The sequence below is a fragment of the Chanos chanos genome, chromosome 10 (genome assembly GCF_902362185.1).
Source record: "Chanos chanos chromosome 10, fChaCha1.1, whole genome shotgun sequence".
Lineage (NCBI taxonomy): Eukaryota > Metazoa > Chordata > Actinopteri > Gonorynchiformes > Chanidae > Chanos > Chanos chanos.
The window spans coordinates 24,389,241-24,456,971 of NC_044504.1; the positions used below are offsets into that span (position 1 = coordinate 24,389,241).

A 67,731-nucleotide genomic window follows, 5' to 3' on the forward strand; every position below is an offset into this window, starting at 1 on the left:
ACAATTCTACATACATTAGTTGTCTAAATTTAATGATAATATATTTTTAATTTCATTCTCATATAACTAGCACAATGCGAGCCAGTGATGGGTATTTTCAGAACAGTGCCATACATAATGTTTTGATTGCGTATGTGTTCAGAAAAGATCAATACATTTGCATACCTTCATGTAGTATAATTTAATGTTGAAGTAATTTTTATAAAGATTTTAATAAAAGCAAAAAAAAAAAAAAAAGGACAAAAAAAGGAAAAATGCAGTCTGCCGTGACACTCCAAGCAGAAGAGATAACACAAGTTACATTTTTGCTTACTAGAATGAGTTCTCAGAGATGTCTAATTCTGATGTGCAATCTAGACAGGAACAGTGTCATCAGCTTGTTTTATGATACAACTTTGATGCTTTGACAACTTTTAAATAAATCAAACTCTGGTTTATGGCACGCCCATATTTAGTTTCTGCTTGCTGGGCATAAAGACCCCAATATAAGGCTGAGGAGGAGCAGCATTGGCTGCAGAAGAGACCTGAGAAGTTCCAGCTGGTGGTGAGATGCTTCACTGTTTTACTTGTCATAGTTAAGAACTAGATGAGAATACAACAGTGCTGGGTTATTTGGTGTAAGATATCAGCAGTGATACAAAAACAAACAAAAAAACAAACAAAACAAAACAAAACCTGGAGGCTAAACAGTTGCTGTCAAATATGACTGATTCTTTGGATAATTAGATATAGTGTTATAAACAAAAGCTGAACACCTGAAAACATTTTGAGATTTTTATTTTAGATTTCTGCTAAAATATAACAATAACTCAAAACTGTATATTTTCAGCACATGTACTACCATTACCTTAGATATTTTCAAATTAAATTATGAATATTTAGGAAATAATTGACTTTAATACTCTAAAATAAAATTTGTCATAATAAGAACTTGGTAAATTCTTGACTGAAATCTTACATAGACTGCACTTCTGAACAGCTATGGTGTTTTCCTCCATCACAGGGTTGTTGTCACAAATACATCAGTTGTTGAACTTGAGAGGAAAAAGGTGAGTCCCACCTGGCAAACTGTATTTTGTCGGAAATGGTTTACTGAAATGAATCTGGACAGTGATGATTTCTGTGCTACTACTCTTTCTGAACATTCCACACCTACACCTATCTACTGTCCTTACAGTGAGCCGCCACCATGAGTACGGACGCGGAGATGGCCGTTTATGGCAAGGCTGCCATATACCTCCGTAAGCCTGAGAAGGAGAGAATTGAGGCACAAAGCAGGCCTTTCGATGCTAAGAGTGCCTGCTTTGTGGCAGATCCCAAAGAGCTGTACCTTAAAGCTACAATCAAGAGCAAAGATGGTGGCAAAGTCACCGTTGTTGTAAATGACACTCAGGAGGTGAGGGTTTTTTATTTTGTGAAAAAAGAAGCATGAAGTACTTATTAGGTAGAAAATATTACCTAGTGCTACAGTATTACTGATATTTGACGTCCACTTTCTCAGGAGAGAACTGTTAAGGAGGATGATATCAGCCCGATGAACCCTCCCAAGTTTGACAAAATTGAGGACATGGCCATGATGACCCACCTCAATGAAGCCTCTGTCCTGTATAACCTCAAAGAGCGTTATGCAGCATGGATGATCTACGTAAGTGAGCCATAAATGTAAATAAATTACCAATCGTACACATTAAGATCCACATTCAACACATTATCTGTTCATGTCCTTTGTCATTTTAGACCTACTCTGGACTCTTCTGTGCCACTGTAAACCCCTACAAGTGGCTTCCAGTGTATGATGCAGAAGTGGTGGCTGCCTACAGAGGCAAAAAGCGCATGGAGGCCCCACCCCACATCTTCTCTGTCTCTGACAATGCCTATCAGTTCATGCTTACTGGTGAGATCTTTCTTCTAATACGGTTCATTTTCTTTGTTGACCAAAAATAACTTTAAAAATTAACAACAATTTTATATTCTTCACTCAACAGACAGGGAGAACCAGTCTGTCCTGATTACGTGAGTATCTACATTACATTTAAATCTGTGACTTTTGCAAGTTTGCCTCATGTGTTACCCTAACCTATAAATATCTTCTGCAATCCAGTGGAGAATCTGGTGCTGGAAAGACTGTGAACACAAAGCGTGTCATCCAGTACTTTGCCACAGTTGCTGTGTCTGGAGATAAGAAGAAGGAACAAGTTCCCGGCAAAATGCAGGTAAGAGCTGATTAAATATATCTTTGAGTTTTCTGATATATTATCAGAAAACTTGTTACTGTATTGTGCAAAATAGTTTATATCTCGACCCAAATCAAGTTCATTAATTTTTTGTGTTTGGTGGGTTGCAAGACATCTCAGTAAGTTATAGGTAAGGACAGCAAAAAGTAGATAAAGCATTTGCCACTGGCCCATGGCCTTTCAAAGTTCTGGGTCCAAACACTCAAATGACTGATCTCAGCTATGTTTGTGAAATCTGACTCTCAAGGGTGATCTGGGACATTCCATCTTTCTACAAACACTGGGTAATTAGAACTTAGAATCTAAGTAAAAAATAATTTAAAAAATAATTTAATGTCATGTTATGTCGTGTTTAATTGTATTTAGTTAATTATGAGGTTAAGGACCACAGATGAAAGAAAAATTCAGGGCAAAATCGCTACGTTTTAAGTGTGTGGTTAAATTCAGACTTGACAAGCAGACAAGGGCCTGAAAAATACACTGGTGATTAATGTTATGACCATTATCAGGGCTCAAAAGCTCAGTTATGCCAGCTATGGTCTTTTCATGCACTAAGGAATAGGTTGAACCGTGAGCCACAAGCAATGATTCTCCATTGATTTGTCACTCTAGCTCTACATAGATGACCAATGTTGGAATGGAATTGTTCCACATACAGGAGCGTAAATGACTGAAGCACAGGTGGTCCTTGAAAAGTTGGATGAAAAAATTCTTTGAGAAGCACTATCTCAAAAAGGCCAAGCATACTTAACTGCCTTGAGGGTCTCAAAAAACATTGCTGTGCATGGAGGAAATTCTGCTATGATAAACTGCAATGTGCCATTCAATGTTCTGTTGTATTATGTTTTTTAAATGTTATACTTACATATTCCATTGTACAGCCCTAATAAAATACCAAAGGTTCATTATTTTATTCTTAAGTTTGACTAATGGAATAATACCTAGATCTCAAAACACTTTGTCCAGAGTTAAACAGAAAAATAACAGTTTTTGTTCATTTCAGGGATCTATTGAAGACCAGATCATTGCAGCCAACCCTCTGCTTGAGGCTTATGGTAATGCCAAGACTGTGAGAAATGACAACTCCTCACGTTTTGTAAGTTTAATTTCAAAACTGAATTTATATTTTGTCTGCTCTGAAAAAGTAGGTAAAGAAAGGTTAAAAAAAAATATTTCATTACTTGCAACAGGGTAAATTCATCAGAATTCACTTTGGCGCCACAGGAAAACTGGCCAGTGCTGATATTGAGACTTGTAAGTTGATGTGTGATTGAACATCAGAAGATTACTGACCAGATTCTTAGGAGTTAGAGAATAGTAACATTTGTACTGTGCCCAAACAGATCTGCTGGAGAAGTCAAGAGTCACATTCCAGCTTCCAGATGAGAGAGGCTACCACATCTTCTATCAGATGATGACGAACCACAAGCCTGAGCTGATTGGTACGTGTAATCAATGTGACAATTGTCCGATGTGCAATTGGAAACCGGCTCATTCTGGCAGTTTAAAAACTCTGTTCTCACCCCACAGAAATGACCCTCATCACCACCAACCCCTATGACTTCCCAATGTGCAGCCAGGGTCAGATCACAGTGCCTAGCATTGATGACAAGGAGGAGCTGGTTGCCACCGATGTGAGTGTTCTGTCTGTAAGGGGTTAGTGTTTTCCCCCCTGTGCTATGAAGCATGCACGCCTTAATGTCTTCACATTTGATTTCAGACTGCCATTGATATTCTGGGCTTCACCCCTGAGGAGAAGATGGGCATCTACAAGTTCACTGGAGCTGTTCTCCATCATGGTAACATGAAGTTCAAGCAGAAGCAGCGTGAGGAGCAGGCAGAGCCTGATGGCACTGAGGGTGAGACTTGAACTACTTTTTGCTTCTTACCTTGTGCCCTATCTTGTATGAAATATGTTTTTGCTGGGGCATTTTGCAACTCCACTATGTCATCCAACATTTGGAATGTCTCACTATTCACCTTCACGGTGCCCCATGTCTCTTGCAGATGCTGACAAGGTTGCCTATCTGCTGGGCTTGAACTCAGCTGATATGCTTAAGGCTTTGTGCTACCCAAGAGTGAAGGTCGGCAATGAGTTTGTAACCAAGGGTCAAACTGTGCCACAGGTACGTCATGAAGCATCTCAATAATGTTTCTCCTGCGTACAAAAAATCATTTTCAGAAAATCTGAGGAATTTCTTAACAACACTTTGGTAATCTTATTTGCAGGTTTATAACTCTGTGAGCGCCTTGGCCAAGTCTATCTATGAGAGGATGTTCTTGTGGATGGTAATCCGTATCAACCAGATGCTGGACACAAAACAAGCCAGACAGTTCTTCATTGGTGTGCTGGACATTGCTGGTTTTGAAATCTTTGATGTAAGTATTTTGTGTTTTTCATATTAAATGTCAAATTCACTGTAAATTCAGTAGAAATATGGCAGTTCTTATTTGTTCCAATAGTAAATTCTTTGTGTATTTTATTTGAGCCATGTATTCTGTAAAAGATTCAGTGTTTAAAATTGAAATGATCTGAAACTATCATCCAAACTGATGTTGTGCTCTACATGTGAGTACCGTACCTAAGTTGATATTGATGTTCTCTGCAGTTCAACAGCATGGAGCAGCTTTGCATCAACTTCACCAATGAGAAACTGCAACAGTTCTTCAACCACCACATGTTTGTCCTGGAGCAAGAGGAGTATAAGAAAGAAGGCATTGTCTGGGAGTTCATTGACTTCGGCATGGACTTGGCTGCTTGCATTGAGCTTATTGAGAAGGTAAATTTTGCATGGCAAATACTGTAGAATTGTACAGTTAGTCCCAAACTCAACCTCACTAAGTTCAGTAAACTGTATCTTGTCAACAGCCCATGGGTATCTTCTCCATCCTTGAAGAGGAGTGCATGTTCCCCAAGGCCTCAGACACAACCTTCAAGAACAAGCTCTATGATCAGCATCTTGGCAAGAGCAATGCCTTCCAGAAACCAAAGCCCGCCAAAGGCAAGGCTGAGGCCCACTTCTCACTGGTGCACTATGCAGGCACTGTGGACTACAACATCAGTGGATGGCTGGAGAAGAACAAGGACCCTCTGAATGAGTCTGTGGTGCAGTTATACCAGAAGTCCTCTGTCAAACTGCTCGCTACCCTCTATCCACCTGTTGTTGAGGGTAATTACACCTAATTTACATCAAAATTCAATTCCATCCATTCCAACTATTTCAGTTCTTTTGGGATTTAACTTTAAAAATAATATAACTTCCTGCTTTGAATTATTTTCATACAGAGACTGGTGGCAAAAAAGGAGGCAAAAAGAAGGGTGGCTCCATGCAGACTGTGTCCTCACAATTCAGGGTTTGTTATTAGTAAAATGTAACAAAGGCTTTTACTCTAACTCTTTCGTTCAAATAAATTTGATGGCATACTGCTTTTAAATCAACAGGAGAACTTGGGGAAACTAATGACCAACTTGAGGAGCACTCATCCTCACTTTGTGCGCTGTCTGATCCCTAATGAGTCTAAGACTCCAGGTACAGATGCTACCAAGTATCGAGAGTGTGAAAAGATGCACGTGACATAATGAAAGCAATTAATTTATATTGCTACTTTTTCACAAGGTCTTATGGAGAACTTCCTGGTTATCCACCAGTTGAGGTGTAATGGTGTACTGGAGGGCATCAGAATCTGTAGAAAGGGCTTCCCAAGCAGAATCCTCTATGGTGACTTCAAGCAGAGGCAAGTTAAAACATCCTTTCATACCATAGAATGCTTCCTTTAAGATGAAACCCAGTAATGACATCTTGATGAATTTCTCATAGGTACAAAGTGCTGAATGCCAGCGTCATCCCAGAGGGTCAGTTTATTGACAACAAGAAAGCAGCTGAGAAGCTCTTGGGATCTATTGATGTTGACCATGATCAGTACAGATTTGGACATACTAAGGTAACCATTCAAATAAAAAGAATTCATGAAAATGAACCTGTCAAGATTATGAGAACCTTGTGGAAAACCTTTGTCACAACTCTTTACCACATAGGTGTTCTTCAAAGCTGGTCTGCTGGGTACCCTTGAGGAGATGAGAGACGAGAAACTGGCAGCTCTGGTCGGAATGACTCAGGCCCTCTGCCGTGGTTATCTCATGAGGAGAGAGTTTGTTAAGATGATGGAGAGGAGGTGGGTTGGAAAGGAAACATTACAATTTATAGTTGCAGGGGAAAAAACAAACTGTGCTATTTAATCACATGTAATGGTCAATGAAATTGAAAGTTTCCGATTTGTTTGCGGTTGCCTTGATCGGGCAAAAAATATTCGTGGAATTAACTGAATCAAAAGCAAATGCGGTTTGTTAAAACTGTAACTGTTCTAAAATAAATGCTAAAAGCACATTCTTCAATGGCAGAGAGGCCATCTTCACCATCCAGTACAACGTCCGTTCCTTCATGAATGTCAAGCACTGGCCATGGATGAAGGTGTACTACAAGATCAAGCCTCTGCTGAAGAGTGCTGAGACTGAGAAAGAGCTGGCTAACATGAAGGAAGAATTTGCCAAATGCAAGGAAGACCTGGCCAAGGCAGAAGCCAAGAAGAAAGAACTTGAAGAGAAAATGGTGACTTTGTTGCAGGAGAGGAATGATCTGCAGCTCCAAGTGGCCTCAGTAAGTACTTTTAAAACATGTGAAAACAGTAAACTGAAAGGCATTTACTCCAGCATGACTTTTGATATGATTCATACAAAGATGTGTCTGCACTCAATGCTACATAAGTAATGTCGTCATGGAGCTTATTGAATTTTTGTATCTGCTATAACATTTGAGAGGGTAGGTATTTAACCTCCTCTCTCTTGGATCAACATGTGCGATCTTTTTAAACAACAGCAGTCCATACATTTCTGAGAATGAGTACAGTAATGTCATATTTTCTCTCCTTCACTTCTATGAACTCCACTACAGCATCACAGAAAAATGATTATTTTGTAAATCCTAGGAATCTGAAAATCTGTCAGATGCCGAGGAGAGATGTGAGGGCTTGATCAAGAGCAAGATCCAGCTGGAAGCAAAACTTAAAGAGACAACTGAGAGACTGGAGGATGAGGAGGAGATCAATGCTGAGCTGACTGCCAAGAAGAGAAAACTGGAGGATGAGTGTTCTGAGCTGAAGAAAGACATCGATGACTTGGAGCTCACCTTGGCCAAAGTGGAGAAGGAGAAACATGCCACAGAAAACAAGGCATGTGGTATTGAGGCAGAAAATCTCTCACATGTTAATTTTGTCAAGTATAACTATGAGCTGATCTAAACTTATTTTTGAATCAACACAGGTCAAGAATCTGACTGAGGAGATGGCTGCTCAGGATGAGAGCCTTGCCAAGCTCACAAAAGAGAAGAAAGCCCTCCAAGAGGCACACCAACAGACTCTTGATGATCTCCAGGCAGAGGAGGACAAAGTCAACACTCTGACCAAATCCAAGACAAAGCTTGAACAACAAGTGGATGATGTGAGTTCATAAACTGTTATGTCATACTGTTGAATATTTTATGTGTTTTTATGAATTTTATAACTTGAAACTGCCAAATTTATTCAGCTTGAGGGTTCCCTGGAGCAAGAGAAGAAGCTCCGCATGGACCTTGAGAGAGCCAAGAGAAAGCTTGAGGGTGACCTGAAACTGTCCCAGGAAGCCATTATGGATCTGGAGAATGACAAGCAGCAGTCTGAGGAGAAGCTTAAGAAGTAATATAGACTTTTTTGCTACAAAGTAGTAATAGTGAAACTTAATAGTACTGTTGTTCCTTAAGATGTTGTTTCATATTTGTAGGAAAGACTTTGAAACAAGCCAGCTTCTCAGCAAGATTGAAGATGAGCAGTCTTTGGGAGCCCAGCTTCAGAAGAAGATCAAGGAGCTGCAGGTAAATGACCACTTTCATGGAGTTCAGAAATATGAGTCAGATGAAACACACAAGCAAAAAATGTTTCCGATTTCTTCGTAAATCCTTTCTTCGTCACTATAGGCCCGCATCGAGGAACTGGAGGAGGAAATTGAGGCTGAGCGAGCTGCGCGTGCCAAGGTTGAGAAACAGAGAGCAGATCTCTCCAGAGAACTTGAGGAGATCAGTGAAAGGCTTGAGGAAGCTGGAGGAGCAACTGCTGCTCAGATAGAGATGAACAAGAAGCGTGAGGCAGAGTTCCAGAAGCTGCGTCGTGATCTTGAGGAGTCTACCCTGCAGCATGAAGCCACTGCTGCCGCTCTACGCAAGAAGCAGGCTGATAGCGTGGCAGAACTGGGAGAACAAATCGACAACCTCCAGCGTGTCAAGCAGAAGCTTGAGAAGGAGAAGAGTGAATACAAGATGGAGATCGATGATCTTTCCAGCAACATGGAGGCTGTTGCTAAAGCCAAGGTTTGTTTTGTACTATTACTTGCCTAAAATAGTATATAACATCGTCATTTTATTAATAACAAAACAGCATTAGTTTTGGTGTTGAGGCATTTTAAAACTGCTTCATTAACAGGGAAATCTTGAGAAGATGTGTCGTACCCTTGAGGACCAACTTAGTGAACTGAAGACCAAGAATGATGAGAATCTTCGCCATATTAATGATGTCAGTGCACAGAGGGCCAGACTTCAGACAGAGAATGGTAATTTCTCAGTTTTGTATCAAGATTCTTTGGGTCAAATAACGTTTTTGCTCTTGATTTTTTAAACTGATTGATCTTTTTTCATAAACATATCAAATCATTTCCTCTAGGTGAGTTTAGCCGTCAACTGGAAGAGAAGGAAGCTCTTGTATCTCAGCTGACTAGAGGCAAGCAGGCCTTTACTCAACAGATTGAGGAGCTGAAGAGACAAATTGAGGAAGAAGTTAAGGTAAACACAATTACTAAAATGCATTCAGTCAATTTTGCTCCTCTAATGTACTAATATTTTTTAGATAATCCATTTTTTTACTGTACCGAAATGTTTCTTGTCTCATACAGGCCAAGAATGCCCTGGCCCATGGCCTCCAGTCTGCCCGCCATGACTGTGACCTGCTCCGTGAGCAGTTTGAGGAGGAGCAAGAAGCAAAGGCTGAGCTGCAGCGTGGCATGTCCAAGGCCAACAGCGAGGTTGCTCAGTGGAGAACCAAATACGAAACTGATGCCATCCAGCGCACTGAGGAGCTTGAGGAGGCCAAGTAAGAGCTACCCTTCCATTTTGTACATTTTTATCATTATTATAAGACATGATCTCTGATGGTGGCATTCCATAACACAAAATGTAACCTTCAACAGGAAAAAGCTTGCTCAGCGCCTTCAAGAGGCAGAGGAACAAATTGAGGCTGTTAACTCCAAGTGTGCCTCTCTGGAAAAGACCAAGCAGAGACTGCAGGGTGAAGTGGAGGACCTCATGATTGATGTGGAGAGAGCTAATGCTTTGGCTGCCAACCTTGATAAGAAGCAGAGGAACTTCGATAAGGTAATGATCAATGTTTCACTCCTCACATAAAGTAAACAATAATAAAATTACACAGATCTGACATTTTACAATATCATTTTAAAGGTTCTGGCTGAGTGGAAGCAGAAATATGAGGAAGGCCAGGCTGAACTGGAAGGTGCCCAGAAAGAGGCTCGCACTCTCAGCACTGAGCTGTTCAAGATGAAGAACTCCTATGAGGAGGCTCTTGATCAGCTGGAGACACTGAAGAGAGAAAACAAGAATCTGCAGCGTAAGCCAAAATCTGTAACATTATGGGAAATGTTTCATATGTACAGTTGTAATACTTGTAATACTAGATATTCAACATGGACTTAATTAGAGCAAATGAGGTTTATTGGTTTTTGGTTTGTCTGCTAGAGGGACTGTTACCATACTTCTCTCAAGTCTTTTCTACTGTTTTAAATGTAAATATACAAATCATTCATTTACAATGGGCCTATGTTGAGGACAATTATCCCTTGTATTTTTTTACAAAATGATGTCTGAGCACTTGATTGAGACCAACTGGGCTTCAGCAAGTTTAATTTCAGTTCTTGCACAACACGCGAGACCCCAGACCATTTAAATGTGGTGGTTACGCCGCTAAATTTAACTCCGGTACGAAATGGATAAATAATGTTTAAGATCCAAATTCACCTATTTTTTCTGCAGAGGAGATCTCTGACCTGACTGAACAGATTGGTGAGACTGGAAAGAGCATTCATGAGCTGGAGAAGGCAAAGAAGGCAGTGGAGACAGAGAAGGCCGAGATCCAGACTGCTCTGGAAGAGGCTGAGGTGAAATTAATTTTCAAAGACCATTTGAAGTTGCCATGTTACAGCAGATAAGTGAAACTTGGTTCATGATAACGTAAACTGTGCTTGACTGTCTGATATATTTCTACCGATCGGTCCTCACAGGGAACCTTGGAGCATGAGGAGTCCAAGATCCTTCGTGTCCAGCTTGAGCTCAACCAGGTTAAGGGTGAGATTGACAGGAAGCTGGCAGAAAAAGATGAGGAAATGGAGCAGATCAAGAGGAACAGCCAGAGGGTGATTGAGTCCATGCAGAGCACCCTGGACTCTGAGGTCAGGAGCAGGAATGACGCCCTGAGAATCAAGAAGAAGATGGAGGGAGACCTCAATGAGATGGAGATTCAGCTGAGCCACGCCAACCGCCAGGCTGCTGAGGCCCAGAAACAGCTGAGGAATGTACAGGGACAGCTCAAGGTAAGTGTATCTGTGTTCTATTGTTGTGGTATGTTTCCTTGAGTGTTTTCACAACATGGCTTTTAAATTTACATCCATGACCGATTTATCATTAGGATGCCCAACTGCACCTTGATGATGCCCTGAGAGGACAGGAGGACATGAAGGAGCAGGTTGCTATGGTTGAGCGCAGGAATACTCTGATGTTGGCTGAGATTGAAGAGCTTAGAGTTGCCCTGGAACAGACTGAGAGAGGCCGCAAAGTGGCTGAGCAAGAGCTGGTTGATGCCAGTGAGCGTGTCGGACTTCTTCACTCACAGGTAGTCATTTAATTAAACCACTCCAATCAATAAGCTTGAAACTGTTAGAATTAAATGAATACTATCAACTTATTTTACATTTTAATAACTCTAGAACACAAGCCTTCTGAACACCAAGAAGAAGCTTGAAGCTGACCTTGTGCAGATCCAATCAGAGGTGGACGACACTGTCCAAGAAGCAAGGAATGCTGAAGAGAAAGCAAAGAAAGCTATTACCGATGTGAGTGTTTGAAATTGAAATGTCCTTATAGTCATCTAAATTTAATTTTGATCTGCTTCAATTACATATAAGCTGTTATCAAATTAGGCTGCCATGATGGCTGAAGAGTTGAAGAAGGAGCAGGACACCAGCGCTCACCTGGAGAGGATGAAGAAGAATCTGGAGGTCACAGTCAAAGACCTGCAGCACCGCCTGGATGAGGCTGAGAATCTGGCCATGAAGGGTGGCAAGAAACAGCTCCAGAAACTGGAATCCAGGGTATCATTGTCTATGACTGAATAAGGGCCATATCTTCACAGCCATATCTTTTTAGTCTGAGAAACTGATGGCTGCAGATTTTTTAATGAAGCTTAGTTATTGTTTCTGAACTGCAAGATGAAATTAACTTTGTGGAACCTGAAAATAATTCTTAATCTCTCAAAGGTGCGTGAGCTGGAGGCTGAGGTTGAGGCAGAACAGAGACGTGGAACAGATGCTGTAAAGGGAGTTCGTAAATATGAGAGGAGAGTCAAGGAGCTCACCTACCAGGTATAGTATGGGAATCTTTTTTATGTGATCTTTTGTATTTTGTATAGAAAAAATCAGCAATGTAGAACCATTGGTGAACTGATCAAAACAACATCATTCATATTACTTTCAGACTGAGGAGGACAAGAAGAACGTCACAAGATTGCAGGATCTTGTGGACAAACTGCAGCTGAAGGTCAAGGCCTACAAGAGGCAATCTGAGGAAGCTGTGAGTTACAACAATCTAATGATAGTTTATCCTAAGGTTGTTATGTGTGGTGTTTTTTTTTGGAAGAAGATCAAAAAACTTTTTCTTTCTTTTTTAACATAGGAGGAACAAGCCAACGTCCACCTGTCCAAGCTCAGGAAGGTGCAGCATGAGCTGGAAGAGGCTGAGGAGCGTGCTGACATTGCTGAGTCCCAAGTCAACAAGCTCAGAGCCAAGAGCCGTGATGCTGGAAAGGTAAACAATAAATTAAACACTGCACATACTCAGCTTACATACAGAGACAAAACTGAAGTTCAAGATGACAAAGTTTGAAAATACTTGCTCTCAGAACATTTCTTAAGTTTTTAATGAAAGAAGTGTTAATTGGATTGGCTATCAGCAAAAGTCAGTGGAATTGTTTTTTTTGGAATTGGTCTCCTAAAGGCAAAACCACAGTCCATCTGGCACATAACTTACTGAGAAGTCCATTGCCATAGATATGTGCTGAAAAAACAAGCAAGAAATATGTATTTACAAGGTTTTCTGTGTTTGCTCTCCACAGGCAAAGGAAGCAGAATGACCTGTACCAGTTTAACTTGTTCACTGACTGAAATAAACATGTACAGCAATTATAAGTGATTCTCATGTCTCCTTTGTTTGTCCAAGAGTTTCTTTGTCATAACATCACTATAATCTCTGCAGCTATCTTAGATCTTCAAAAACCCATGACAGAGTCATTCAACAAAATCATACTTGAAATTATTAGGATTTGAGTTGACTAAATACCTTACATTTAGAATTGCTACATGTATTCTGTTTAAATGGTGAAACCTTTTAGGAGGGGAACTTCAGCAAAAAGGAAACACTACCACTAATATTAAAGCACTGCATTACAACTCTACCCAAAAAACAATGGTAAGTAGTAGAGGGCAGGGCTATACATTGTGAAATCAGGTGTTTCTGAAGAAGTATAGATGACAATGGGATAACAACTTTGTGGCATTTGAGAGTTCAGTATGATTTTTCTGTCCTTTTTCTGTTAGATGACTTTCATGTATAAAGGCTATATGGTAATTTTCTGACATTCCAAGAGTTCTATTAAGATCAAAATTACTTGGCTTCTTGCCTAAAGAAAGTGCAATAAGAAGGCATCGTTCCTCTCAAAAATTTTACTCATTGTATTATCAGCTGTAATTAATGTGTACAAAAATAAGTTTTCTAATTAACACCCTTTACATACAAGCAAATCCTGCACCACAAAACCATAATTAACTGAAGTGTTTCTCACAGTTTCCAACCTTTCTGTTGTACTGGAATGCTTGTGATTCCTTCAATATGAAATGAACAAATTCTTTGCACTGGAATCCAACAGACATTATGTTTTGGATAATGTGCTTATATACATGTATATACACTGTTTCACACAGCCATCTCCACAAGATACATCTTTTTCTCTCTTTCTCTCACTCGGTATGTTTTGTGCCTTATAGCTTAGTTCTTTTAGTTGTATGGTAGATGTATGACTAACAAGTGAATTCCTCTGGAGTGACTGTATAACCCTTTTGCAGAGAGGGTTATGAAGCTGTTACCAAGACTAGCAGTTGTATTTTTGTTAGTTGCAACGCTTCATCTAATATTTTCAAAAGGGCAGAGATTCATCTTTCAGCTATATTTACTATATCTCTTTGTTCATCTCTCTCACTTTGTAAGTTTCTGTCAGACACAGCAGTCACCCCCGTGTAAGTGTAAGTGGCTAGCACATGCTTCCTCTGTCACATTTGAGGCCAGTCGCTCATTTTCCCACGCTAAGAATTGCACAGAGTCATATAGTGGTGTAACATGCTTGGAGGAAAGGACCACCCAAGAGTCACAGCCAACTCTCCTCGTGTAGAAACTAAGTCTTACTGCCAAATAATAATGATAATAAATAGAAGAAGAAGAAGAAAAAGAAGAAGAAGAAACGCATGTGGTTCTAATGGCAAATATGATCATTTAAAACTCATTTAGCAACATTATGTTCAAGCTGGGAGAGACCATTGAGGCGACAGAACAAAAACCCCAAATACAATAAATCAATAAACAAAAACACAGTCAGCAGCTTAGCTTAGTGTCACAGCCTGCACCTCATTTTGGACTTTTGTTTTGAAATGTCTTGTGCCCCTGTTCCGTGTGTCTCCGCCTTTTCACCTGATTCTGTTTATTCCATTTATTAACCTCGTTGTAGCCTTGTTAATTTGAACCAATCACGTTTTCCCCAGTTTAGTTCTCCTTCTGTATTTAAGCCCTTGTGTTTGCCTTGTCCTTTGTCTATCGTTGTTTGTGTTTGGTTACACACTGTTTGACTGCACCTTTTTGTTACTGGTCTTTGTTCCTGTTTGCACCTGTTTATTTATCTACATTTTGTAAGTAAAGTCCTCCTTTTTGTTATCACCATCACCGTGTCTTGCGCTTGGGTCCACCACCACTGCACCCCTGACACTTAGCTCATGAAGTCCTCTTGTTTGACCACAAAAAAAAAAAAAAAAAAACTTTTTAATGAAATAATCCAGCCCATTCAATCCATTTACTTCTCACACGGTGACCCCTCTAGTTTCAGCTTGTAAAGCTCGGGGTGAAAAAGTTTATTTTAGATTTTAATAATCACAATTATTCTATGCTTTTAGCTATAAATACATGAGGTCTATGACTTTCAGATTTGATGTACATACTAAGTGCCAGCAATATACATATTAGCAATGATAAAAAAGGAATTCACATCATACATGTACTTGAACTGTGGTACTGGATGTTTTAAAAATTTTGAAAAATATTAAATTTTTGGTTAAGTATTATGTATCCAATGTATTGTAACAATCAGTAGAGTAAAGTTTGTCACCTGTCAGAGGTGAATGGAAAATGAAAGTCTAAAAACCTGCCATAAAATATTATGACATCCTCAAATAAAAGGACAGATAAAATTGTCAGTGACCGATTGTGACTGATTTTACCAACTTTATGATAGATTCAAGAAATGACAGGCTTGGAAAAAAATGATTTTGTAGCGTGTAGTACGTGGTCAAGAAGAACATTTAAATTCAACACCAGTGGCTGTAAATTACTTGAAGCTTTACATGAAAGTTTTATGTGTTAATATGGCAGTAACCACTTCTTTTTAAAGCTTAAGATTTATGACTAAAAAGATATATGGGCATCTTTACAAGCACATATCCCACTCAGTTAAAAATAGAAAGGAACCTCAGGAGGTAATCTTTATGAGTGCCAAAATGAACTTGACAAGACAATTGTAAATATAGGTGATCCAACCATTAACATTGTAAACACTGAAATTGGTAGAGGTCTCCACATTTCTAATTTCTAATTTATCACCTATACGAATTTACAACACATAAAAATGCCAAAAGACTGTATAATGATGACCCAGCTTTTATGTTCATAAAACATGCAAGCCACAATAAAAATGAGTGCCATAGGTTAAAGGCCGTGAACCTGTCAACCCCTCTACTTAAGGAAAGTAGTCATAAAATTTTACAAGCAGACACTCACCCAAATAAGGACTTTAACACTTTAAAAGCACTGGTTTTAGAATGTGTGCATGAAACAGAAACACATACCAATTTGATGAATTTTTATTTAAATTAAAATTATTTAATTTAGGCTGCAGCACCCCCTGAGACCCTAATTAGGATAAGTGGCTTTGAAAGTGAGTGAGTGAGTGAGTGATTTAATTTACTTTTTACATTGTAATTTTGATTCAAAACAAATTTATTGTGTCTGTAAAAGTACAATGCTTGAATGACTAAACCAGTTATTTCCTCATTTTCTTGTTCAAGCAAAATAATGGAAGAGAGAAGGATATCATATGACTTTTGAATAAGAAATCATTCAAAGTCATGAACTAATGTGAATTCAAAATAAAATCACCATGAGCAGTATTATCAAGATTTGTGTGCTTATTAAGACCGTATGCCAACATCATATAACAATTTGTTTAATATTCGCGATTTCTCAAATATCTTGATGATAGAAAAAAAAAAAAAAAAGAAACATGATCAAACCTTTGGCATGGACTCGGCTGCTTGCATTGAACTTATTGAGAAGGTAAATTTTGCATGGCAAATACTGTAGAATTGTATAGTTAGTCCCAAACTCAACCTCACTAAGTTCAGTAAACTGCAGGTTTAATGAAAACTCAGTTACTTAACTCAGAGTAGGTAGTAAACCTCCCAATAGAAGAGCCCCTTCATTATCCTAGCAAATTATCCATTATCCTAGCAAAACAAAGCCACAGGGCTCTTCTATTAGGAAATTTACTACGTACTCTGAGTTAACTAACTCTGAGTTTTCATTAAACCTGCTTTCTGAAACACCCTCCCTCTCTCTCTTGGATCAACATATGTGATCTTTTTAAACAACAGTAGTTCATAAAATTTTGAGAATGAGTTCAGTATATGTCATATTTTCTCTCCTTCGCTTAAATGAACTCCACTACAGCAGAAACAACTGATCAGTGTGGAAAAGTACTGTCAGTAATGTCCATCTTTCTGTAACCCTAATAAATATTCTTATGATGTCACCAAATATTTATTTCTTTTATTATCAATATTACTAAACATATTTTGTTACGCATCATTCCAATACCTGAGTCCCAAAAAGATCTGCAACATCCTCCGAATACTTGACTGAATCTAAGTATCTCATTTAATGATTTTAAATTGTACTAAACTGAAGACAGTCCCCCCAATTTTTCCATTAATTTTAAGAACTTCCATATTTCTGCAGTAACTCATCAGTAATATTCTGTAGGAATCTGTAACATCCAAGTTCAACTTTAGAACAGAAACAAGAAATGATTATAGCCTGTGTTTGTCAACACAGTGTAACTGAAGCAGGTTCCAGATTAAAATTTTAGACAGTAGTTTATTTATTGGACTATCAAACATAGACCTCATCCAATATATTAACCACAGCAGAGCCAGAAAGGGAGCTCTCTCCGCAGCATTCATAACCTGCAACATGTGTGCAGCCTACAGGTCTTTAAGCAATGCCCTTACAACTATAATCCACCGGACAGAGGAGAGTTCACAGAAAAAAACAGTAATAAGAATAATACTACATGGTCATGTGTATTTTTACTTTAGGAATAAAGGCAATTGTACACAGCTGCAACTGATGGTTTAATACAGAGTATTGTATGCTGTATATATGCTGTATACTGTAACTATTGAGTCAAATGGCAAAAAAGAATGTTTCTTAAAAACAGATCTTTCACTCTAAAACCTGACATAAATCCTGGATGCAAAAGTAAAACTAAAATGTCTTGCCTCCTGTGCTGCATTACCTCATTGACATATATTTCATTCCATATAACCAGAGCCCTCTTCAGAGTTGGTAAGGGGTAATTTGATCAGCTAAGCTGTATCTCATAACCTACATACTATGCTGACTAGGTGCAGGGACTAACATGGCATATGTCAAAGTTTTTCTCTTCCACTGATCTGGTTGGTACATTTAAATAAAATGTATGATTGGCTTCAGTGTCAGAAAACGCATACCAACAATGCAAAGTAATGAACAAAATGCTCCACTGTTGCTGTGCAATGCTATGTCTCTGGTATACGATTTATGGATGGCAAGACATGCTGACAGTCAAATAACCACCATATGTAAAGTCTGCACAAAGACGGCAATAATTAGTTACCATTATAGTACTATATGTAGCTAAGTGTGGATGAATGCCAAGAATATGATGAAATCTGAAATTTAAAATAACTTCTGTAGATCTCAGATCTTAGAACCCTTGGCTGAATTTCAGAGCTAATTTATACTTACCAAGAGACTGGCAAATAATATAAATTAAAAACCTGTATGTTTTAGCTCTCATAAATTCATTTAGAATAAATAAATGATTAGATAAAATTTTAAAGAATGAAAAAAATAAACAGTGACATTTAGTGTGAAAGATACATGATGATTGTCACAAAAGCTGGATGCAAATGCAGGCTAACTTTATTTGAAGATGCGATCCAAAGTCAAAGTCAAGACAAGGCAAAGCTCAGTACATGATTAAGAGACTAAGCGCAAGACTAGGAATCAGAGTCAGTAAACAGGCTAAGGTCAGTGCATAAGAACAATACAGCTAATCAGAACAGTGGGGTGAACAGGATAGCCGACAGAAACAAAACAGGCAGAGAAAGAATACACAGGTCTGTAAATTCATGTGAGCCTGAATCAGCCAAATGACAGATCCAAATTTTGGAGGATTTATACAGGAGACTGAATGAGATAACAAACGGGGAACAGGTTTACATGAGATTCAGGCACTCAGAACAACAGGACTGGTGACCCAGGAGATAATACTGACAATAGCCCAGGTGATGGGACTGAAGATTTGGACTGAGCTGGTAGTAATCCAGGTGACAGGACTGAAGGTGCAGGTGGAGCAGGCAGAAGGATTGCAGAAGCTGGAACCCAGAGCTCTAGATAAGGAAATCCTCCCCACCAAAAGGGAATATGTAGGTTACAGGACGGATATTGTCAATGGTAATGTTAATTGCAGGGCTAGCTTTTTGTATACATTCTTGAATTCTCTGAGTAGTTCTGTTTGATATCTGGGAAACCTTGCAGTTCAGCAGAAGATTATGCACCCCATAAAGCTGAGGATCACTGACAAGGATGTCATGATATGTAGATAACATGAAATCATTCATGAATGAAAGGCATTCAATGCCCAAAGATCAATGAAGTCCAAGTCTGCAGGGGATCTGTGACCTCCCCATTTAGAAAGATGCCAGAAAGTGTATATACTCTACCTGATCCGTAAAGGGATATGCAGACTTCATTATAAGCATGTTAAAGATGTTGAGCACCCACAGGGTATAACCAGGCTTTAAATAACACAGTAATCATGATACAACGGGATCATAAATCATGATCATTCATTCAGCCAAAATATTCACATAACTAAAATAGGAAACTAGCAGAGCTACAAACAATTTATGCTTTATTTTATTGTCTCACACAAATTTTTAAATCATATATTAAAGTATTACATATCAAAAGCAAAACCTCACTTGTTAAACTATGCACATAGGTAATTATTAGTGTTATTCCAATAACTAACTATTAGATTCATGAAACAGTTGTATGAATCACTTTCATAAAACAGTGGTAGCAGTATGTAAGGCTGCCTTCTTACAAACGAACAGTTGCACACGCATAAAAATATTTTTCTGAATATTTGTTAAATGGGAAGAATGCCAATCATACTGCTACATCCATTTACGACTTGTGACAGCTTATACATAAATCAAAACGACAGAGTCCATCCATATATAGGAATAGCTGAGTCTGCAAAGCAAGGCCAATATAAGAAAGAGGGGAGCCAACATCAGCTGTAGAGGAGACCTCAGAAGTTCCAGTCAGTGGTGAGCTGCTCAAATGTTTAATGATGGAATGAGCTACTGAATATATGCAATAACTAATGTTAGGTGCTCATAACTGATTTAAAGGCACTTCAGTTCCATTAATTGATTTGCATGAAACCACAGTTCGGACCACACTAAAATATATTTATAATTTCTAATAGAGATATTTGTAACAGAATGTGAAAGTGCTTCTTATGTTCAGTATTTTAAACTGATGCTGTTATTCCAAACTGAATTCCTTGATTTGTTTATTCTGTGCTTATGCTATACTTATGCTGTATGTTATGAGGATTAACATTTAGTGTGTTTTGTATTTTTAATAGATTTTTTTGATGAGTAGTGGTAGCACTGGTGGTGCTGTTGCAAATTAGTAAAGGTAGTGTCAGAGAGCAGTAGTCACAGAAGAAAAAATAAATGTTCATATATAGCAAGTAAGAAAATATTCTTAAGTTAAAAAAAAAATTCTCCAAAAAAAGTTTTTAGATAATTATGAATTTCCTTTTACATGTAGGGTTGTGGACATTTCAGCTGGTCTCTGGGGAAAAGGTGAGATGAGATTTCCCTGTGTGTTTTGAATGCCAAAGTAACAAATACAGTGGGAAATATCTCTGTATTTTTTTTGACTTATTCACGGCAATGACTGCAATGTTTTTGCATCAAACTTGCAGTGAGCTGCCACCATGAGTACAGACGCGGAGATGGCCGTTTATGGCAAGGCTGCCATATACCTCCGTAAGCCTGAGAAGGAGAGAATTGAGGCACAAAGCAGGCCGTTCGATGCTAAGAGCGCCTGCTTTGTAGTAGATGCCAAAGAACTGTACCTCAAAGCTACAATCAAGAGCAGAGATGGTGGCAAAGTCACTGTTGTTGTGAATGATACGCAGGAGGTTAGTTTCTTGAGAAAAGACGAACTTGAAATACACAAAGAAATTAGAACCATATACAAGATAGAATCCAGTGTGCAAGTCTTGCTCACATGTAATGTTCACCTTCTCAGGAGAGAACTGTTAAGGAGGATGATGTCAGCCCAATGAACCCTCCCAAGTTCGACAAAATTGAGGACATGGCCATGATGACCCATCTCAATGAAGCCTCTGTCCTGTATAACCTCAAAGAGCGTTATGCAGCATGGATGATCTACGTAAGTGAGCAAGAGCTGCAAATGAGAAACAAATTGTACATATTAAGAGCTTTACATACTCATTTCCCTTTTCATTTCAGACCTACTCTGGACTCTTCTGTGCCACTGTAAACCCCTACAAGTGGCTTCCAGTGTACGATGCAGAAGTGGTGTCTGCCTACAGAGGCAAAAAGCGCATGGAGGCCCCACCCCACATCTTCTCTGTCTCTGACAATGCCTATCAGTTCATGCTTACTGGTGAGATCTTTCTTCTAATATGATTTGTTAACTTTGTTGACCAAAATAACATCAGGATAACATTTACAACAATTTTACATTCTTCACTCAACAGACAGGGAGAACCAGTCTGTCCTGATTACGTGAGTATCTACATTACTTTTAAATCTGTGACTTTTGCAAGTTTGCCTCATGTGTTACCCTAACCTATAAATATCCTCTGCAATCCAGTGGAGAATCTGGTGCTGGAAAGACTGTGAACACCAAGCGTGTCATCCAGTACTTTGCTACAGTTGCAATGACTGGAGATAAGAAGAAGGAACAAGCTCCCGGCAAAATGCAGGTAAGAACTGTTGTTCTAGCACAAGCTTGGATTGCAATCATGTAAAAAAAATGGTACACTGATGAGACAAAAACTGTAAATTATGTAGTGTCTGTCGCTACAGCAATTTAATGAGAGGAGCTGACAAAGAAAGGGATAGATCTTTTGGTGACATTTGTTAAATCCCTCCTTTACAGAGACAGAGTGGAACAGAACATTTTATTCAGAACAACACTGAACAACCACATAACACAGTTAGATACCCATAACTGGGCTTACAAAAAAACATTTATGGTAACTAGAACCTATTCACATAAAAACCAGCAGTGTTGGGCCACAACAATAAGTAAGGGGTAATTCAACCTATTTAATAAACTTGGCTGCTTTAACATAAAGGGAGCACTTCATCCTTCAACAAAATTGATGGAACACATTGATGATTGCAGGGATCTCTTGAAGACCAGATCATTGCAGCCAACCCTCTGCTTGAGGCTTATGGTAATGCCAAGACTGTGAGAAATGACAACTCTTCACGTTTCGTAAGTTTAATTTCAAAACTGTTTTACATTTTGGCCACCATGAAAAAGTATGCAAAATTAAGAAAATATTTCATTACTTGCAACAGGGTAAATTCATCAGAATCCACTTTGGCACCACAGGAAAACTGTCCAGTGCTGACATTGAGACTTGTAAGTTGATCTGTACCTGAAGATCAGAAGATAACTAACCTGATACTTGGGAGTCAGAGAATATGAACATTTGTACTGTGCCCAAACAGATCTGCTGGAGAAGTCAAGAGTCACATTCCAGCTTCCAGATGAGAGAGGCTACCACATCTTCTATCAGATGATGACCAACCACAAGCCTGAGCTGATTGGTATGTGTAATTAATGTGACAATTCTCTTTTCTGCACTTGCAAAGATGTATAGGACCTGTTTTAAGTCACTGTTCTTACTCCATAGAAATGACGCTCATCACCACCAACCCCTATGACTTCCCCATGTGCAGTCAGGGTCAGATTACTGTAGCCAGCATTGATGACAAGGAGGAGCTGGTTGCCACAGATGTGAGTCTACGGTCTATAAATGATCATTGTTCAGCATCTGTGTTAAACCTCATGTCCTCAAAAATGTCTTCACATTTGTTTTCAGACTGCCATTGATATTCTGGGCTTCAGTCCTGAGGAGAAGATGGGCATCTACAAGTTCACTGGAGCTGTTCTCCATCATGGTAACATGAAGTTCAAGCAGAAGCAGCGTGAGGAGCAGGCAGAACCTGATGGCACTGAGGGTGAGACTTGAACATAATCTCTGGAGTGGAGAAATACCATCATCCCAGCATTAATCTCATTATAAATTAAATGAAGTCCATGAGTAAATGTTGCTCTCCAAGCTCTTCATTCTGAGGGTTTTCTTTAACACGATTATCATTTTTAAATGTAAAAGTTGGCAGTAACAGTACACAGCCATTCACATACAACCTTACCAGACAGCTAGTTACATCCCATAATTCATCTTCCAGATGCTGACAAGGTTGCCTATCTGCTGGGCTTGAACTCAGCTGATATGCTTAAGGCTTTGTGCTACCCAAGAGTGAAGGTCGGCAATGAGTTTGTAACCAAGGGCCAGACTGTGCCACAGGTAAACCTCTTCATGACTTTTTGAACTTGATACTAACATCTTATTCAAAAATGCTCAGCTAAAGTTGAAGTAATGTTAACATAGCAGCACTGTATCCATGCCTCTTTAGGTCTATAACTCTGTGAGCGCCTTGGCCAAGTCTATCTATGAGAGGATGTTCTTGTGGATGGTCATCCGTATCAACCAGATGTTGGACACAAAACAAGCCAGACAGTTCTTCATCGGTGTGCTGGACATTGCTGGTTTTGAAATCTTTGATGTAAGTGTACTGTTTTTCACATAAAGTGTCATTTTTACTGTAAATTCAAAAGAAATATTCCACTACATTTGTTACAAAAGTAATTTCTTTGTATATTTTATCTAAACAATGAGTTCCATAAATGATTCAGCATTTTAACTGAAGTGATCTGAAATTATCATCAGAATTCATGTGGTGTTCTGCTTGAAAGTATTGTACCTAGGTTCATATTGATTTTCTCCATAGTTTAACAGCATGGAGCAGCTTTGTATCAACTTCACCAATGAGAAACTGCAACAGTTCTTCAACCACCACATGTTTGTCCTGGAGCAAGAGGAGTACAAGAAAGAAGGCATTGTCTGGGAATTCATTGATTTCGGCATGGACTTGGCTGCTTGCATTGAGCTTATTGAGAAGGTAAATTTTGCATGGCAAATACTGTAGAATTGTACAGTTAGTCCCAAACTCAACCTCACTAAGTTCAGTAAACTGTATCTTGTCAACAGCCCATGGGTATCTTCTCCATCCTTGAAGAGGAGTGCATGTTCCCCAAGGCTTCAGACACAACCTTCAAGAACAAGCTCTATGATCAGCATCTTGGCAAGAGCAATGCCTTCCAGAAACCAAAGCCCGCCAAAGGCAAGGCTGAGGCCCACTTCTCACTGGTGCACTATGCAGGCACTGTGGACTACAACATTGCTGGGTGGCTGGAGAAGAACAAGGACCCTCTGAATGAGTCTGTGGTGCAGCTGTACCAGAAGTCCGCTGTCAAACTGCTCTCTACCCTCTATCCACCTGTTGTTGAGGGTAATGACACCTAATTTACATCAAAATACAGTTCCATCCATTCCAACTATTTCAGGTTTTTTGGGATTTAACTTTAAAAATAATATAACTTTCTGCTTTGAATTATTTTCATACAGAGACTGGTGGCAAAAAAGGAGGCAAAAAGAAGGGTGGCTCCATGCAGACTGTGTCCTCACAATTCAGGGTTTGTTATTAGTAAAATGTAACAAAGGCTTTTACTCTAACTCTTTCGTTCAAATAAATTTGATGGCATACTGCTTTTAAATCAACAGGAGAACTTGGGGAAACTGATGACCAACTTGAGGAGCACTCATCCTCACTTTGTGCGCTGTCTGATCCCTAATGAGTCTAAGACTCCAGGTACAGATGCTACCAAGTATCGAGAGTGTGAAAAGATGCACGTGACATAATGAAAGCAATTAATTTATACTGCTACTTTTTCACAAGGTCTTATGGAGAACTTCCTGGTTATCCACCAGTTGAGGTGTAATGGTGTACTGGAGGGCATCAGAATCTGTAGAAAGGGCTTCCCAAGCAGAATCCTCTATGGTGACTTCAAGCAGAGGCAAGTTAAAACATCCTTTCATACCATAGAATGCTTCCTTTAAGATGAAACCCAGTAATGACATCTTGATGAATTTCTCATAGGTACAAAGTGCTGAATGCCAGCGTCATCCCAGAGGGTCAGTTTATTGACAACAAGAAAGCAGCTGAGAAGCTCTTGGGATCTATTGATGTTGACCATGATCAGTACAGATTTGGACATACTAAGGTAACCATTCAAATAAAAAGAATTCATGAAAATGAACCTGTCAAGATTATGAGAACCTTGTGGAAAACCTTTGTCACAACTCTTTACCACATAGGTGTTCTTCAAAGCTGGTCTGCTGGGTACCCTTGAGGAGATGAGAGACGAGAAACTGGCAGCTCTGGTCGGAATGACTCAGGCCCTCTGCCGTGGTTATCTCATGAGGAGAGAGTTTGTTAAGATGATGGAGAGGAGGTGGGTTGGAAAGGAAACATTACAATTTATAGTTGCAAGGGAAAAAACAAACTGTGCTATTAATCACATGTAATGGTCAATGAAATTGAAAGTTTCCGATTTGTTTGCGGTTGCCTTGATCGGGCAAAAAATATTCGTGGAATTAACTGAATCAAAAGCAAATGCGGTTTGTTAAAACTGTAACTGTTCTAAAATAAATGCTAAAAGCACATTCTTCAATGGCAGAGAGGCCATCTTCACCATCCAGTACAACGTCCGTTCCTTCATGAATGTCAAGCACTGGCCATGGATGAAGGTGTACTACAAGATCAAGCCTCTGCTGAAGAGTGCTGAGACTGAGAAAGAGCTGGCTAACATGAAGGAAGAATTTGCCAAATGCAAGGAAGACCTGGCCAAGGCAGAAGCCAAGAAGAAAGAACTTGAAGAGAAAATGGTGACTTTGTTGCAGGAGAGGAATGATCTGCAGCTCCAAGTGGCCTCAGTAAGTACTTTTAAAACATGTGAAAACAGTAAACTGAAAGGCATTTACTCCAGCATGACTTTTGATATGATTCATACAAAGATGTGTCTGCACTCAATGCTACATAAGTAATGTCGTCATGGAACTTATTGAATTTTTGTATCTGCTATAACATTTGAGAGGGTAGGTATTTAACCTCCTCTCTCTTGGATCAACATGTGCGATCTTTTTAAACAACAGCAGTCCATACATTTCTGAGAATGAGTACAGTAATGTCATATTTTCCCTGCTTTGCTTCTATGAACTCCACTACAGCATCACAGAAAGAAATGATTATTTTGTAAATCCTAGGAATCTGAAAATCTGTCAGATGCCGAGGAGAGATGTGAGGGCTTGATCAAGAGCAAGATCCAGCTGGAAGCAAAACTTAAAGAGACAACTGAGAGACTGGAGGATGAGGAGGAGATCAATGCTGAGCTGACTGCCAAGAAGAGAAAACTGGAGGATGAGTGTTCTGAGCTGAAGAAAGACATCGATGACTTGGAGCTCACCTTGGCCAAAGTGGAGAAGGAGAAACATGCCACAGAAAACAAGGCATGTGGTATTGAGGCAGAAAATCTCTCACATGTTGTCAAGTATAACTATGAGCTGATCTAAACTTATTTTTGAATCAACACAGGTCAAGAATCTGACTGAGGAGATGGCTGCTCAGGATGAGAGCCTTGCCAAGCTCACAAAAGAGAAGAAAGCCCTCCAAGAGGCACACCAACAGACTCTTGATGATCTCCAGGCAGAGGAGGACAAAGTCAACACTCTGACCAAATCCAAGACAAAGCTTGAACAACAAGTGGATGATGTGAGTTCATAAACTGTTATGTCATACTGTTGAATATTTTATGTGTTTTTATGAATTTTATAACTTGAAACTGCCAAATTTATTCAGCTTGAGGGTTCCCTGGAGCAAGAGAAGAAGCTCCGCATGGACCTTGAGAGAGCCAAGAGAAAGCTTGAGGGTGACCTGAAACTGGCCCAGGAGTCCATTATGGATCTGGAGAATGACAAGCAGCAGTCTGAGGAGAAGCTTAAGAAGTAATACAGACTTTTTTGCTACAAAGTAGTAAAACCTAAAGTAAAATACTGCTGAAGTTCCTTAAGATGTTGTTTCATGCTTCTAGGAAAGACTTTGAAACAAGCCAGCTTCTCAGCAAGATTGAAGATGAGCAGTCTTTGGGAGCCCAGCTTCAGAAGAAGATCAAGGAGCTGCAGGTATATGACCACTTTCATGGAGTTCGGAAATATGAGTTAGATGAAACACACAGGCAAAAAATGTTTTCCGATTTCTTTATTACTCCGTTCTTCATCACTATAGGCCCGCATTGAGGAACTGGAGGAGGAAATAGAAGCTGAGCGAGCTGCGCGTGCCAAGGTTGAGAAGCAGAGAGCAGATCTCTCCAGAGAACTTGAGGAGATCAGTGAAAGGCTTGAGGAAGCTGGAGGAGCAACTGCTGCTCAGATAGAGATGAACAAGAAGCGTGAGGCAGAGTTCCAGAAGCTGCGTCGTGATCTTGAGGAGTCTACCCTGCAGCATGAAGCCACTGCTGCTGCTCTACGCAAGAAGCAGGCTGATAGTGTGGCAGAACTGGGAGAGCAAATCGACAACCTCCAGCGTGTCAAGCAGAAGCTTGAGAAGGAGAAGAGTGAATACAAGATGGAGATCGATGATCTCACCAGCAACATGGAGGCTGTTGCTAAAGCTAAGGTCAGCTTTCACAATATTGTATTGTCTGATATTCTTAACAATGTTAAGTCTGTGGTAGTCTTACAATTTCTAAGAAATTCTGATGAGGAGGAATCTGAAAGCTCCTCCATTAACAGGCAAATCTTGAGAAGATGTGCCGTACCCTTGAGGACCAACTCAGTGAACTCAAGACCAAGAATGATGAGAATCTTCGCCAGATTAATGACTTAAGTGCCCAAAAAGCTAGACTTCAAACAGAGAATGGTAATAAGGGAATTTTCTGTGAATACTAGCAATATACATTAAATATTTTAATATATATTTACATATAAAACATAAATTACTATGATATCTAGGTGAGTTTGGTCGTCAGCTGGAAGAGAAAGAGGCTCTTGTATCTCAGCTGACCAGAGGCAAACAGGCCTTCACGCAACAGATTGAGGAACTGAAGAGACAGATTGAGGAGGAGGTTAAGGTAAGCACAGTTATAAAAAAAAATACATTTAGATCATTTTACTAATCTAATATAATAATATCGATGAGTTAATCAAATTTTTACTCCATTTGAGTGTTCTTTGTTTTTTACAGGCCAAGAATGCCCTGGCCCATGGTCTCCAGTCTGCCCGCCATGACTGTGACCTGCTCCGTGAGCAGTTTGAGGAAGAGCAGGAAGCAAAGGCTGAGCTGCAGCGTGGCATGTCCAAGGCCAACAGCGAGGTTGCTCAGTGGAGAACCAAATACGAAACTGATGCCATCCAGCGTACTGAGGAGCTTGAGGAGGCCAAGTAAGAACTACCCTTCCCTTTTGTACATTTTTTAACATTATTGTAAGACATGTGCTCTGATGGTGGCATTCCATAACACAAAATGTAACCTTCAACAGGAAAAAGCTTGCTCAGCGCCTTCAGGAGGCAGAGGAACAAATTGAGGCTGTTAACTCCAAGTGTGCCTCTCTGGAAAAGACCAAGCAGAGACTGCAGGGTGAAGTGGAGGACCTCATGATTGATGTGGAGAGAGCTAATGCTTTGGCTGCCAACCTTGATAAGAAGCAGAGGAACTTCGATAAGGTAATGATCAATGTTTCACTCCTCACATAAAGTAAACAATAATGAAATTACACAGATCTGACATTTTACAATATCATTTTAAAGGTTCTGGCTGAGTGGAAGCAGAAATATGAGGAAGGCCAGGCTGAACTGGAAGGTGCCCAGAAAGAGGCTCGCTCTCTCAGCACTGAGCTGTTCAAGATGAAGAACTCCTATGAGGAGGCTCTTGATCAGCTGGAGACACTGAAGAGAGAAAACAAGAATCTGCAGCGTAAGCCAAAATCTGTAACATTATGGGAATTGTTTCATATGTACAGTTGTAATACTTGTAATACTAGATATTCAACATGGACTTAATTAGAGAAAATTAAGTTTACTGGTTTTTGGTTTGTCTGCTAGAGGGACTGTTACCATACTTCTCTCAAGTCTTTTCTACTCTTTTAAATGTAAATATACAAATCATTCATTTATAATGGGCCTATGTTGAGGACAATTATCCCTTGTATTTTTTTACAAAATGATGTCTGAGCACTTGATTGAGACCAACTGGGCTTCAGCAAGTTTAATTTCAATTCTTGCACAACATGCGAGACCCCAGACCATTTAAATGTGGTGGTCACGCCACTAAATTTAACTCCGGTACGAAATGTAATAATGTTTAAGATCCAAATTCACCTATTTTTTCTGCAGAGGAGATCTCTGACCTGACTGAACAGATTGGTGAGACTGGAAAGAGCATTCATGAGCTGGAGAAGGCAAAGAAGGCAGTGGAGACAGAGAAGGCCGAGATCCAGACTGCTCTGGAAGAGGCTGAGGTGAAATTAATTTTCAAAGACCATTTGAAGTTGCCATGTTACAGCAGATAAGTAAAACTCGGTTCGTGATAACGTAGATTGTACTTGACTGTCTGATATATTTCTACCGATTGGTCCTCACAGGGAACCTTGGAGCATGAGGAGTCCAAGATCCTTCGTGTCCAGCTTGAGCTCAACCAGGTTAAGGGTGAGATTGACAGGAAGCTGGCAGAAAAAGATGAGGAAATGGAGCAGATCAAGAGGAACAGCCAGAGGGTGATTGAGTCCATGCAGAGCACCCTGGACTCTGAGGTCAGGAGCAGGAATGACGCCCTGAGAATCAAGAAGAAGATGGAGGGAGACCTCAATGAGATGGAGATTCAGCTGAGCCATGCCAACCGCCAGGCTGCTGAGGCCCAGAAACAGCTGAGGAATGTACAGGGACAGCTCAAGGTAAGTGTATCTGTGTTCTATTGTTGTGGTATGTTTCCTTGAGTGTTTTCACAACATGGCTTTTAAATTTACATCCATGACCGATTTATCATTAGGATGCCCAACTGCACCTTGATGATGCCCTGAGAGGACAGGAGGACATGAAGGAGCAGGTTGCTATGGTTGAGCGCAGGAATACTCTGATGTTGGCTGAGATTGAAGAGCTTAGAGTTGCCCTGGAACAGACTGAGAGAGGCCGCAAAGTGGCTGAGCAAGAGCTGGTTGATGCCAGTGAGCGTGTCGGACTTCTTCACTCACAGGTAGTCATTTAATTAAACCACTCCAATCAATAAGCTTGAAACTGTTAGAATTAAATGAATACTATCAACTTATTTTACATTTTAATAACTCTAGAACACAAGCCTTCTGAACACCAAGAAGAAGCTTGAAGCTGACCTTGTGCAGATCCAATCAGAGGTGGACGACACTGTTCAAGAAGCAAGGAATGCTGAAGAGAAAGCAAAGAAAGCGATCACTGATGTGAGTTTCTAATTATCTCTAATCAATAGTCCTGACAGCCTTCCAATCTTTACTTGACTCAATTACTGATTGCGCTATTACTGATGTGAGTTGGAATTTAAATGTCCTCATGGTCATCTAAATTTTATTTTGATTTGATTCAATTACTTATATCTTATTAACAAATTAGGCTGCCATGATGGCTGAAGAGTTGAAGAAGGAGCAGGACACCAGTGCTCACCTGGAGAGGATGAAGAAGAATCTGGAGGTCACAGTCAAAGACCTGCAGCACCGCCTGGATGAGGCTGAGAATCTGGCCATGAAGGGTGGCAAGAAACAGCTCCAGAAACTGGAATCCAGGGTGAGTTACTCAATTTTCTGTTAAGACAGTAAAACAGCAAGGAAGAAAATTATCATATAGTATTCTAATGATCTACATAGTGGACACACAATAAATGATAACACCAAAAACATTTTGTTTTTTGAAGGTGCGTGAGCTGGAGGCTGAAGTTGAGGCTGAACAGAAACGTGGTGCAGATGCTGTGAAGGGAGTCCGCAAATATGAGAGGAGAGTCAAGGAGCTGACCTACCAGGTATGAATAATCTGTTTCATGACACTCACTTGTGTTCTCAGGAGCATCTTGATGAATTTGCAACAAGTATGATAATTTGATGACAATATTTACTTTGGTCTTAGACTGAGGAGGACAAGAAGAATATTACCAGACTGCAGGACCTGGTAGACAAACTGCAGCTGAAGGTCAAGGCCTACAAGAGGCAGGCTGAGGAAGCTGTAAGTGACACCTGACTGGAAACTGTTGACGGGGTTTTTGCAAATTTTTAAGATCATACACAACATGAAATGTGTCAAAACTGACCCTATGGCATCTAAAAATTGTGCTCTCACAATATGATAAGGCGTGTGGTTATAATGTGACAAATTATGACAAAATGCCCAAATTGCAGGAGGAACAAGCCAACGCCCACATGTCCAAGTTCAGGAAGGTGCAGCATGAGCTGGAGGAGGCTGAGGAACGCGCTGACATTGCCGAGTCGCAGGTCAACAAGCTCAGAGCCAAGAGCCGTGATGCTGGAAAGGTATCTTGAAACTTAACAAATATATATCACCATATAAACTTCATGAATGTTTCAAAAAGAAAGCAAATTAATATAGATAAAATGAAAACACTGCTGGTTCACTATGATGGTGATGTAAAACATTCAGACCTTACTAAAAACGTGTTTCATATGGAATCACGCACTTTACAGTCAGATGAGGATCAAAAAGGGTGTGCAATGACTAAGCCTCACTGTTGCTGATTTTCATTTATTCTCCATTTCTCCAAGGGCAAAGAAGCTGCTGAATAAAGTCTCTTAGGTCATGAGAGTAAGAACTGAGGCCACAGAACATGACCATTTAACAATCTGCCAAATAAAATTGTATATACGAGCATTACCTTTTTGTTTGTCTGTTTATTGGCACCTCATGTTCAACACAATACAAAATACAATATTATCATTCTTCAGTGTGAATTTTTATTTCAGCTTTTTGGGCAGGGTATGTAAGGGTCTACATCCCATTTATAAACACTCTGACAATATTTTAATTTTTTTTTAACCATGAATACATTAGTCAATAATTGTGGAGAGTGAAATTCACTCACAACTGACAAGTTATGCCAGTAAGTGCAGTAAAATACAAAAGGTTCTTCTTAGTATAAAAATTAAGTTTATTTACATCGGATCAAAAGTATGAGGGGTGGAAGTAGCAAAAATTAATTGATAAAACTGGAGGGGATGAAAATGCACATGAACTGAAAAATAGAGCAGAAAAATGGATGTGAGACGAAAAACAAAGTGAAAAACTATTAAGTTATCTGATTAATTTAAAACCGATTCGACAAACACAGGCACCTTCCACCTTGTACCAATGCAGTTGTAAACTAAATAACTTCATCACACAATAAGTTGATAAACTGGTAAACGAAATTCAGTCAACAAAATTTATACTTGCTTGAAAAGGTAAAACCTGTAACACCAGTGTTTGAAGGTTTCTCACTAATGCTGGCAATAATTTTGGCGAGAGGCATAGCTGTGCAGACTAATTGTAATAGTGTGAGGCAGTGTTTTAGAATGTTCGTGCATGCATGTGTAACCGGGGTGTTCCTCTATCTGCACCTCCGTTAACTTAACCTCTGTAATCTGCGTTGTGTTCGATGGTCTGCTTAACTTGATAGTGTAATGATCACACCGATGATTCCAGTTGTTGGGTTTTATTAAAGGAGAAATACCATCTGCACAAATTAACACAGAACGAAAAGAAATGTTCAACATGCAGCCCTCACACGCACACACAGGACATCAGCAACCTCTCCTCAGTTCAACAACCGCAGACTGACAATTAACTACATAATAATGAACGAACACTGAGCACAACATACCTGCACAAATTAACACAGAACGAAAAGAAATGTTCAACATGCAGCCCTCACACGCACATGTTAGCAAAAGAAAGTTCAAGTTCAAGTTCAAGTTTATTTAGAGCCCAATATCACTGTTTACAGTCTCAAAGGGTTTTACAGGCCACAACAGTCAAATCAAAATATGACGGCACCCCCTGACTTAATCCTCATGGCGGGCAAGAAAAAACTCCCCAAAAACCCAAGAGGGAAATGGGAAAATGGGAGAAATCTTGAGGAGGACCACAGAGAGAGGAGACCCCTCCTTGGCCAGACAGGCGTGCAATAGGTGCCGACCACGTGGGCAGTTACAATTGAAAGTAAATTGGGGCATGAACAAAGGGGATGGCGATGTAGACAGGAGGCTGACGGGGGATGGAAGATGATAACACCAGGATGGATCAGTCCACAGGGCGGGAGGAGTCAGGATCACTGGTGTCTCAGGAGTAGCATGTGTGGCTCGACAGAGAGAGAAAGAGAGAAAGAGAGAGAGAGAGAGAGAGAGAGAGAGGAGAGGGAGAGAGAGAGAGAGAGAGAGAGAGAGAGAGAGAGAGACACATTGACAGATGTTCATTTCCACATAATGGTAAAGGTAAATATACATCGTGTGCCGAGTGCAGGCAGGGACTCCAGCAAGACTAACTAGTACAGCATAGTTAAAAGGGAGAGCTAGAAGGTAATATGGACATGATGGCACTCTGGGACACAAGGCGGCCACCCACTCCACAGTCAACAAACCTGAGTGAACATGTTAGAGTGGGGGGGCGACAACATCCAAACATCCCAGTTCACCAAACAATCTATGCCCGAGAACCCTCCAGATCTGCTCCTTTGCCTAGTGAAGAGCTATTAGCAAAAGGCTTGGCTAAACAGATAAGTTTTCAGCCTTGACTTAAACATAGAGACTGTGTCTGAGTCTCGAACATTAATTGGGAGGCTATTCCATAACTGTGGGGCTCTGTAAGAGAAGGCTCTGCCCCCTGCTGTAGCCATCATAACTCGAGGTACCAACAAATAGCCTGCACCTTTTGATCTAAGTTGGTGTGGTGGATCATAAGAGACCAGGAGTTCGCGCAGGTACTGTGGCGCAAGACCATTTAATGCTCTATATGTTAATATTAAGATTTTATAATCAATACGAGATTTGACTGGGAGCCAGTGCAGTGTGGATAAGATAGGGGTGATGTGATCATATTTTTTGGTTCTAGTAAGAACTCTGGCTGCTGCATTCTGAACTAACTGTAGCTTATTTATACATCTATTAGAACATCCAGACAGTAAGGCATTACAGTAGTCTAACCTAGAGGTAATGAAAGCATGAACCAATTTTTCAGCATCTTGAAATGACAATGCATTTCTTATCTCGTTAATATTTCTAAGATGAAAGAAGGCTATCCTGGTAATATTATCTACATGAGATTCAAATGAAAGACTGGGGTCAATAATTACACCAAGATCTTTTACTGCCGCACCTGATGAAAGAGAAAGGCCATTCAGAGTAACTATGTGATCGGAAAGCTTACTCCTAGCTGCATGTGATCCTAGTACAAGTACTTCTGTTTTTTCAGAGTTGAGTGAGAGAAAGTTCGTAAGCATCCAGTGCCTAATATGCTGTAGACATTCCTCAATTTTGTTAAGTTGGTGTCTCTCGTCTGGCTTCGCTGAGACATACAGCTGTGTGTCATCAGCATAGCAGTGGAAGCTAATACCGTGTTTACGAATAACATTACCTAGAGGTAGCATATATAAAGAGAAAAGCAGTGGGCCTAAAACAGAACCTTGTGGGACTCCAAACTTTACCTCAGTATGTGCAGAGGACTCACCATTTACATCAACAAACTGATAACGATCAGTCAGGTAGGACCTAAGCCATAAGAGGGCCGTTCCCTTAACTCCAACAACATTTTCTAGTCTATCAAGGAGAATGGTATGATCAATGGTGTCAAAGGCTGCACTGAGGTCAAGCAGCACAAGCAAGGAGACACAACCCTGATCAGAGGCCAGTAAGAGGTCATTTGCAACTTTAACCCGTGCTGTCTCTGTGCTGTGATGAGGCCTAAATCCTGACTGATACAGTTCATGGATGTTATTCTCATGTAAGTATGAGCATAACTGCTGTGCTACAGCCCTTTCTAGGATCTTGGAGATAAAGGGGAGGTTAGATATTGGCCTGTAGTTGGACAATGAACAGGGGTCAAGGTCAGGTTTTTTAATTAGGGGTTTGATAACTGCTAGTTTAAAACATTTAGGTACATAGCCAGTACTAAGGGAGGAATTGATTATTTTTAGAAGCGGTTCGATGACTACTGGCAGTATCTGCTTAAGGAAACATGTAGGTAAGGGATCTAGTACACAAGTTGGTGATTTTGATGAAGAAATTAGTGAGGTCAATTTGGTCGCCTGAAGGGGAGTAAAACATTCTAATCGCTGATCTGATATAGTTATATTGTTATCTATAGTGTTAGTGATCAAATTATCTGGTTTAAAATTTATAGCCTGGATTGTTTGCCTGATATTTTCAATTTTGCTGTTGAAAAAGTTCATAAACGCGTCGCCACTGAACATTGATGGTGTGCCTGTTTCCGAGGTGCTCTTATTCCCAGTTAGTTTTGATACGATATTAAATAAAAATCTAGGATTAAGCATACAGGAAACCTCCTGGCACCGTATGGAACACGTGTCTTACATAAATTGTGTAAAATATGAAACTACAGTATTTGGATCTGAGTAATAAAATGTTTGCATGTTCACTAACTTTAAATACACAAATATGGCTGCACTGTGTAACATTTGTCTCGTTTTTTATCACCAAAAATACACTTTTATAATCTAACGGGTATGACTTGCATACCTCTCCTCAGTTCAACAACAGCAGACTGAGAGCGACGCAATAATGACGACAACGAACTACAGTCTCTTAAAGAAGCAGTGCAGGTGCAACAACTCAGTATTGAAATCAGACACATTACATAAACACGTTATGTACAAACATAAAATAAGACAATAGCAACCATATCAGGACTTGGTGAAGTTTCATAAAAAAATTTAAACGTACACTTTTTAACCTGGTTACACATGTAGTGCATTTAGTGTGTCTGCAGTAGTGTATGTTTAGTGGTGTCTGTTATATGAGTACTATGTTAATGGTATATGTAGTGCATTTGTTGATTTACTGATGTTAGTTCTAAAAGACTAATTATAGTGAGGTATAATTATAGTGAGGTATAACTGTGTTTAGGGCATATTTAGATTACGTGGGTGAACATGCATTTAGTGTAGGCATCTTTGCAGTGTGTGAGACTGTCAGCACACTGATTACTGTCAGGGATGCCATTTCAAATAGCTTGGGCATTGCTGGATGGCTACTGTGGCATATGTGGGCAAGTGCATGTAGTGTGTTTTGTGTTAGTTGAGTTCCTTTATTAAGTGTGTCATGTATTGTGTGTGGTGCCCTGGACCTGTTTGACAGGGAAAACTCCCTTCCCATCTGCTTCCCTGTATGCAATGTATCTCTGTGGTCACCACCTGCATCATAGAGATGAACCACCAATGGGATGAGCTGCTCTCCCACAAAACTCTAGTCGAGAGATACTCTTGAACATATATTGAATGGAGGAGTTTGGCTTTCAAGCCCTCAGGAGTTAAACTGTAACCATGGCTATATCCTAACAGGATCAGGGGTCCACCATCTTGATCCTACCCAGTGGCCTGACTCTGAAGTAGCGTTAGCCAAATATTTTCTGTCATTGAATAAATATTTTTAGAATGACGGAAGAATCTGAAGGGTGTCTGTCATTTTGACAGATTAGAACACTGAGGGTGATCTACCATAACTTTAAGTAATTCATACCCCTGTCCAGTTGGTGGCGAGGGTGCATATTAATTAGCTATTGTCTAGTCTTGTCTTTGATGTCACGTGCATGGCTCATTGTCTAGCTGGCTTTCGCATTGGTAGGCTATATCGCTACATACTATTGCAAAATGTTACAACAGCTGAGTGTCCGAAGTTTCTTTGAAAAGCCTCGTAATTGCGATGGCATTGATAAGCGAGGTGAAAAAAGCAGGACTGATGCAGTGGAGGATGAAGGACAAGCAAGTAATAGTAATAACATTTATCAGCCAGCGGCACAAGCGAGCACCCTGTTCCATGTGGATTAGGAGGAAGGTTTGAGTTCAGGCTAGGCTACAGCACGTCAGTTGAGTTCAATTCAGTTAATTGTAATTGTCTAATTTTGTAAAATTACATTGTTCATATTTGCCTGTTTAGGTACAGTGGCTGCAGTGTTTTTAGTGGCCTCCTCTGTCACTGCGGAAAAAAAAACTATTCATCTGCTTCATGTGGTGTTGACATGAAAAGTGAGCACACGGCTAGTGTCTGTTCATCTTTTGTCTCCATGCCCTTATAAATGCATAATATATAAGCTTGTTCTGTAAATTAATTATTAAAAATTAAAATGAATGAATGAAAATTAAATGCTATTAAATATGTCTTATTATCGTTTTAAAAAAATTACATTAAAATGAAGGCTGATAATAGATTATGGTGGATCTTTTACGACCCTGTCCATCAAAATGGTGGACAACAAGAAAGTCTAACGTAATCTCCGGTCTAACTTTAGCTCTTCTAATCTTTCTCATCCAGGTCAAATGGAGGTTTTCACTGCCTCCATGTACCTGAAAATGTACAGGTCCTCAGCCTGATCAGTCAAAGCTCCAAATATGACTTCAGCAATAAAAATCCACCAAGTTGATCTGTTGGAGGTTATGTGCAATCGACTTGATTCTGAGACCCTAACTCTGTTACTACAGATCTTCACGTGTGACCTTCCTGCAGAGCTGGTGTTTCTTCACCCAAAACCCCTTCCAACAAAAGGCAGTGCACCCCAAAGACTGAATGTAAAACCATAAGACATAAGGTGAGTAGCTGTTTGGTGTGGCAGCTAAGCACCACCCAGAAAAGTGGACTAGCAACCTGGAACTTATTTCTCATTACCAAAGGGGAATGGAAAACTGTTTTTCCTCCAGAGCAAGCACATTCTTTGCATGCTTGGAAAAAAGAGAAGGAAGTTGATGTCTCAAAGTCCCCTGGTTCACTGTTCAGTGGCCCATTGTGTTATCCTACCTCACAGTTTTTATGGAGTGATGTAGCAGGTGCCACCCACAATAAGTTATGATTCCGATTATTAGGCTACATCACTGATTCAAAAAAGCTCCAGAAAGCATCAACTTTTTAGGTCGAATTATAGGATTATTTGCTGTTTAATGATGCGGTGATCAAGGGCATTCTTGGGCTAAATTTACAAAGAGTGAGCTCATCTGTTTTTCAGGCGAAAATCAGCTTCTAATTAAGAAGTGAAAACAAAAAGCTCTGAGTTTAATCCTGAACTCTGAGTTGATGAACCCTGAGATGGGAAACTCCGAGTTTTCGGCTCCAGAAAAGCTGATCTGAGTTGGTTCAATCAACTCTGAGTATGTTAACTCTGAGTTAAGCGCGTGCATGACAATTATAAAAAGCCATCAACAATGGAGCTCCGATACTACTATTCACCATGGCAACCAGTGAAAACAAAAGTCGTTTTACTTCACCCCACTGCAGTTAGAAATTCTGAAATGTGTTTATGGTGAGTATGAGCACATTTTCAAAAAAATAAAAAAGGGGGGCAACACAACTGCATCGGCAAAGGCGAGACAATTGGCATGGGAGAGAATTGCTGCCTGAGTCAAAGTTTGAATGCAGAAGTCTATTCATTTAACATTTAAACACACTTTCTTTTAATATTACAGGTGGAAGTGGTGGAATGTTATTGAATAAAATTCTATTTTCTTTTAGGAGCAATGCCATGGGCACAAAGCGCACTTGGCAGCCACTGAAAATGAAATATAAAAACATAGTTCAAACAGGTAAGGTACATTTTGCTTAGGCCTATAGGCTCATGATTGTACCTCATTTTGGTTTTTATCATATTTGACATATTAAACAAAGTAAATATCATTCAGTGGCTATTTCAACTTGGAGTAGCTTTAACCCCCAACAGAATTTATCTCCTGCTGTCATAGTTGCTGTCTCTGTCTGATGAAGCCTCACCAAGAGGGCCAGTTCACTCAGGTGTTTTACTTAAGTGTTTTCATCTGTGCTTTTCCTCAACCGAGTGAGACACGGGTAAGACCAGGAATTAAAACGGCATGCAAATAGATGGACAGTTGAACTACAAGACAAGACAATGAAGTAAAAGACCTCATTCTCTCAGCAGACTATGCTGAAGAACAAGCTCCTTTTTCATAGTTGCTGTGTGGCATTTAAGATCTGCTGAGATGGCTAGTGAACTGGTGCTTGAGCTGCAGTCCTTCAATAAACTCCATGGTAGTCGAATTTTGCTGGAGCGTGGTTTCCACAACTTACATTTTGCCTGTTCCATTGTCTTCCTATCCATTAAAATACGAATCTTTTTGGAACTTGTAGAGATTGTAAATGGTAGTACTAATCAATATCTGGACTAAACTGGGGATTTTGTGGAAGAGTGCAGCTTTTGGAAGGTACTTCTGAACAACTACATGCTGAACTGTGAGGATGTCAACTGTAAAGGCTGAGAAACACTGGTAGGACAAAACAGATCACTGGAATACCAGAGCAGTGGTGTTCATGCAGATGAGGAAGTGGCCCTAAAACAGGGAACACGTCTACTATTCATAAACATCTGATTTGGTGCTCTGGGGTTCACTCAGCAAGATATAACATTTTATATGTCATCCTCATTTCAGTTATTACAACCTGTATATGTCCTATATTTGTCCAAGACAAAATCAAAGAAGAATAAAAGAAAGTGCCAGCTGGAATGGGATCTGAACATGGTGAAGGTTAAAGCGATAATACCAAAGCACCATGAAAAATGACCAGTGTGGGTTCTGGATTGTGGCAAGAAGAATTCAGTCAAATCTAGTGAAATGAAAGTAGGCAAGTGGTACATGTGCCTTTTGAGACAGCAAGAAAGTTTTGAATCTGAGCTACAAATTATCCACACAACATACAGTCACCCTGTGGCAGAGCACATAATTGTTATTTGGCAATTTAAACAACAGGATGAAGCTCTAAAATATGTGCAGAAAAAAGCATTTGAGACAATATTTGCTTGGTTGCAAATCATACTTAGAGGTCTTAGTGAGCTGCCATTGTTTTCTTTCTGAGTTAGAAATAAAGAAAATCTTTAAACACCATCACTGAAAGGGACTGGAAGGTACTACAATCCAGTAATACTACCACAGAGGACTGTAGTCCATCTGTATTACATCTGGGTAATTTTGTTTACAATTCTGTTAACTGCCTATAGTTTAAAACAAATGATCAGGAATTTATTAGTAGGCAGGAATTTGTGTACCAGGAAGTAGTAAGCTACTTCTCTTTGTAAAATAAATAGGTGTTAAACATATAACAGTGTTGCAAAACAAGGGGAATAAAAGCTCCAATAAATCAAGGAAACACTGATTAAACCATGATATTTCATATCAAAGCTTAATGTAGATCAGTGATTCTCAACTCCGGTCCTGGGTGCCCACTGTCCTGCATGTCTTTGTTTTAACTCAGGACTGACACACCTGATTCTACTGATCAATTAATCATAAAGCCCTTGATGAGCTCAATTAAGTGTGATAATGAAGACGTCCAGGACAGTGGGCCCCCAGGACAGGAGTTGAGAATCACTGATGTATATGATACTGAAGGATAGTGCTTCCAAAGCGGTTGCGGTAACACAAGCAAATTTATACACTGCCAGACATCACACTGAGCTATAAATAGGCACGCAGCAAGTGGAAATCATCTGTGGTGTTCTAGCACCGTGGCAGCTTGTTCTCATCATTCATAGATGGGTTACTGTTTTAAAATACTTGACTAGCTGTAATCAATCAGGAAGACACTGTGAAGGTAGTTATGCAAGATACTATGATTAATATGATAATACAGTAATGCAAAAATTTTGTGAGAGGAGAACCAATGCCATAAAATTTCATGTATGTCAGGTATTCACAACAAATCATAAACACAGTTCAAGTCAGCGATAACTCTTCCCCCCACTCCTAGCTTACAGTTGTTGCCTTCAAAATGTGCATACAATTCCCCATCCAGAAAATAAAGATTTGCAGTCTTCAGGTTTAAAATAATATGAAAGCAAATTACAATGTTAATTTTAAAATAAGTTTAACTGCTATGTTGACTTTCACAAGTCTGTTTTACAAACTGCAAAAAGATTTTCCCTTGTTGAACAAAATGCTCTAAAATGACCAAATATAGAATGCCAGTTGTCATGTTTTATGTGACATGTCTTAGTTAATTAATTAATCACTTAAATATGTAATTCAATTTGAGGTATAGCATCTACAGGCACACACTAACAAAACTTTGCATGAATTACTAACATAAGAACAATAATGACTGATGCTGTGCCATTTAATATCATTGTTGCCTCAAAGAACAGTAGACCATTACTGCTATTACAAATGGATCACTTTCAGATAAACCAATAAATTAGACCGAAGAACTGACATAATCCATAACTACCATATATTTACCTCAAAAGATTTTATTACATTATATTCTTCACATATTTGACCGCAAGTAGTTCAGTAAATATGTTTGTCATACCAGTTTATGACTGTGAACTGCTGTAACAGCTTCTAAATAAATCAAAACTCCAGCACCTCGCCATATATGTTTTCTGCTTAGTCTGCAAAGTGAACCTAATATAAGCCCGGTGAGCATACCATCTACTGCAGAGGAGACCTGAAGAGATCCTGCCAGTGGTAAGATGCTTGCATGCAGTTCACTGAAAACAAATATTTAATTAACTCATATTAGATTCAATTAGATGTTTATTAAATTTAAATTAAAATATATGGCTGGAGGGAGGGAGTGGATGGAGACATATGCATCTATTTATGCATATAAACTCTGTATCAAAGTGACAGAAAAGGAAAAAAAATCAACTATGGACTTAAAATACAAAAAAAAAAGGTTGAGCTTGACTTTTGAATTGCTCTGTCTGGAATTACCTCATTTATTTACTTTGTATTATTTATGTAATTTCATTTTTAATTTTCTTTTTCTTTGAACGGTATCCAGTTTTAAATGGTATATTTGTGTATGCTACATTTTTAATATCTCTTACTTCATACTTCATTCCTCATACCATACATTTTTGACAGTGCAATTTCCATTTATATCATTTATGTCAAGAACACAGGAGAATACTGAAATCATGCATTTCTTTTCTCATATAGGGTATTGGACATTTCATCTGGTCTCTGGAGGAAGAGGTAAGGTTTTGGAATTCTGCTCTATGAATTATGCTTCCTTTGTGAGAAATTATTTTTTCTGATTCATTTATATAGGCATGTCAAATAATTTGTTTGAACTGCTTTTAGTGTAGCTGAAATAAATTACCACCATTAAGCACAGTTCATTATTCTCTATTTAAAATGTCTCTGTTAAATTATTATCTGTTAAAATGTCTTTGTTAAATTATTCAAAAAACACACGGTTGCATGTAAGGGCAGCAGAGGAATCAGGTTTTTGTTGAATTTCTATCTTAGTACACCAAAATGAGTTTGGATGTGTTGCTTAAGAATTCTTAAACTGGTTTTATCAAACCTAGAGTAAACCACCACCATGAGTACGGACGCAGAGATGGCCGTTTATGGCAAGGCTGCCATATACCTCCGTAAGCCTGAGAAGGAGAGAATTGAGGCACAAAGCAGGCCGTTCGATGCTAAGAGCGCCTGCTTTGTAGTAGATGCCAAAGAACTGTACCTCAAAGCTACAATCAAGAGCAGAGATGGTGGCAAAGTCACTGTTGTTGTGAATGATACGCAGGAGGTTAGTTTCTTGAGAAAAGATGAACTTGAAATACACAAAGGAATTAGAACCATATACAAGATAGAATCCAGTGTGCAAGTCTTGCTCACATGTAATGTTCACCTTCTCAGGAGAGAACTGTTAAAGAGGATGAGGTCAGCCCAATGAACCCTCCCAAGTTCGACAAAATTGAGGACATGGCCATGATGACCCATCTCAATGAAGCCTCTGTCCTGTATAACCTCAAAGAGCGTTATGCAGCATGGATGATCTACGTAAGTGAGCAAGAGCTGCAAATGAGAAACAAATTGTACATATTAAGAGCTTTACATACTCATTTCCCTTTTCATTTCAGACCTACTCTGGACTCTTCTGTGCCACTGTAAACCCCTACAAGTGGCTTCCAGTGTACGATGCAGAAGTGGTGTCTGCCTACAGAGGCAAAAAGCGCATGGAGGCCCCACCCCACATCTTCTCTGTCTCTGACAATGCCTATCAGTTCATGCTTACTGGTGAGATCTTTCTTCTAAAATGGTTAATTTTCTTTGTTGACCAAAATAACTTTAAAAATTAACAACAATTTTACATTCTTCACTCAACAGACAGGGAGAACCAGTCTGTCCTGATTACGTGAGTATCTACATTACTTTTAAATCTGTGACTTTTGCAAGTTTGCCTCATGTGTTACCCTAACCTATAAATATCTTCTGCAATCCAGTGGAGAATCTGGTGCTGGGAAGACTGTGAACACCAAGCGTGTCATCCAGTACTTTGCTACAGTTGCAATGACTGGAGATAAGAAGAAGGAACAAGCTCCCGGCAAAATGCAGGTAAGAACTGTTGCTCTAGCACAAGCTTGGATTGCGATCATGTAAAAAAAATGGTACACTGATGAGACAAAAACTGTAAATTATGTAGTGTCTGTCGCTACAGCAATTTAGTGAGAGGAGCTGACAAAGAAAGGGATAGATCTTTTGGTGACATTTGTTAAATCCCTCCTTTACAGAAACAGAGTTGAACAGAATATTTTATTCAGAACAACACTGAACAACCACATAACACAGTTAGATACCCATAACTGGGCTTACAAAAAAACATTTATGGTAACTAGAACCTATTCACATAAAAACCAGCAGTGCTGGGCCACAACAATAAGTAAGGGGTAATTCAACCTATTTAATAAACTTGGCTGCTTTAACATAAAGGGAGCACTTCATCGTTCAACAAAATTGATGGAACACATTGATGATTGCAGGGATCTCTTGAAGACCAGATCATTGCAGCCAACCCTCTGCTTGAGGCTTATGGTAATGCCAAGACTGTGAGAAATGACAACTCTTCACGTTTCGTAAGTTTAATTTCAAAACTGTTTTACATTTTGGCCACCATGAAAAAGTATGCAAAATTAAGAAAATATTTCATTACTTGCAACAGGGTAAATTCATCAGAATCCACTTTGGCACCACAGGAAAACTGTCCAGTGCTGACATTGAGACTTGTAAGTTGATCTGTACCTGAAGATCAGAAGATAACTAACCTGATACTTGGGAGTCAGAGAATATGAACATTTGTACTGTGCCCAAACAGATCTGCTGGAGAAGTCTAGAGTCACATTCCAGCTTCCAGATGAGAGAGGCTACCACATCTTCTATCAGATGATGACCAACCACAAGCCTGAGCTGATTGGTATGTGTAATTAATGTGACAGTTCTCTTTTCTGCACTTGCAAAGATGTATAGGACCTGTTTTAAGTCACTGTTCTTACTCCATAGAAATGACGCTCATCACCACCAACCCCTATGACTTCCCCATGTGCAGTCAGGGTCAGATTACTGTAGCCAGCATTGATGACAAGGAGGAGCTGGTTGCCACAGACGTGAGTCTACATTCTATAAGTGGTAATTGCTCACCACTGTGTTAAATCTCGTATCCTCAAAAATGTCTTCACAAATGTCTTCACATGTTTTCAGACTGCCATTGATATTCTGGGCTTCAGCCCTGAGGAGAAGATGAGCATCTACAAGTTCACTGGAGCTGTTCTCCATCATGGTAACATGAAGTTCAAGCAGAAGCAGCGTGAGGAGCAGGCAGAGCCTGATGGCACTGAGGGTGAGACTTGAACATAATCTCTGGAGTGGAGAAATACGATCATCCCAGCATTAATCTCATTATAAATTAAATGAAGTCCATGAGTAAATGTGGCTCTCCAAGCTCTTCATTCTAAGGGTTTTCTTTAACACGGTTATCATTTTTAAATGTAAAAGTTGGTAGTAACAGTACACAGCCATTCACATACAACCTTACCATACAGTTAGTTACATCCCCTAATTCGTCTTCCAGATGCTGACAAGGTTGCCTATCTGCTGGGCTTGAACTCAGCTGATATGCTTAAGGCTTTGTGCTACCCAAGAGTGAAGGTCGGCAATGAATTTGTAACCAAGGGCCAGACTGTGCCACAGGTAAACCTCTTCATGACTTTTTGAACTTGATGCTAACATCTTATTCAAAAATGCTCATCTTATTCAAAAATGCTCAATTAATGTTAACATAGCAGCACTGTATCCATGCCTCTTTAGGTCTATAACTCTGTGAGCGCCTTGGCCAAGTCTATCTATGAGAGGATGTTCTTGTGGATGGTCATCCGTATCAACCAGATGTTGGACACAAAACAAGCCAGACAGTTCTTCATCGGTGTGCTGGACATTGCTGGTTTTGAAATCTTTGATGTAAGTATACTGTTTTTCACATAAAGTGTCATTTTTACTGTAAATTCAAAAGAAATATTCCACTACATTTGTTACAAAAGTAATTTCTTTGTATATTTTATCTAAACAATGAGTTCCATAAATGATTCAGCATTTTAACTGAAATGATCTGAAATTATCATCAGAATTTATGTGGTGTTCTGCTTGAAAGTATTGTACCTAAGTTCATATTGATTTTCTCCATAGTTTAACAGCATGGAGCAGCTTTGTATCAACTTCACCAATGAGAAACTGCAACAGTTCTTCAACCACCACATGTTTGTCCTGGAACAAGAGGAGTACAAGAAAGAAGGCATTGTCTGGGAGTTCATTGACTTCGGCATGGACTTGGCCGCTTGCATTGAGCTTATTGAAAAGGTACATTTTGCATGGCAAATACTGTAGAATTGTACAGTTAGTCCCAAACTCAACCTCACTAAGTTCAGTAAACTGTATCTTGTCAACAGCCCATGGGTATCTTCTCCATCCTTGAAGAGGAGTGCATGTTCCCCAAGGCTTCAGACACAACCTTCAAGAACAAGCTCTATGATCAGCATCTTGGCAAGTGCAATGCCTTCCAGAAACCAAAGCCTGCCAAAGGCAAGGCTGAGGCCCACTTCTCACTGGTGCACTATGCAGGCACTGTGGACTACAACATCAGTGGATGGCTGGAGAAGAACAAGGACCCTCTGAATGAGTCTGTGGTGCAGCTGTACCAGAAGTCCGCTGTCAAACTGCTCTCTACCCTCTATCCACCTGTTGTTGAGGGTAATGACACCTAATTTACATCAAAATACAGTTCCATCCATTCCAACTATTTCAGGTTTTTTGGGATTTAGCTTTAAAAATAATATAACTTTCTGCTTTGAATTATTTTCATACAGAGAGTGGTGGTGGTGGCAAAAAAGGAGGCAAAAAGAAGGGTGGTTCCATGCAGACTGTGTCCTCACAGTTCAGGGTATGTTATTAGTAACATGTCACAATTTTTCTTTTTTACCCGAACTCTTTCAGTCAGCAAAACTGAATGGTATTTTGCATGTAACTAAACAGGAGAACTTGGGCAAACTGATGACCAACTTGAGGAGCACTCATCCTCACTTTGTGCGTTGTCTGATTCCTAATGAGTCTAAGACGCCAGGTAAGAGCAAATCTTGAAGGTTGTGAGCTGTGATATCTTTTATGCTGTGATGAAAACGGGAAAAAACATCCTTAAAATTTCAACAGTTATATAACTTTTCAGTACTGCATTCTGAAAAATCCTTGAAATTACCTACTCTTTCACCAGTAAATCAGTCAACGAATACATTTTTTACATGTGTCAGGTCTTATGGAGAACTTCCTGGTCATCCACCAGTTGAGGTGCAATGGTGTACTGGAGGGCATCAGAATCTGCAGAAAGGGCTTCCCAAGCAGAATCCTCTATGGTGACTTCAAGCAGAGGTAAATTACAACCATACTTAAAAGCAAAGCATGTTTCCTTTGATATATAACACTGTAGTGACATTTTGATGAATTTCTCATAGGTACAAAGTGCTGAATGCCAGTGTCATCCCAGAGGGTCAGTTTATTGACAACAAGAAAGCAGCTGAGAAGCTCTTGGGATCTATTGATGTTGACCATGATCAGTACAGATTTGGTCATACTAAGGTAAACATTAAAATTTAAAAATACAGGATCACACAAATATAGGATCATGTCTAAGAAGCCCTTTTACAACGCTTTGTCAACACAGGTGTTCTTCAAAGCTGGTCTGCTGGGTACTCTTGAGGAGATGAGAGACGAGAAACTGGCAGCTCTGGTCGGAATGACTCAGGCCCTCTGCCGTGGTTACCTCATGAGGAGAGAGTTTGTTAAGATGATGGAGAGGAGGTGGGTAAGACTAGAAATATTCTCATTTAAAGTTTAAACCTCATAGTGATGTAACCACAAAATGTACATCTAATAAACAGTATCCTATGTGTCCTATTTGTTTGTAAATGTCTAGGGTGTTGTGAATAACATTGCTTTTGTACGTTAAAATGTTAGATCACATGAAATATAACAAATGCATCATGTGCATTGTTCATGGCAGAGATGCCATCTTCACCATCCAGTACAACGTCCGTTCCTTCATGAATGTCAAACACTGGCCATGGATGAAGGTGTACTACAAGATCAAGCCTCTGCTGAAGAGTGCTGAGACTGAGAAAGAGCTGGCTAACATGAAGGAAGAATTTACTAAATGCAAGGAAGACCTGGCCAAGGCAGAAGCTAAGAAGAAAGAGCTTGAGGAGAAGATGGTGGCTCTACTGCAGGAGAGGAATGACCTACAGTTGCAAGTGGCATCTGTGAGTTATGAAACACATATGAGTAATGAGATAATCTTTACACATAGTTATATCTCAAAAGAGAGCATTATTTCTCTAATTATTTAAACCACAGGAAGCTGAAAATCTGTCAGATGCCGAGGAGAGATGTGAGGGCTTGATCAAGAGCAAGATCCAGCTGGAAGCAAAACTTAAAGAGACAACTGAGAGACTGGAGGATGAGGAGGAGATCAATGCTGAGCTGACTGCCAAGAAGAGGAAACTGGAGGATGAGTGTTCTGAGCTGAAGAAAGACATCGATGACTTGGAGCTCACCTTGGCCAAAGTGGAGAAGGAGAAACATGCCACAGAAAACAAGGCATGTGGTATTGAGGCAGAAAATCTCTCACATGTTGTCAAGTATAACTATGAGCTGATCTAAACTTATTTTTGAATCAACACAGGTCAAGAATCTGACAGAGGAGATGGCTGCTCAGGATGAGAGCCTTGCCAAGCTCACAAAAGAGAAGAAAGCCCTCCAAGAGGCACACCAACAGACTCTTGATGATCTCCAGGCAGAGGAGGACAAAGTCAACACTCTGACCAAATCCAAAACAAAGCTTGAACAACAAGTGGATGATGTGAGTTCATAAACTGTTATGTCATACTGTTGAATATTTTATGTGTTTTTATGAATTTTATAACTTGAAACTGCCAAATTTATTCAGCTTGAGGGTTCCCTGGAGCAAGAGAAGAAGCTCCGCATGGACCTTGAGAGAGCCAAGAGAAAGCTTGAGGGAGACCTGAAACTGGCCCAGGAGTCCATTATGGATCTGGAGAATGACAAGCAGCAGTCTGAGGAGAAGCTTAAGAAGTAATACAGACTTTTTTGCTACAAAGTAGTAAAACCTAAACTAAAATACTGCTGAAGTTCCTTAAGATGTTGTTTCATACTTCTAGGAAAGACTTTGAAACAAGCCAGCTTCTCAGCAAGATTGAAGATGAGCAGTCTTTGGGAGCCCAGCTTCAGAAGAAGATCAAGGAGCTGCAGGTATATGACCACTTTTGTGGAGTTTGGAAATACGAGTTAGATGAAACACACAGGCAAAAAATGTTTTCCGATTTCTTTACTACTCCTTTCTTCATCACTATAGGCCCGCATTGAGGAACTGGAGGAGGAAATAGAAGCTGAGCGAGCTGCGCGTGCCAAGGTTGAGAAACAGAGAGCAGATCTCTCCAGAGAACTTGAGGAGATCAGTGAAAGGCTTGAGGAAGCTGGAGGAGCAACTGCTGCTCAGATAGAGATGAACAAGAAGCGTGAGGCAGAGTTCCAGAAACTGCGCCGTGATCTTGAGGAGTCCACCCTGCAGCATGAAGCCACTGCTGCCGCTCTGCGCAAGAAGCAGGCTGATAGTGTAGCAGAACTGGGAGAGCAAATTGACAACCTCCAGCGCGTCAAGCAGAAACTTGAGAAGGAGAAGAGTGAATACAAGATGGAGATCGATGATCTTACCAGCAACATGGAGGCTGTTGCTAAAGCCAAGGTCAGTCTTATCAGTTTGAAGCACTGGGATATTTAATATTTTTAAGAATTCATATTAGCATCGGGCACATGGTGGTGCAGCGCGTAGCGCTGTCACCTCATAGTGAGAGGGTCATGGGCTCAATTCTTAGCCAGGCAGTCAGGCCACTTGTCCAGTGTGTTTCCCCACCTTTTGCCCAATGACCGCTGGGATTGGCTCCAGCACCCCGCTTGACCCTAATTAGGTTAAGCAGCTTTGAAAATGAATGAATGAATGAATGAATCAATACTAGTGTACTGAATGTGATGCTGATATCTGAAATCTCCTCCATTAACAGGCAAATCTTGAGAAGATGTGCCGTACCCTTGAGGACCAACTCAGTGAACTCAAGACCAAGAATGATGAGAATCTTCGTCAGATAAACGATATCAGTGCACAGAAGGCCAGACTTCAGACAGAAAATGGTAATCATTTAGTTCGGACACTTTTGTCTCTGTCAAATTCTGTAGTTTTTCTCCTTACTATGTTTTTGAATTTAATGGACCACTCTCCATTTTTCCACTTCAAACACATCAACACATCATATCTAGGTGAATTTGGCCGTCAGCTGGAGGAAAAAGAAGCTCTGGTTTCTCAGCTTACAAGGGGCAAACAGGCCTTCACACAACAGATTGAGGAACTGAAGAGACAAATTGAGGAAGAAGTTAAGGTACATATATTTATCTAAAAATGCAATAAGGGTATATCACTTATCTAATGTCTGCTTCAGTGCATAAAAAATTTTTCTTGTCTCACACAGGCCAAGAATGCTCTGGCACATGGCCTCCAGTCTGCCCGCCATGACTGTGACCTGCTCCGTGAGCAGTTTGAGGAGGAGCAGGAAGCAAAGGCTGAGCTGCAGCGTGGCATGTCCAAGGCCAACAGCGAGGTTGCTCAGTGGAGAACCAAATATGAAACTGATGCCATCCAGCGCACTGAGGAGCTTGAGGAGGCCAAGTAAGAGCAACCCTTTTGTGCATTTTTTATCATTATTGTAAGACATATTCTCTGATGGCGGCATTCCATAACACAAAATGTAACCTTCAACAGGAAAAAGCTTGCTCAGCGCCTTCAAGAGGCAGAGGAACAAATTGAGGCTGTTAACTCCAAGTGTGCCTCTCTGGAGAAGACCAAGCAGAGACTGCAGGGTGAAGTGGAGGACCTCATGATTGATGTGGAGAGAGCCAATGCTTTGGCTGCCAACCTCGATAAGAAGCAGAGGAACTTCGATAAGGCAATTACAAATCTTGAGCTCCTCACATAAAGTAAACAATAATAAAATTATACAGATCTGACATTTTACAATATCATTTTAAAGGTTCTGGCTGAGTGGAAGCAGAAATATGAGGAAGGCCAGGCTGAACTGGAGGGTGCCCAGAAAGAGGCTCGCTCTCTCAGCACTGAGCTGTTCAAGATGAAGAACTCCTATGAGGAGGCTCTTGATCAGCTGGAGACACTGAAGAGAGAAAACAAGAATCTGCAGCGTAAGTCAAAACTTGTGACATATATTAGAGTTTCAGATCTGCAACACTGAATGTTTAAAATTAGTTTGAATCATTTCACATTTATTCAACATTATTCGACATGTTCATTTGACTGTCATAAAGATTGGTCTATGAAATCATCTGGTTTCTTCCTGTTTCCTCTGATTTCATGTACTACATGCGAAGCATTTCCTTATTGGCTCTTTTGTAGGAATCACTGTATCTCATGATATTTTTTTAAAAGACAGTAAACATTACTCCCTGAAGAATTGAAAAAAAAAAATAGCGCTAAACTTCTGTCACACAATTCTCAAGAGACCAGGCAATTTAAATGGACACAGTCCTAAATGTTAAGGTTCAAATGGTCCATAGATTATCTCAACTGTATTTTTGGAAAACGGACAGTAAACATTTTCTACTGAAGACTTGTCACAAATTAATAGGGCTGAGACTATCACTCAGCTCTCAAGAGACCAGACCATTTAAATGTGGTGGTCACAGCGCTGAATGTTAAAGTCCAAATGGACTACAGATAACGGTCCAAATTCAATTTAATTTTTTCTCTGCAGAGGAGATCTCTGACCTGACTGAACAGATTGGTGAGACTGGAAAGAGCATTCATGAGCTGGAGAAGGCAAAGAAGGCAGTGGAGACAGAGAAGGCCGAGATCCAGACTGCTCTGGAAGAGGCTGAGGTGAAATTAATTTTCAAAGACCATTTGAAGTTGCCATGTTACAGCAGATAAGTAAAACTCGGTTCGTGATAACGTAGATTGTACTTGACTGTCTGATATATTTCTACCGATCGGTCCTCACAGGGAACCTTGGAGCATGAGGAGTCCAAGATCCTTCGTGTCCAGCTTGAGCTCAACCAGGTTAAGGGTGAGATTGACAGGAAGCTGGCAGAAAAAGATGAGGAAATGGAGCAGATCAAGAGGAACAGCCAGAGGGTGATTGAGTCCATGCAGAGCACCCTGGACTCTGAGGTTAGGAGCAGGAATGATGCCCTGAGAATCAAGAAGAAGATGGAGGGAGACCTCAACGAGATGGAGATTCAGCTGAGCCACGCCAACCGCCAGGCTGCTGAGGCCCAGAAACAGCTGAGGAATGTACAGGGACAGCTCAAGGTAAGTGTATCTGATTTCTGTCATTGTGATATGTTTACTCATGAGTTGTGGCAACATGACACTTAAACTATTTTCTTGCTTGTTTCACTGCTAGGATGCCCAGCTGCACCTTGATGATGCCCTGAGAGGACAGGAGGACATGAAGGAGCAGGTTGCTATGGTTGAGCGCAGGAATACTCTGATGTTGGCTGAGATTGAGGAACTTAGAGCTGCTCTGGAACAGACTGAGAGAGGCCGCAAAGTGGCTGAGCAAGAGCTGGTTGATGCCAGTGAGCGTGTCGGACTTCTTCACTCACAGGTAGTCATTCCTATAAATCATTCCAAACATTAAGCTTTCAACCAAACTGTAAACCCAGCTGATTCTATCCAAATTATATTACCTTTTCATTACTCTAGAACACAAGCCTTCTGAACACCAAGAAGAAGCTTGAAGCTGACCTTGTGCAGATCCAATCAGAGGTGGACGACACTGTCCAAGAAGCAAGGAATGCTGAAGAGAAAGCTAAGAAGGCTATTACTGATGTGAGTGTTTGAAATTTTGAATGTCCTAATCGTCATTTAATTTTCATTTTGATTTGATTCCATTAAATATAAGCTGTTAACAAATTAGGCTGCCATGATGGCTGAAGAGTTGAAGAAGGAGCAGGACACCAGCGCTCACCTGGAGAGGATGAAGAAGAATCTGGAGGTCACAGTCAAAGACCTGCAGCACCGCCTGGATGAGGCTGAGAATCTGGCCATGAAGGGTGGCAAGAAACAGCTGCAGAAACTGGAATCCAGGGTAAGAGACTGATATGGGCAGTGACATCTAGAGAACTGGAAAGACAGAAGAAAATATACCATGGGGATAGAGAGCAAAGAAGCACACATTATTCAAACAGTGTGTATGGAACAAATAAACCAAATGTTTTCCGAAGGTGCGTGAGCTGGAGGCTGAAGTTGAGGCTGAACAGAAACGTGGTGCAGATGCTGTGAAGGGAGTCCGCAAATATGAGAGGAGAGTCAAGGAGCTGACCTACCAGGTATTAAAAACATCACTCTGTATTGGAGTATTCCATTATGTTCTCAGGAGAGTTTGGTGAAATCGCAAGTATGATAATTTGATGACAATATTTATTCTGGTCTAAGACTGAGGAGGACAAGAAGAATATTACCAGGCTTCAGGATCTGGTGGACAAACTGCAGCTGAAGGTCAAGGCCTACAAGAGGCAGGCCGAGGAAGCTGTAAGTCACATCCACCTGAAAACTGTTTTTATTACATTTACTATTCATTTAGCAGAAGCTTTTATCTAAAACAATTTTTTGGACAAGCAGGCCATAAAGCAATTTTTTGATAGGGTTCGTACATTGTTTTTTTAAAATGTCTTCACACCTGCATTATGCAGCTTTCAAGTTGTGATTCATAAAAATCTTATCTTAGCTTGTAACACCTCAGCTGAGCTATTAACCATGCCTGACACATGGGGTAGTGCAAAAAACAATTAAGGTCCATCCCTTATGTTAATATTACTTACTAAAGCAGAAGCCATCACTTACTCTTTATACTCCAGATGGGATGTGTATGCTTTCAAAGGAAAGCATCTGACAATGCCTCCAACATTATTAAATTATTAAATAATACTGACATTTACATGACATTGATCTATGATCAACCGTATATAAAAAACATTACAATTTCAGGAGGAACAAGCCAACGGCCACATGTCCAAGCTCAGGAAGGTGCAGCATGAACTAGAGGAGGCTGAGGAGCGTGCTGACATTGCTGAGTCTCAGGTCAACAAGCTCAGAGCCAAGAGCCGTGATGCTGGAAAGGTAAATGCATAGACTTTGTACCATAAGTACCATATAGATTAAAAAAGCAGTAAAATTCATTTGAAATTCTTCTTTTATTTCCAGGGCAAAGAAACAGCTGAGTAATATCCTGCTTTTCAGTGAAAGTTTCATCATGCACCATATAATACGGCTGCTGTGTGAAAACTTTCTATTTATGAACCCACTAAATAAATTTGTAAATACAAGCTTTTTGTTCTCCTTTGTCTGTTTGTTGATTTTTCCATACATGAACCTCAGAGCCAGAAAAAAAAAATCATTTAAAAAAATAATGATACAGATCACATCGTGCTTCCCAGTCTCTCGATTTTAGTCTCTTGAAGATATCGTCACATTTTGGTTTCCATTTTATTGTTTGCAGCCTTGCCACTGCAAGGGTTGAGTGTCTTTCAGAAATAGTTTGGCTTGCAGAATTTTCTGTAACTACCACCATCAATATCAGTTGTAGTGCACATATAGAGCCAATAATAGCACCATGTTCCAAGCCTCTAATTTGTATATAAAATACCATCAAGAGTGTAGTAAGATCGAGGGACTTAGCAATCACTTAATACCCCATGGCACCTGAGAGAGATCACTGTTATTGAATTTTACGTGTACTTAAATTTGTGTTTGAAAGCTATTGATTTAAAAATAATTTGACAGAAAGTATTCGAGGATTGTGAAAATGCACAGAGCTACTATAGAAACACAAACATTTCCATCACATGGAACTTATTCATGTGTACACCACCATCACTGAAACAAATCTTGCAAAATGGGGACCATATGGGACTGGTCAGCAGCAGGGAAGGAGCCTCAGCAAGCAGCCATTGGCCAATAAGCATCAGGAGAGTTCACTTTTATGACATGCTAATTGAGCTGATTTAAAAATGTGAAACATTTTATGCGCTTATCTTTGAATCTTCACCATATAAACTGTCAATGTATGGTCATTCAACAGGCAGAATTATTTTAATTAACCTTTAATATCAGCAATCAATCAATAAAACTTTATTTATACAGCACCTTTCAGACAAATCAAATTGCACTTCAAAGTGCTTTACAAACAACTGACAAAATGGAAAATATTACAATGGATTTAGAGACTAGTACACACCCAATTGCATAAGACAACAATAAATGATGGGTGGTTAAGATAATAAAAGGTAAATGATAAAAGCTAATACAAGCAATAAAAAACAATAAATAAATGTAAATACTAAGACAATGAAATTGTAAAACACTACATAAAAGCCAGCCCTCTCTCACCTGGAAAAGCACAACACCTACGTCAGGATGCTGTTTGTTGACTACAGCTCGGCGTTTAATACCATCATACCGAGCAAGCTCCATGCACTAGGACTAACTCTCTCCATATGCAACTGGACACTGGACTTCCTCATCAACAGCCCCCAGACTGTCAGACTGGGCAAGCACACATCCTCCAGCCTCACCCTGAGCACCAGTGTCCCCCAGAGCTGTGTGCTAAGCCCCCTCCTTTATACACTTTTCATGCATGACTGCCAACCCATCCACAACTCAAACAGTATTGTTAAGTTTGCTGATGACACGACAGTTATCAGGCTCATATCAGAGAATGATGAAGCTGCATACAGGGAGGAGGTTCGGAACCTGACAGCATGGTGCACCAACAACAACCCTGTTCTTAAATACCAAAAAGACCAAGGAGATTATTGTGGATTTTAGGACTACCAAGAAGATCACACACAGTCCTGTCCACATCAACACAGAGGCTGTGGAGAGAGTCCCCAGCTCCAGGTTCCTGGGAATCAACATCACAGAGGACCTCTCCTGGGCTGACAACACCTCAGCAGTGGTGGGTAAGGCACAACAATGCCTGTATACTCTGAGGAGGCTAAGGAGAGCCAACCTCCCCCCAAGGCTGCTTGTCAACCTTTACAGATTCACCACAGAGAGCATCCTAACAAACTGCATGACAGCCTGGTACAGCAGCTGCACCAAAGCCGATAAAAAAGCCAGCGTGTTGTGAAAAAGCACAGGACATTGTTGGCATAGAACTGCCATCACTGTGTGAGGAGGGCTAAGAATATCATAAAAGACATTACACACCCTGGACACCATCCGTTTAAGCTATTTGCATCAGGCAGGCCCTTCAGAACAGTCCGCGAACACACAAATAGACTGAAAAACAGATTACTCCCAAAAGCTGTGGCACTGTTGAACTCAGATATCTCCTCAGTCTGACAAGACTGATGTAGTGCTATCACTGGAGTATGTTCAATACTTTTTTACTTACATGTCATAAGTGCAATATTTACTCGCATGTCATTCCATGTCATACATGCAATATTTACTTCTGTCATTCCCGTGGAATATTTACTTATGTCATTCTTGTCATCTCACTGTCATGTTTTTTTGGGAATGTAGTGTCACGACTCGGCTCAGAAGAGGTGACAAAAAGAAGGGAAGACCATGCACAGATCACATTAAGGACAAAGCAAATTTATTATCAAAGCAAAAACACCAATAATTTAACAATTAGACTGGTCGTCAGCAGTATCAGTGGTGTAAGCAAGGTATGGATGTGTGTTAGAGAAGTGTGGGGTGTTGAAATGCAGTAACCAAAAATCCTCATAAAACAAAGGGTGGAGGCCTGAGGAAGAGAGAAACGAAAAAAAGAGTTAGAAGGAAGGGGAAAGGCAAGAGAGGGGGGGGGGTGAGAGGGGTGAGAGAGACAGAACCGTCAGTTCCCTTTAGGCTTTATACACCTGGAGATCAGAGCACCCAGGTGCCCAACATCAACCAGGACGGCCCTTCCACTCTGACACCCAACACAGATACAGAGTGGAGGCTGTCACAGTAGTTCTTTTTTTGTCCATGTGGCGTCCTCAGTCTTAGTTTTGGTTCCTGTTTAGTTCATTATTGTTGTATTGTTTGCACCTGTGTCTTGTTCTGTCTGTCTATTTAAGTCTTCTGTTCTGATGGCGCAGGTCTTCCGACCTGCGCCATCAGGCCGTGCCAGCTCATGCAGAACGCCGCTGCACGCCTGGTCTTCAACCTCCCTAAGCACTCTCATGTCACTCCACTGCTTACTGTGCTCCACTGGCTTCCGGTAGCTGCCCGCATCCAATTCAAGACACTGGTACTGGCCTACCAGGCAACAAGAGGCTCCGCCCCATCATACCTTCAGTCCATAATAACTACGTATACCACTACTAGAACCCTCCGCTCTACGACCTCTGGTCAGCTGACGGTCCCCTCACTTCGGGAACCCAGCAGCCGCTCCTTCCGACCACGCCTCTTCTCCGCCATTGCCCCTCGGTGGTGGAACGACCTCCCTCATACAGTTAGGATTGCGGAATCCCTCACCATCTTCCGCAAGAAACTGAAAACCCACCTCTTCAGAACCCACCTATCCCCCTAAGCCTAACCCCCTTCCTTAAAAAAAAAAAAAAAAAACCTTGTCTTGTATCTATGTTTGTCTAAGAATTCCAGGGGCGCAATACGAAGGAGTAAACTGACGCTCAGTCTTTTTAGCGATGTACGCTTATGAGGTATTAGGAATCCGACTGATGCACTGATTGAAAGTCGCTTTGGCTAAGAGCGTCTGCTAAATGCTAAATTGTAAATTGTAAATTGTTCAGTTCTGTGCTCAGTCTTGAGTTGTTACCCTGTGTGCAATTCCAGATCAAGCCTTCTTGTAAGCTCTGAGTATTTTTGTGTGTCTTCTTGGATTGCCTCCTGTTGCTGAACCTGTTTTGCCTGTTTTGTTTGACTAAGATTCTGCCTGCCGTTTTCCCTGGATTTGACATTGGATATCTCTGCTTTACTGGTTTTTGACTTCTGCTTGGATTTGTTTTCTGACTTTTGCCTGACCCCCTTGGATACCTCTGCCCAGATTTACCTGTTAAAAGGAAGAACCTTACTGAATCACTTTTGCCTTGCTCTCTGCTTTTGGGTCTACCACTTGGTGGCACAAGGGTAAGGCCCTGGGCTTCCAGGTCAATCGCTACACTCACTCATGATATGTCACGTAGTGTTATCATTGGAGCATATGCAATAGTCACTCACATGTCATTTGAACCACTGATTATGTGCAGTATTCCAACATCCCAATACATCATGTCACACTGCACCTTTGCTGCTGGCGCTTTTGCATATTCAAAGTTGTGTTTATCGTTAACTGTGTCTTATACTGTAGAGTATTGACCATCCATTTGGTTTCATGTGATTAGTAATGCCTATATGGTATTATTGTGATCCGTTGATTGGTTTTGTATGGATTGCTTTTGCCTAGATAGTTTTCAGTTAAGAGTCATGCCTCTGTGTTAAACCGTCTTGGTGCTTGTGATTTGTATAATTAAAAGGACACAACAGTGGTGATAAAAAGGATATGCCAATTTCAGTGCCTATATGCTACGGACATTTCTCCACATCTGGAAGAACTTAGCAGAAAGATCAGAAGAAACGAACAGAAATCCCCATTATCTGCGTGAATAGCTTTCACCCTGACATGGCGTACATAGCCAAGCTAGATGCATTTGATAGCTCCACAGAAGATTGGAGCAAGTATATTGAAAGGGTTGAGCAGTTCTTTGCGGCAAACGCAATTGAGAAACATGTTCCCGTTCTGATTAGCGCAATGGGACACCTTCTGTGCAGCTTGACAGCTCCAGGTAAACCTGTCACTAAAAGTTATGACATAGTGAAGATCATGCAGGACCATTTATAGCCCAAACCACTGCTAATCACGGAACGTTTCAGGTTCCATAAACGCACAAGGGAGAGACAATAATGGCTTTTGTTGCCAAGCTCAAAAAGTTGTTTGAGCACTGCCAGTTCGGGATGGGACTGGATGATGCATTAGACGACTTTTTAGTCTGTGGAATTCGGCAAGAAGGAATTCAGAAGAGACTATTAATGGAGGCAGATCTCACTTTTGAAAGGGCAGTAGAGATCGCAGTTTCAATGGAAACCGCAGCAAAAGACGCGCTCAAACTGTGAGATGGGGTAAAAGCCAAAAATGCTAATAAATGAAGGGAGCTGCACACAAGCCCTCATAGCAGGAGAAATGTTATCGCTGTGGTCACGGCAATCACCATCTCAGTGCAGGTTCAGGAACGAAGAGTGCAGAAAATGTCAGAAAATGGGACATATCCAGAGAGTTCGTCGCAGTGATAAGGCTAAGAATAGTGTGAAAAAGAATATGCATCACAGGGGCAAGAGAAATGTGCATAACGTAGCAGAAACGTCTAACAGTGATACTGAAAGTGATGATGCATAGGCTAGCCTGCAGTTATACAGTATACATGGAAAGGATAAACTGATTTGACTCACCCCAAAGATAAATGGACAGATAGAATGGAACTGGTCATAGGGTCAGCTGTTTCAGTCATGTCAAAAATTGAATATGAGACAGTTTTCAACAAAGCAAAACTGAAACCAACTTCCATTCTTCTCAAAGCCTTTTTGTTCTTCTAGGTGTACTATCTGTAAAAGTGGAGTTCAATGGCCAGGAAGAGGTATTGGATTTGTACATCATAGAGAAAGGAGGTGCACCGCTCTGGGTACGTGAGTGGCTGAGGAAGCTGAGGCTCAACTGGAGTGGCATAAAAAGCTTGCATGTGTTGCCTAGGGCACTGCAGTCTACTGAAGCAAAGTTGAACCAGATACTAAAAGATGCTGCACCTGTGTTTCAAGATGGTATTGGCACGCTTCAGCACATTAAAGGAAAAATCATGCTCAAAGACAGTGCTCATGCAATATTCCATACAGCATGCCCAGTCCCCTATGCCATTCGCCCTCCTGTGGAAAAGGAGCTTGATCGACTGGAAGCTGATGGAATACTCTCCAAAGTCGACTGTAGCCCCTGGGCAAACCCAGTGATCCCAGTTGTGAAGAAAAATGGCACATTCAGGCTCTGTGGTGACTTCAGAGTCACAATTAATCCAGTGCTTCAGGCTGAGCAGTACCCTTAACCAAGAATTGAAGACATCTTCGCAAGCTTGTCCAAGGGACAGTGCTTTTAAAAGGTGAATTTAGCGGAAGCATACCTCCAGATGGAGGTGGAGGAGGACTCAAAGGTGTTTTTAACAATCAACACAGTCAAGGGTTTGTACCGCTTCAATAGACTTGTGTTCGGAGTGGCCTCGGCACCAGTTATATAGCAATGGGCCATGGACCAGGTGTTGCAAGGGGTGCCGGGCACACAGTGCTACCTTGATGACATTATTGTCACGGGTGCTACAGATGAAGTGTTGTGATGTGTGTGTGAAGGACTGTATATGGTTCACAGGAAATGTGTGGCCGCTATGGCGCATCCAATTAGAATGCAAGACAAGATGTTCCTTTAGTGGTTTTTGTTAAATAGAAAATGGAAAGTACGGAGTATGTGTGAATGTGTGGGTATGTATATACAATCACTGTGTATACAGAGCTGTTGTTCGGAGGTGTATGTATCTGGGTGTGTTTGTATTTGTGTGTTGTGGTGCTTTGTGTGGTTCTGTAACAAACAGATAACAGCACCAAATTAGATACACAACCAAGTACATACGTATACACAGCTTAAGTTAAAACAGAGAACGCAGTATTACACTCGGAACGAAAATATACATGCCTATGGCAAAACTAGCATCTGCATAGCGAGTAAACCGAACATACATTACTGCAAATACCGACAGACATAATATCCGCATCATAAAGCATGTATTACTCACAATACGCTGCATTTATTTCACCAATGCAGAGTTTACTTACTGGTATCCGAACGCACACAAAGATTCTGATAAACGCAGAATACAACAGCACTCCGCGATGAATACCAAAGCAGCAGTCTCTCCGAAAGTGTACAAACAATCGCAGTCTCCCCACAAGTCTTCTCCCTTTGTATTTCGCGCCAACAAAGACGGTGGCTGTTGCGGTGGTATTTAGGGAGACTCGAGCAGCTGCGATTGGCGAATCTGATGGAGAAAGACAACCAATAGCGAGTGACTGCTTGCGCTATTGGTCGCTGCTGGAAACCGGAGGCGTTACTCAATGTCCTTTGTTACATGAAGAATACCTGCAAAATCTGAGAAAGGTCCTGAAGAGACTGGAGGAGTACCGACTCCGAGCAAGAAGGGATAAATGTGAATTTCTGAAGTCCAGTGTCACTTATTGTGGACGCACCATTGATGTTAATGGGCTGCACAAGTGCCAGATGAAGATCCAGGCTGCATTGAAGGCTCCATGACCCCAGGATGTTTCTTTTCTGGGGTTTGTGAACTATTATAATAGATTCTTGAGCAACCTGGCAACAGTGCTGCATCCCTTGAATGAACTTCTCCAAGCTGGACAAAAATGGGTATGGACAAAGGACTGTGAGCACGCATTCAAAGAAGCAAAGACACTGGTGACATTAGACACAGTCCTAACCCACTACAACCCTTCTATTCCAGTGAGGCTGGCCTGTGCTGCCTCGCCGTATAGCATTGGAGCTGTGATGTCCCACATTATGGATAATGGCAGTGAGCGACCAATAGCGTTTGCATCATGTTCCCTAACCAGAGCTGAGAAAAGGTATGCCCAAATCGACAGAGGTGTTGAGCCTGGTATGGGGCATAAAGAGGTTCAATCAATATCTTTTTGGCAGAGAATTTACTCTTCTTACCAACCATCAGCCCACAAAAGGGGTTCCCAGCTACTGCTGCTGCTGGGATGCAATGCTGGGTTTTGTTCCTTGGGGGGCATCAATACAAGATTGAGTTCAGACGAACAGGAGATCATGCAAACACAGATGGGCTGTCACGTCTGCCGCTTGAGGCTGTCAAAGATAAACATGAAGACAGTGATGCACTAGATATGTTTACCCTCAGTCAAGTTGAAAGTTTACCTGTCACAGCAGAAATGGTGCAGGCTGAAACCAGATGCGACAAGACACTGTCACAAGTGTATGCAGCCACACAAAATGGCTGGACTGCCAGTCAAAGATCCACTTTGTTTCCAAACTACCAGCGACAGAATGAACTTACTTTGAATACTGGCTGTGTGATGTGGGGGTTAAAGGTCATCCTTCCAACAAAGCTGCGACCCAAGGCTCTAGAGGAGCTCCACATTGGCCATCTAGGAGTCGTGAAAATGAAGGCACTGGCAAGGAGTTTCGTATGGTGGCCTGGGATTGACCAGGAAATTGAGTAATTAGTAGCGCAATGCCCTGGATGTCAGCAAGAGCAAAATGAGCCAGCATGTGCACCACTTCACCAATGGGAATGGCCTGCATTTCCATCACAACGGATTCATGTTGACTTCGCGGGGCCCTTCATGGGTACAAACTTTCTGGTGGTGGTCATTGCATGCTCCAAATGGCCGAAGGTTTTCACTCTGGGCTCCATCACCACAGCTAAAGCCATTACGGTACTGAGGGACTTGCTTGCCAGAACTGGAGTTCCAGAACAAGTAATCAGTGATAACAGTCCCCAGTCTAAAAGTGAAGACTTCCAGACATTCCTGAGGAGAAATGGGATCCGTCATATCACTTCAGCTCCCTGGCATCCAGCAACCAATGGCCTTGCTGAAAGGTTTATTCAGAACTTGAAACAAGCCCTCAGAGCAATGCAGAATGACAACATCACCCTTCCGCAAAAGCTGAGCAACTTCTTGTTTGCTTACTGAAATGCCACCCATGCCACTACAAATCAAACACCAGCCATGCTGTTCCTGGGACGCCGTCCTTGCTACAGATTGGTCCTACTACAGACGCATTGTCCAAGATAGACAACTCAAGCAAAGTCAGAGTGCCTGTGAGGGGAAGTTGCGGCACTTTGCTGTCAGACAGACAGACTTGGCCAGGAGCTACAGAGGAGACAGCAAATGGGTCCCTACTATAGTAAAGGAGCGGCATGGGCCCGTGTCCTGTACAGTTGAAGCTGCACGAGGTGTTGTTTGGCGTCGCCACATTGACCAGCTAAGACAATCTGGACTGACTCGAGAGGAAGAGTTGCCCATGGTGCCTGCTGCTGATGACACTGTAGGGCCTATAACACCTCCGAGGCCCCCTCCAAATGTGCAGTGTCAGCCTGCCTCTGTGCCCACACCCTCCACTGAGACCAGTGCACCTGTGGCAAGTCAGACAGATGTTCCCTGTGAGGAGAGGCACTACCACACTCGTATCTGCAAACCTCCACAGAGACTGATAGAAGAATAATTGCTTTATTGAAATGTTACTTTAAACATAAAAGTGTGTTTTTACAGTTCATTCCAAGATGCTAAAGGTTCAGGACAGATAATACAGGGACTGTGGTAGCAGTATATTTTTGTTAACTGTATTTCTTGAGAGAATTAGTTCATATCTAAGAGGGAGGAATTGTAAAGTACTGACCATCCATTTGGTTTCATGTGATTAGTAATGCCAATATGTTATTATTGTGTTCAGTTGATTGGCTGAATTGCTTTTGCCTAGATCAGGGGTCTCAAACTCCGGTCCTGGAGGGCCGGGGTCCTGCTGGTTTTTGTTTTCACCTCTTAATTACCTGTTGATTTTCACCTTGAAAACAGGTGTGGACACTCCTCAGCCAATCAGAGATTCTATTTAGTTGGTCTACAAGAAAAACAGCAGGACCCCGGCCCTCCAGGACCGGAGTTTGAGACCCCTGGCCTAGATAGTTTTCAGTAAAGTGTCACGCCTCCGTGTTAAACCATCTCTGTGCTTGTGATTTGTATAATTAATAGAAAGTACACAACATATACTTTATATTGTTTATATTTCGTACTTATTGCTTAGATTCTGTACTTTTTTATCACTGATATTTATATTTCTTATTTTATTGCTGATATTTTATATTTGTCATATTTCTTACTTTGTGAGTCTTAATATAAATGCACCAGTTGAGGTTGACACAATTGCAATTTTGTTGACAATTACAAAGTTCTTGAATCTTGAATCTAGACTGAATAGATGGCTTCTTAGTTTGCGCTGGACCCAGCACCACAGTCCCTGTGGTGCCAGGATCTAGGGCTGGGAGCCCCCAACCAAAAATCCCCCCCCCGGGTTAGGGGCTGGAGAACCTGCTGAGAGGGAGCAACAATGCAACCTGTTCAAGAGCCGGGGCCATCTCTGCCCTGGAGACAGAAGTGTCTGCTGGGTCCATGATGTGGTCTGTCGTTCTGTCAGGAGTGCGGTGGTGGTGGACCCAAGCGCAAGACACGATGATGGTGGTGACAAAAAGGACGACTTTACTTACGAAATGAAGATAAATAAACAGGTGCAAACAGGAACAAAAGCCAGTAACAAAAAGGTGCAGCCTAACAGAGTGTAATCCAACACAAACAACGATAGACAAAGGACGAGTCAAACACAAGGGCTTAAATACAGAGGAGAACTAAACAGGGGAAACATGATTGGTTGAAATTAACAAGGGGAAACGAGGTTAATAAATGGGACAAACAGGATCAGGTGAGGGGCAGAGACTGACACAGAACAGGAGCACAAGACATAATCAAAACAAGAGTCCAAAATGAGGTGTAGGCTGTGACAATTATGCTCTGTCATTTGATGGAGTTTCATGTGCAAGTCAATCAGCTTCTGCTGCAATTCTTTTATTTTATCGCATTTGGTGCAGATAAAATTTTCCGTAAGTCCTTCACACTGATGATTATAAACATGACACAAAATTTTGGGCCCTCTTGCTCTTGGTCATATTTAGATCTTCCATTTCAAAGACCATAGCTGATCAGATTGTCAGCCTTTGTTTAAAGTACAGTAATGACCTTTTGTAGTAGCATAGTACTGAATCTCAACCTGGAGGGCTAACAAATTACTTGTGGGATCAATTGGAAGCACAGAATAATAGGCTCCTACAATTTTTCATGAAGTTATTGCTAGAGTTAAGACACTCTGTAAAATATGATGGATTATTTTATACCTTTGGCTCCTTCAGAAATAAAAAACAAATTGGCTTCTTCTTGTGTATTCTGCTGTATTTATTTCACTTAAACCAGAACTCCTAATTGATTTAGAGTACAGCAGCTAATCATAATGCCAACATGTTCCACAGTGCACACACATACACTATTATATATAAACTGATAGCCAGGTATTCTTGTATGTATTATAATACTAAGTCAGAGTGTATATGCTCCAGTTGAATCAGCATGTAGCTTATGTTGGAAATTAAGAGATATGTGGTTGATTCAACATTTATTCAATTCTTCATCTATTGAATCACTCACTCAACCTCACTCATTTTCGAAGCCACTTATCCGAAAGGTGGGGAAACACCCTGGACAGGTCGCCTGGCAGCCTGGCCAAGAACTGAACACAGGACACTCTTAGTGTGAGCCAACAGCGCTACCCACTGCACCACCATACGCCCTACGCTAGTATGAATTCTTAAAGATGATTCAAATTGTTAAGACTGACCCTGGCCATAGCAACAGCCTCCATGTTGCTGGAAAGATCATCAGCAATTTAGTGTCTCCCATTCACCTAACCTGCATGTCTTCAGACTTTGGGAGGACACCCAAGTAGACACAGGGAGAACATGCAAACTCCACACAGAAAGGACGGCCGGGAAACGAACCCAGGGCCTCCTTGTTGTGAGGCTACAGCGCTATCCACTGTGCTACTGTGCCGCCCCTATCGAATCAGGAAATGGTAAATTATTGGCAAGTAATAGCATGGGATCCACACTAGATATTTGTACATTTTACACCTGATGGTCATTGTTTATGTCTTATGAACAGAATGGTTATTGATGGCATTTTGGGTTACTGTGAGTTGTTTTTTTGTTCATGGAAGTCGACAGCAGTGTAACAGTGTTTAAATTGCTTGTGTATTGCATTTTGTTAGGGCCGGTGAGGCCTGGTTGACTGAGGACCCAAAAGCAGACTCAGAAAATTTTAGTAGGTGTTTGATGAAGTCTTATCTTCCAAGGAATCCAAAAAGACTGAATCACAGTGACGGTACCAGTGGGCAAAGACAGAGGCAGTGGTCAAAAACAGGCAGAGAAGGTCAGGCACAGAGAGACCAGGCAGACGTTCCAGAAACGCAAGGCAAAAACAATGTCCAAAAAACAGGCAAAGGTCAAAAAGGCAACAGGCAAAAACACTTATCCAAAAAACAGGCAAAGGTCAAAAAGGTAACAAGAATGAAGCAAACAAGCCAACGCAGGAAACATGAAAGATGGCTAGATAATCCGGCAAACAAGTGGGGAAACCGACAGGGCTTAAATGCAGTGGCTGATGAGGAAAATGGCAGCAGGTGAGTGGAAATCAGGCAGGAAACAGTGTAAAACATGGACTGGAGCGACCTGGAACAGACAGACAAGACATACATGACAGGACACAAGGAAAATATGGACTAGGATCTGGAAGAGCAGGGCTGGACCGTGACACATTTGCTTTCAGTTTGTGTTGAGTTTATTCAGTACGGCTTTAAGTTCAGGTATGGAATATTCATCATTTCACCCTCTAAAATAATCATCTCACCTGCCTTCATTTATATCAACAAGCAACCATGAATGAGCCACTTGATAGCTGCTCAAAAATCAACCATGTGGACGCCATCTAATGGTATCTAAATATACGTACTTAAAAAAAGGAATTAAATGGAAAGTCTCAACAAATACAATAAATGATTTAAGGAAATATATGAAATAAAGTTCATATGATAACAAACCCTTCAAATTACCAAGCCACTCTGATATTAACAAGCCACCAGTAGTACTTAAATTATATGAGTTTACTCTGTAGCACATCACCCACTAAATATTGGCTAATGCCATCACTTATCTGCCACAGTAGTAAATGTATTCTCATCGATGGGACTGTATAGAAAACCATGGCAGAAAACATTAAACCTCAACCTGTGTTCCGCTTAGAAAGAAAAGTGTTGTGGAGACACGAACCATCTAGAGGTTGTTTTCGTTATTACTCACAGATGATATACGATTCAAAACTTTTAAACTTTACCAACAGAGTAAACTTATATCTGCCATCTAAATATTTATGGAAGTAAAAGCCCAGCATAAAAAATGGGTCTTGTGTTTCAGTTGCCCCCTTGCATTATTATTGTAACATGTTGTGAGGGTCGTTGTAGCAGTTGTAAAATGACCCAAATGACTGACAGTCTATTTCAAAATTATATATGTTTCTTGCAGATAAGTGCTTTGCTAAGAAAATCGTGTATTCATTTTTAAAAGCTAATATGACTAATCCCTATACTGTGTGGTGTGACCTAAAATTTTCTTTTAGGGGACATACTATTCAGTATGTGTTACAGAGACAAAAACCCTGCTGTCCAAAGAAAGACAATCAGATAAAGAGTAAAATAATACAAATATACTTCTTGAACTAATACATTTGAAAGCATAGCCATAACTACTAGTTTACTAGAGGAAAAAGAAAGACAGCTATATAGAAAAATCTTGATTATTATGCATTAGCACTAACTTATACATTATATTTATACACAAATGTGCATGCGAGCGTTCGTGCTTGCATGCCTCCATGTATATGTGTTGTTTTTGTAACTACATGTGGATAGATAGATAGATAGATAGATAGATAGATAGATAGATAGATAGATAGATAGATAGATAGATAGATAGATAGATAGATAGATAGATCTCACTGTCAGTCACTTTCAATGTGAAGTGCCAATGAAGACCTTACCAGAGGATACTAGTGGGCTACCTCTTTTGTGTATGATAAACACGTTACACTTAACAAAGTATGGGAAATCAAAACTCTAATAAACCAAGGAAGCACTGATTAAACTGTAATAGTTCATGTCAAAGGTTAATGTGAGTGGTTACACTGGAGGATAAAACCTTTGAAGTGATTTAGGCAACACAAACAAATTTACACACTGGCAGATGTCACACTGGGCTATAAATAGGCAGGCAAAAGAGAAGAAGTGTCCTGAAGTGTTCTTGCACCATACAAACTTGTTCTCTTATTCAAGCTAGGTTACATTTTCAAGATTTTTGACTAGCTTTCCTTAATCAGGAAAACACTCTGAAAATACTTATGCAGGATATTATGAAACAAGTGAAAAACAAAGGTTGAAAAAACAGAGCCAATGACTGAATGTCAGGCATTCACAACAAATGATAAACACACTTCAAGTCAGCAACAACTCTGCCCCCTCTGTTAGCATAGGGTTGTTGCCTTAAAATGTACATGCACCACCCCCTCCAAAAAAGGGCCAGCACACTTAAGACCAAACATGGTGAGGATCTATAGAGTATAAATAGATTTCAAATAATACACTGACAGTAGACGAAAAGAGATCAATTTTAAGATAAGTATAACTGCCTATATTTACCTTCACAGGCCCGTTTTGGATGTTTTTGTTTGTTCAGCAAAATACTCTACAATATCCAAATATGGAAAGCCATTTGTCATGTTCTATGCAATATGTTCTGATTAATTAATTAATAATTGATGTAAGTATGTAACTTAAGTAAGGTATATGATGTACAGGCACAAACAAAATAAAAAGTGCACTGCTGATATTAGTACAGTAA

At 40.5% G+C, this 67,731-nt stretch overlaps 3 protein-coding genes across 3 annotated transcripts; all 3 read left to right on the forward strand.

Moving 5' to 3' along the window:
- Positions 1–1,189: 1,189 nt before the first annotated feature.
- Positions 1,190–12,728, forward strand: LOC115822134 (myosin heavy chain, fast skeletal muscle-like). The gene is made up of 39 exons (XM_030785813.1): positions 1,190–1,396; positions 1,505–1,645; positions 1,738–1,894; positions 1,986–2,013; positions 2,102–2,213; positions 3,238–3,330; positions 3,425–3,488; positions 3,578–3,676; positions 3,765–3,868; positions 3,955–4,093; positions 4,242–4,360; positions 4,464–4,613; positions 4,844–5,014; positions 5,104–5,404; positions 5,521–5,588; positions 5,677–5,764; positions 5,852–5,969; positions 6,053–6,176; positions 6,271–6,407; positions 6,634–6,889; positions 7,218–7,460; positions 7,552–7,728; positions 7,816–7,961; positions 8,047–8,137; positions 8,240–8,629; positions 8,742–8,868; positions 8,979–9,097; positions 9,208–9,404; positions 9,502–9,685; positions 9,770–9,935; positions 10,358–10,482; positions 10,606–10,914; positions 11,010–11,213; positions 11,308–11,433; positions 11,521–11,691; positions 11,857–11,961; positions 12,074–12,169; positions 12,272–12,403; positions 12,711–12,728. The coding sequence occupies exons 1-39, from the start codon at positions 1,190–1,192 to the stop codon at positions 12,726–12,728; spliced, it is 5,802 nt and encodes a 1,933-aa protein (XP_030641673.1).
- Positions 12,729–20,252: 7,524 nt separating this feature from the next.
- LOC115822133 (myosin heavy chain, fast skeletal muscle-like) lies at positions 20,253–31,297 on the forward strand. The gene is made up of 39 exons (XM_030785812.1): positions 20,253–20,459; positions 20,570–20,713; positions 20,794–20,950; positions 21,045–21,072; positions 21,161–21,272; positions 21,698–21,790; positions 21,877–21,940; positions 22,030–22,128; positions 22,215–22,318; positions 22,404–22,542; positions 22,774–22,892; positions 23,002–23,151; positions 23,377–23,547; positions 23,637–23,937; positions 24,054–24,121; positions 24,210–24,297; positions 24,385–24,502; positions 24,586–24,709; positions 24,804–24,940; positions 25,166–25,421; positions 25,752–25,994; positions 26,080–26,256; positions 26,344–26,489; positions 26,576–26,666; positions 26,770–27,159; positions 27,276–27,402; positions 27,495–27,613; positions 27,727–27,923; positions 28,022–28,205; positions 28,290–28,455; positions 28,875–28,999; positions 29,123–29,431; positions 29,527–29,730; positions 29,825–29,950; positions 30,120–30,290; positions 30,418–30,522; positions 30,627–30,722; positions 30,896–31,027; positions 31,277–31,297. Exons 1-39 carry the CDS (start codon positions 20,253–20,255, stop codon positions 31,295–31,297), a joined length of 5,808 nt encoding a protein of 1,935 aa, XP_030641672.1.
- Positions 31,298–42,046: 10,749 nt separating this feature from the next.
- On the forward strand, positions 42,047–53,350 carry LOC115822131 (myosin heavy chain, fast skeletal muscle-like). Its single transcript, XM_030785810.1, has 39 exons — positions 42,047–42,253; positions 42,364–42,507; positions 42,588–42,744; positions 42,835–42,862; positions 42,951–43,062; positions 43,488–43,580; positions 43,667–43,730; positions 43,820–43,918; positions 44,005–44,108; positions 44,203–44,341; positions 44,573–44,691; positions 44,809–44,958; positions 45,184–45,354; positions 45,444–45,744; positions 45,861–45,934; positions 46,027–46,114; positions 46,299–46,416; positions 46,500–46,623; positions 46,709–46,845; positions 47,048–47,303; positions 47,398–47,640; positions 47,726–47,902; positions 47,990–48,135; positions 48,222–48,312; positions 48,416–48,805; positions 49,122–49,248; positions 49,375–49,493; positions 49,584–49,780; positions 49,874–50,057; positions 50,142–50,307; positions 50,877–51,001; positions 51,125–51,433; positions 51,528–51,731; positions 51,830–51,955; positions 52,044–52,214; positions 52,351–52,455; positions 52,562–52,657; positions 53,114–53,245; positions 53,330–53,350. Exons 1-39 carry the CDS (start codon positions 42,047–42,049, stop codon positions 53,348–53,350), a joined length of 5,814 nt encoding a protein of 1,937 aa, XP_030641670.1.
- Positions 53,351–67,731: the final 14,381 nt, after the last annotated feature.

Excerpts from the sequence above, each read along its gene's own strand:
- LOC115822131 (XM_030785810.1), top strand. The coding sequence starts at position 42,047 with ATGAGTACGGACGCAGAGATGGCCGTTTATGGCAAGGCTGCCATATAC. Across the intron at positions 46,624-46,708 it reads ACAGATTTGGTCATACTAAG|GTGTTCTTCAAAGCTGGTCT; the intron begins GTAAACATTAAA and ends TTGTCAACACAG. Across the intron at positions 47,304-47,397 it reads TACAGTTGCAAGTGGCATCT|GAAGCTGAAAATCTGTCAGA; the intron begins GTGAGTTATGAA and ends TTTAAACCACAG.
- LOC115822133 (XM_030785812.1), top strand. The coding sequence starts at position 20,253 with ATGAGTACAGACGCGGAGATGGCCGTTTATGGCAAGGCTGCCATATAC. Across the intron at positions 29,432-29,526 it reads ATGTACAGGGACAGCTCAAG|GATGCCCAACTGCACCTTGA; the intron begins GTAAGTGTATCT and ends ATTTATCATTAG. Across the intron at positions 30,523-30,626 it reads TCAAGGAGCTGACCTACCAG|ACTGAGGAGGACAAGAAGAA; the intron begins GTATGAATAATC and ends CTTTGGTCTTAG.
- LOC115822134 (XM_030785813.1), top strand. The coding sequence starts at position 1,190 with ATGAGTACGGACGCGGAGATGGCCGTTTATGGCAAGGCTGCCATATAC. Across the intron at positions 3,489-3,577 it reads CAGTGCTGATATTGAGACTT|ATCTGCTGGAGAAGTCAAGA; the intron begins GTAAGTTGATGT and ends GTGCCCAAACAG. Across the intron at positions 11,692-11,856 it reads TCCAGAAACTGGAATCCAGG|GTGCGTGAGCTGGAGGCTGA; the intron begins GTATCATTGTCT and ends AATCTCTCAAAG.